Source organism: Falco biarmicus, chromosome 7 (assembly GCF_023638135.1).
Source record: "Falco biarmicus isolate bFalBia1 chromosome 7, bFalBia1.pri, whole genome shotgun sequence".
In the NCBI taxonomy this organism is placed as follows: domain Eukaryota; kingdom Metazoa; phylum Chordata; class Aves; order Falconiformes; family Falconidae; genus Falco; species Falco biarmicus.
In genome coordinates, this window is record NC_079294.1 from 39,709,250 (window position 1) to 39,780,236 (window position 70,987).

At 45.1% G+C, this 70,987-nt stretch overlaps 1 protein-coding gene across 3 annotated transcripts; it reads left to right on the top strand.

Annotated features, from left to right (window-relative positions):
• The first annotated feature begins 1,871 nt into the window (after window positions 1–1,871).
• On the top strand, window positions 1,872–36,822 carry TMEM260 (transmembrane protein 260). Of its 3 annotated transcripts, none has more exons than XM_056346643.1 (16): window positions 1,872–2,024; window positions 7,381–7,412; window positions 8,171–8,322; window positions 21,642–21,819; window positions 24,146–24,259; window positions 26,621–26,800; window positions 29,225–29,265; window positions 29,632–29,715; window positions 30,089–30,206; window positions 30,382–30,554; window positions 31,660–31,831; window positions 32,798–32,946; window positions 33,825–34,001; window positions 34,567–34,620; window positions 35,048–35,138; window positions 36,236–36,822. In XM_056346643.1, exons 1-16 carry the CDS (start codon window positions 1,907–1,909, stop codon window positions 36,506–36,508), a joined length of 2,106 nt encoding a protein of 701 aa, XP_056202618.1. In that variant the 5' UTR covers window positions 1,872–1,906; the 3' UTR covers window positions 36,509–36,822. The 3 variants fall into 3 exon arrangements, with proteins under 3 accessions (XP_056202618.1, XP_056202620.1, XP_056202619.1); XM_056346644.1 differs by lacking the exon at window positions 1,872–2,024 and adding an exon at window positions 3,286–4,801; XM_056346645.1 differs by lacking the exon at window positions 8,171–8,322 and having other exon boundaries at window positions 1,873–2,024.
• Window positions 36,823–70,987: the final 34,165 nt, after the last annotated feature.

A 70,987-nucleotide genomic window follows, 5' to 3' on the forward strand; every position in this document is an offset into this window, starting at 1 on the left:
TAAAGAACAGTTTGTCCTTACCATATTATTACCAGCCATTCTTCCACATTTCGATATTTGCTTTTAAATTGCTACCTCCCCCATCAATATAATTGTAATCAGTCACAGTTAACATTTGTCTTTGGATGCCTTTTCCAAGTTAAATACAAAGAAAGAAAAATACCACGAAGAAAAAAGCCGCGCTTGGGATAAAAAGCCTCGCCACCAGCCTGCTTTCACACATTGACTGCACACTTCGCTGTTAAAATTACATTTTAGCAGCCCCAACGGGTGCGGGAACAATGACCCCTCTCATTACCATAGTGACAATGGCTGGCGGAGGATTGCAACATATCTTTTTCTTCTCCCTGATGAACCTCAGCCAATAACGGCAGAAACCTGCCAACAAGTTGAGTATATTGAAACTCACTTGGTCACCACAGAGCCAAGCGGTTGCCTTCTGGATGGAAGGCAGCCACGTTGCCCCAGCTGTTATTCAGCTGCTGTTTATACCCTCAAATACCAGTTTCTTAAAGCAACCCAATTAACTTCTGAGTGAGTTGCAACATCAGCTTCTTTTGCTGTACCTACTGGCTGGAGCGGGTACAAAGACCTTCCCTGAATTCCTTAATACCTTTCTTGGTTTCAGCTTGTGCCCTTTTGGGGGTTTTGTGCCAGCTGTTTCAAAAAGGCCCTTCGGCACCAGCTTCTCCAGTCCCCAGAACACAATGTGCAGTTTTTCAGTCGTGTCAACCCTTAATCCTGTTCTTTTTTTTAATAAATGCAAACCTAATTTTCCAACGTCTCCACTTAGATCTAATCCATAAGGCTGTTTATTATCCTCGTTACCCTCTTCTATACCTTTTTCATTTGTATTCAAAAGCCTCTCTTTAATCTGTCTCAATTCTCCAGGTATGGCCTCACTGCTCTTTTGTACAATCCCATAATGATTTCCATGGATGTGTTTTAGTCTTCTATCGATAGGTCTCAGGATGCTATTTGCCTTCCTTAACCACTCCCGCAGCAGGAATCACTGCTTTTAATATTCTTTACGCTGACACCTTCAATCCTTTTCCTCACCAGCATCTCGTGCCACCCCGTTCTGGGTGTAAGTCTTCATTATCTGCGCGGTGCCACAGGGCTCCGTGAGGCTATGAGGCAGTCGGAGCGCGGCGCCGCAGCCCACGGCCTGGGGCCTTGCACCCCAGCCAGCCACCGCCCCCCGGGCCCCCGCTGCAGCAGCCGCTGGTCTGGCCCCGCGGGGCCGAGAGCGGCGGGCAGGAGGCGCCGAGCTGGGCTGGGCGCGGGACAGGGAAAATACATTATAAAGTTGGTGGGTCAGAAGGCCTCGGGCCCAGCCCAGGCCCCGGCCCCGGCCCAGGCCCGGCCTGTGGCCCACGGGCACCACGGCACCGTCCCCTCCCTGCGCGGCCAGCACCACCGTGTCCCCTCTTCAGCGCGCCCGGCCCGGGACAGGGCGGGGGTCCTGCTCGGCCACCAACACCGCCGGGGACCGGGTGGCCGTGGCGACAGGTCCCGCTGAGGCGACGCCCCCGAGCGCTCCCCCCACGCCGCGCCGGCTCCGCGGTGATTTCGCCCCGCCCCGCCCCGCGCGGTGGTCCCGCCCGGCCGCCCTCACCCCGGGCCACGCTCCTCCGCCCCGCCCTCTCCGGCTACACCAACTCCTCTCGGCCGGGAGGGGCGAGGAAGAGCAAGAGGGCGGGAGACCGCGCTGACTCGCCCCACGGGGCCTCAGCCCTGCCTATTCCCTATCGGAGCGCAGCTGATGACGGGAGGGCCCGGGAGGCGGCCCCGAGGGGAGCGGGGAGGCGGGCGGGGCGGGGCTGCTCCCCCCGCGAGGCGGTGGAGTGGCACAGCCCGGCCGCCCCTCGGTGTTGAACCCGGAAGCGCGGGCGCGGCGGCGCACATGGGAGCGGGGGCCGGGATCGGGGCCGGGGCGGGCGGAGTTGCCGGGGCGCTGGGTGCTGCCGTGGCGGCTCTCTACACGGTCACGCTGCCGCCCGCCCTGCCTGGCGGGGATGCGGGTAATGTACCCAGCGCCGCCAGCCCGCCCGCGAGCGGGGGAGGGGCGGCGGGGCGCCCAGTGGGGCCGGGGTTTGGAGTCACCCCACCGGGGAGGCGGCACCGTAGGGACCCTGGGCCCGTGGGGGCTGGTGCATCGCGGTCACCCTTCGGGGGCGGGGGGTTGTGCCCTTACAGGCTCATTGCAGTTCCCTATATAAGGATGCTCATCCCATGGGGGCTGGTGCGTCGCTGTCACCCCGTAGAGGCTGCTGTCACCCCATAGCGTTGCTCACCCCAGAGGGCCTGGTGCATTGCTGTCACCCCAGAGGGCCTGGTGCATTGCTGTCACCTCAGAAGGGCTGGTGCATTGCTGTCACCCTGTATGGTTGCAGTCACCCCTTATGGTTGCTCACCTCATAGGGGCTGGTGCATTGCTGTCACCCCAGAGGGCTGCTCACCCCGCAGGGTTGAAGCCCCCCATAGGCGCTGGTGCCTTGCAGTCACTGGTGGGTGCTCACCCCTTTGGGGCTGGTGCGTTTGATCCTCCATGGGGGCACTTGCCCCACAGACTGGTGCATTGTGGACACCCTGTATTGGGGTGCACACCCTCGGGGCTGGGGCGTTGTCATTCCCCTCGTTGGGTGCTCACCCCACTGAGCCTGCTGCATCGCAGTCACACCTTGCAGCTTGTCCCCTTGGGGTCCATGTGGCTGGTTCCCCCTTGGGGCTGGTCACCCCATGTTGGCCTGATCCTCTCCCCAGCCTGTTTGCTTTGCAGTAAATAGTTTGCCTGTGTTTGAGCCTTTCGGCGAAGGGTTTAGTTGGGGGCCCTGGGAGATGGCTGGTGGTGTCAGAAGGCAGATGTGCTGTCCAGCCAGATGTGGTATTGCTGCTCAGACCATTGCACTCTCTGGCCTGTGCAGCCACACAGCCAGTGCAGCAGTAAAATCTCTGGATCAGCCTGTCTGGAAGGGCAGCTCAGCAGTGTCAAACTATCCAATGTTTTGTGTTTCACACTGCCAATCCCAGCAGGCAAGACAAAATTCTCCTCTTGGGTCCTTCTGTGGTTTTCCTGGTTTTATCTGGTCTTTAAAAATGTCTTGCTTTTGCAGCATGTGTACAGCTGTGATTTGCAGATAGGAGGGCTTGGATTTTCTCGGGGTATGTTTTTTTGGTTTTTTTTTTTTGTTTGTTTGTTTGTTTTTTTTTGTGGAGTAGGTACCCAGCGTACTTTCCTTCCTTTGTATCTCAGAAGGGCGTTGAGTGGGCCTGTTTAACAGTGCCTCTTGGCCATCGCTGGCTTTGGATCTAATTCCTTATAGATAAATGTGCTTTTAATGTATGCAGGTATTTTACAGCTTCAGTATGTGTGGAGAGAGAAATATCTATTTTGACTACATCTCCTTAAAGTTTGCTCTTAGTTTTTGTTTAGAGTTACACGGAATACGGTGCTACTTGGTAAAAGCAGGATGATTTTGTCTAGCTAGGTGTAAGGCAGCATGTACGTACTCAGTGTGGCTCTTTGCACACAAATGTAAAGTTGGGCAGTGATCCGAGTGAGGGTTATTTGATTTGAAGATAACAGGAGGGAGCTGTATTTGCATTATACCAAGCTCATCCTGGTTAGCTGGCTCCCAGAGGTGCAACCTTGTGTTGTCCGTTTTCCCTGTTCCCGTGTTTGGATCAGAGGGACCCTGTTGTCAGAGCTGTATTAAAAGGATTTCTTTTTAAACACCACCTCCATAGAGCTTGCACCCCATGCTGCAGATGAGGGGTGCAAGCGTGCCCTGGCTAGGCTGGCCAGTGTGCGCCCTGACAGCTTGTGCATCTGCTCCCCAGTCTGTGAAAGGGCTGGCTTTGCTTCTTCTGGTTCTATCAGTTAATACATGATCGATATATTTACAATTACTACCATTTTGTCTTTTAAAGTACTCCCTGATGGGAAACACGTGCCTATGACTGTGCAGGGTGCCTGTGCTCCAAGCTGTTCATACTTCACGAAGCTTCAGAAACCTGGTTTTTAATTGTACTTGAGCTTGGGTTTTGCCTCCGGGATGTAAATAACCATTAGCACCCTTTACGGAGTGGGATGCAGGCTCTCCTGATGAGGTGATGAATCAATGTTGGGATTCGTACCTTGCTTGATGTGAATTATCCTGGTAGATGCAGCGAATGGCCCAGCAGCACAAGCATGGGTTCACCTCACTGTGCTGGGTTATTGTGGTTATTTTATCCCATTTTGGAGGCAGGAGGGGGATTGTTCTTTCCCTAATTTCCAAAGGCACCCTGGTTCTTCCTAACACAGCAGCTGTGTGTATAGAAATGCACATACACAAGTGCAGTGTGCATTGCTCCTCTGCTAATAACTATTGTCAGAGGTATCAGGACACTGAGTGGCTGTGAGCTGCAAACGGGGCAGCAGAGAGGTGCCCCAGGAAAGGCCGGACAGGGAGACTGGGTACTTTATTGTATTGGAGGAAATCTGTCAGGACAGTGTCCCCCAGCTAGCACTATGACCTTACTCTCTGCCTCTCCTATTTTTTAAATTTACTTTATTTTTGCATTTTCTTCTAAATCTGCTGCCAGAGTTGCGTGTGTTTACTGGAGCTGAACAGAGATGGGCTCATCCCTGCTGCCCTTTCGTGCCCATCCCAGTCAGCAGCCACCCCATCGTGCTGTGTTAAGACTTTTTGGGGTCATTCCCCTGGCTTCCCATGGCCCCAGCAGCCCATGGGATGCTTTAGCACTGCCGCCTGGCTGGAGTCCCCTGGAAGGTCTCTGCACGGCCCCGCTCAAGGTGATTAACTTGCCCGTGCCTGAGCACAGAGCTCAAACTTGTGCCATCAAAAGCACTGAAGCTACTTGTGTGAGTAAAGAGCTGCTTAAGGATTTGCTGTATCTGCTTTCAGGCAGGGAGCCTATTATTTTATTTATTCTTTTTTTAAAGCTATCTGTATATTTTTAATTGTTCCTGAAGTTTGCAGTAATCCGAAAATGTAAAAGGCAATAGGTATTTTCATTGGGAGCTTTCTTGTGTTACTTAGCGTTATAATAAAGAACGAGAGAATGAATTCTAATTCGGAAACCTCCACAGATGTTAAAACAGCTTAAAAAGGGATCAAATAAACTCAAGTTAAAAGAAAAACCCCAAACTTTCCCTCTGATGTTTCAGACATCAGCTCCCAACCTTGCTGGGGATAAATCGGTTTTCAGGCAGCGCTGGGCCCCTTGCCTGAACACCTTTACTGGAGAGTCAAGCCAGACAGCCAGAAACATATTTACGCCAAGATTATGCAGGAATAAACTCTTCAATTTCAGCTGGTGTCTGAAGATGCCGCAGGTCGTTTTCTCTCCTGAGAAATACTTTGAAAGCAAGTTTGTGTCTGCTGTAGTCTTCCTCTCTGTGTTTTGTCATTTAATAGTAGTACTCCATACTGACGTAGTCCATAGAGGCTGTAAGTGATGCTCAGGTATGTGGGTGGGAGGTGGAGAATTTACCCTACCTGAAGTGATTAAAGTTACGTGCTCCTTTTGGTTTTCCCAGTGGAGTTCAAAAGGCCTGCAGCCTGGGAGCTTATTTTGGCAGGTTTTCTTATTTTTTTTCCCTCCATTCTTACAAGGCAAAGTTGTGCTGCTGGCTTTCAAAGCTTGGCAGTGGTATCCACCAGGGATTTTTTTGTTGGGTCAGCGGTTTTGGGTTTGGTTTTTTTGAGCTTTGTGGTTGGTTTGTGTTTGTATTGCTCTGGGGTTATTCTTGCCCGTGGTATGAACCAATATCGTAGCAATGTGCATGAACTTAATCTTCAGTCGTTTGAAGTACACACATTGCTGTATCCCAGAAGGACTGGAGTGAAGGTGAAGCCATGCCTGGCTCGGGAGCAGCATCCCCGTGATGCAATGGGCATCCACCGTCAGCCGCTGCACAGAGTAGCACATGCTGGGGCGCTGGGGAACCCCAGCAATGCCGAATTTCGGGTTTCTTTATTAGCAGCATCTTTGGCTGCGTGCAGGGGGATCACTTGCTTCCCAGCCTCACTGTGCCCTGGAAACATTGGAGCTGCTGAACACTAAAAGGCTCAGTTTGGGATGGATGGTTTTCCTATTGCATCTGCTTTTTCAGGGCTGTCTTGCAATAGGATGAAATTTGCCTAAAAAAGAGTAGCGATAAAAATAGCTGGCATTTGTAAGTGCCGTAAAATCCACATCTGAGAGGCTTTTGTGCAGAAAGCCGCAGGGCTGTCCCCTGGGCATCGTGCAGGGCGATAGCTGTGATTTTACAGCAGAAGTGGGTTGACTTGCATCTTCCTTTTAAAATACATTGTTTACCATAATGTCAATATTTAAAGGTGCCATTTGTACAATCCTCCTCTTTTGCGTTGGATAGTAAGGTTGTAATAACGTGCAAAATTTGAAATATTGTTAATTCAGCATTTAAAGCCAACAGCGCCCTTCGTTTTACGTCTTTGCCTTCTAATGATAGGACAAAGCTACCATGACCTTGGCACTTGGCAAGGACCAGTAAGACCAGACTCTGCAAAACTGGATCAGAAAAGTTGAGGGAAAGAAGGAAAACCAGGCGTAACTTTTAATTTTGTTGCTCCTTGGTTCGTCCCTGAATGTGTTGTGCCTATTGAATATATTTAATAGACACCATTCAGGAGCGTTGCGAAATGCTTCAGTGTCAAGCGCTCTAACAGGGCGAAATATTATTAACTGTTACATTAACGTGGATCCTTTTGTGGCAGTGATTTGTCCTGGCGTAAAATACAAAGGAAATGCAAAACCTAAATGGTGTTTCAATGGGAGCGGCTGCTGGATGCAGCGTTCACTGACAGGTAAAAGAGTTACTTGTGAAGCAGATGCTGCAAGAATTGCTTTAACGTCAAGGGAGAGCAGCATTCCCAAATAGATGGATGCAGATTTGCACGACCGGTGGTTATATTTTCCCTTTAAAACTATAAAGCTGTGGTTGTTATTTTAATGAGAGGCAACCAGGTTGTTTAAGAGACAATGCAGCTTAAGCGTTGCAAACTGTAGGGCTTGAAAGTTATCCAATCGATTGGTTTTAAATTAAAAATGCACACGCACAGATGTCTGCATTTTTAATGTTTCTGTCCATTCTTTACTCGCGCCTACCTATACTTTCACTTATCTGTTCATAAAAGTCTCGCGAAAACATACAAAAGATATTTTGTGCAATGACATCAGAGGGAGAAAATATTCTTAGAAAATTTCATGCTGTTAAATCTCTACAGATTTACAGTTTTATCCAGTCAAATTAATGCAAAACCCCAATGCAAGCATTTGGATTTTGAAAACTTTGGAGGAGTGTCATTTCCTAATAGTAATTATTGGTTTTACATTATTTTTTCACAGGGGAGCTGATCACAGCCGCATATGAGCTTGGAGTAAGTATTAGTTTTATTGTTTAATCAATGCTCTCATTAACAGTTTTAGGAATTAAGGAAGTTTAATTAAGCATGGAGTAAAGTAGATTAATTTATTTTCAAACCACAGTTTTTACTAACTTATAAGTACAGCACGCGACAATTTACTTCAAGTTTTAAATCCAATTAAACTAAATTATAAAGCAAAGGCTTTACTGTATATACAGTAGCTGGCTTATTATCAACCCAAATTTTGTATAAGCTGGGGAGAATAAAATAAATCGGGTTAACAATTTTAATAAGTTTTATTATTTAATAAACTTTATTATGGTGCATGATCCCTTTAGGCAAGACCTTAGGACTGTCAGTGCGGTGGTAATCCGATAGCAGTGTGGTCTTTCAACTTGCTAACCAATAAAATAGTTGAGAAGCTGCTGTTTTTATCAAAAAAAAAAAAAGAAAAAAGAAAAAAAACACCACACAACAGCCTTTTGAATGACCCTAATATACTGTGAACCCAAACAAGGAGCCCTTTAAGGCACGCTAATGAAACGTGGCACCTCCTTTTCTCGCCGCCTCATTATCATGGGCGAGGCGTGGAGCCAAATCCACTAAGGAAAAAATATTTGCAGAGTTCCAGTCGGTAGGAAAGGATGAGTTGGGGAGCGGCGCCGCTGGGAGATCCCCCGGCTCCTGCCGCTGGACCCCGGCGTGCCTGCTCTCCTTTTGATTTCATAGAATTTCACCCCTTTTCAAGCCCCGTATCGATCTGTCCGTAGGTCGCCCACCCTCCTGGCTACCCCTTGTTCACGCTGCTGGCCAAAGTGGCGACGGGGCTGCTGCCCATCGGCTCCCCCGCCTACCGGGTCAATCTCCTCTGCGGCTTGTTGGGAGCAGCTGCCGCCTCTTTGCTTTTTTACACGGTTTTCAGGTAAAGTCCTTGGGGGTGTTTTTTCGTTGGCGTGATGCTGGCAGGGCGCATCCCTGTTGGCTCGGGACATTTCCAAAGGCTCCCTCTGTTCCCCTCTGGCCTTCGGGCTAGCGTTTCTCCCTTTCCAGCTGTAATTAGTTCCTCTGATTAACCTAACAGCGGTTTAATCTGAATTTGACCTTCTTTCCTGCACAAAAGGTTCCTCTTTTATTTTTTCTTTCTTTCTGTTAAATAATAATAATAGTAATAATAAAAAGTGCGCCCTTTCCCTTACACAGACGTGACAGGTTGTTCAGGCTCATTATCACAAATCACCGCTCGGTTTAACTAACCAGAACTAATGAAGTTTGTCGTTCTCGAAAGATGCAGATGGTCTGTTTAAATTAACAGGATGAGCTTCACCTATCGGGAAACCGTGAACTAGGTTTAATTGCAGCTCCCGGCGGAGGCGGATGGGCAGTTGCCTGCCGGTGGTACCCAAGGACCAGGGTGAGCATCGGTGCTGGCCGCCTTCCCCTGGCATAGGTGCTGCCGTCTGGGGGGGGGGGGACACCGGCTGGAGCCCATCCGTTTTCTCCAGACCTCTAACCTTGGGAGAAAAGAGAACAATTGGGATGCACACGTGGTCGGGGGTTTTGTTAACTCTGCTCGTCTTTGATGTGCAAGTTCTGGCTGCTCTTAACCTCAGCCTGACCCATATTTGAGAGGATTATCGCAACCCGTACAAACAATTTCTGATGTTCTTTTGCAGGGAAAATAGGGCACGTTTTGAGGCTGCAAACAGTGAAATCTGAAATGGTATCGGGGTGCTTTGGGATGAGATGGGGCACTTCCTTGCCGCGATTATTTTGACAAAAGCCCTTCTCTCCCACCCATTCCCAGAGCTGCATCGCCCCTTGGGGAAACCTTCCCAGAGCTGCATCGCCCCTTGGGGAAACCTTCCCAGAGAGTGAGAGCAACCTAGAAATAAAAGCAGGAATAAATAGGCGGGGGGGAGGGGGTCAGGTCCTGCACAGCCCGAGAGTCCTGAGCTCACTTAAACTTTGCTCTGTGGGGCCCGTCTGTCTGGGTGCATCTTCCTCTGCTGGAGAGGAGTTGCTTTTTGCACATCCCCTTTCACGTAGCAGTGCATCAGCTCCAAAGCAGACTTACTGGAATCACTTAAGTAATTCCTAAATATTTCTACAGGCATTTAAGGTGATGGCTTTTACTGTTAGGTAATACATGTAATTAAGTTGGCGCTATTTAATTGAATATCCTGTATTTTACAGCTTATTTGGGGGACTGGAAGCGGCGCTGCCCTCCCGTGCACAGTGCCACGCGCAGCGTCAGAGCACAACTTGCTTTGATTATATGAAAAACTCCTGCAAGGAGTTGCTACAGGTTTTGAATATTGAGTTCCAATTTTATTTTTTTTTAATTACAGTTATTGCTGTTATTACCATTACTGTGAAGATCTGCCCTGCTTTTTAGTTTTAACTGCAGTGTGGCAGTTCCTTCCGTGCCTGTTTTGCGCGTATGAAATCGTGGGAACGTCGCTTTAGAGAAATAAGAATACAGGAGAGAAATGACAGGCTAAATTTGGGAATTATTTTTACACTTCTAGAGGTTTAATTCTTTTTGTTGTTGTCTAATGGGATTTGCAAGAGGTTGCTTCTGTCAAATTTAAAACTTGCATGAAAGAACGGAAGACCTGGAACCGAGAGATGATAGAAACTATTAGGACTTACAGAAAATCATTTCATAGATGCTCGGCACTGACAGGATCAATTATTTAGCCTAGCAGCAATTGATTTTTATTTTTTTTTAAATTAATTGTAAGGTATTGTGGGTCAGTTTGATGTCCAAATTACTATGGTTTATTTTTCCTTATAAGCACCTTAAAATTTATTTATTTTTTTACGATGTTAATTTTTTTTAAAAAAAAAAATTCCTTCCTATTTCCATCTACTTCTGAAAAAAAAAACAAACTCCTTTTGGGAAGTGTTTGCTGGCACCTTCTGCGCAAAGGCTGTAACTATCTGAAGACGATGCGCTTTGGTTTTAACGGGGCTTGTCCGTACTCACAAAGGATCTAAACCGGTCTATCAAATCTTCCCGCATTTTTGTGTTTTAATTAAAATTGAGCTGATAGGGTGACCCCTGCGAGGTACCAGAGGAAAAATAAGCACCTGCTCCTCTTGCTGCACGAAATGTGGATGTTAATATGAAAATATGTAGATGTTAGGAATACAAATAATTGATGAAGTACACATCCTTCGGGAGCAACATGGTTCAAGTGGCAAATCTCTCTCCTCAAACAATAGCCACCCTTCAGCGGGGAGGAAGCCATCTCTATGGTAATGGGGCTGACGCTGCCCTATTGATCGAGTGGAAGAAGACATTATACAATGTCAGTTGGGTTGTTACAATTTCATTTGTTGTCTGACCTGAACTTAACCTCTAAAACCTTTCTTTTCTCCCCACCAGCCGGGCAGCGTTGCTGTTTACCCTTGCAGGGTTTTTTCTGTGCCTCCCAGCATCTCCGTACAGTAAATCTCTCCCTTATGTTTTTTTCCCCATTGACACTTTTTTTTGTTTAAGAGGCATTTCCTGAGTTTATTCTGTGGCAGGTCCAGATGATTTCCTTTACTGCTTAAGGAAAGAGTCGCGGTTCCCTCTGTGGGTGGGTGGTGTTTGGGATGTTACAGCGTGTGTGGGATTAGGATCAAATTTATTCCTTAAACAGATTTCTCCTCTGCCAGGTGATGGCTGGCGGGATGCTCCGTGCCGGCACCACTGGGGTCAATATGAAGCAACCCTGTTCGTTTATTCATTTTATTATATTGTATTATTCATTATTTTATTTTATTTTTTAAGCCTGGATTGTGCTTCTCAAAAGAAAGTTATGTCGAACCTCACTGATGCAAAAAGCCCTTTTGTCAGTAATCCAGACTATCGCCGAACGCGCGGTTTACTCCTTTGAATTAGTTTTCAAATTTGGTGGGGGTTTTTTCCCCCTCCACAGTCTTAATAAATTGCTTGTAATTATCGTAAAATGGCATTTACAAAGAGTTTTCTTGGACTGCTTATAACTGAGGCAAATAATTCATCTTTGCTTTGAAAGAGGGGGGAGCTGCTTTATGTTTTCAGGACGCAGCAAGTGCGGCTATAGGATTGTTGCTTTAAACAACTATTTATTTGTTTTACTGTGGGAGGCAAAGCATAGCACGTTCACAAAGTAAACCAATTATCTTCTTATAATGTGATTGCCAAAGTGTCATTTTCTCTGCACAGACGATGCATTCTTTGCATTCCCTGTTGTAAAGAGAAACGGGATGCTTTCCCCTGCTTTAAGTGCTTTTTTTTTTTTTTTTTTTTTTTCCAGCATATACCTTTTGTAGCTTGGCTGTTTTGCTGTACCTAAATATGCAAAACTAATTTAGTGCAGGGGCAGTAGCAGAGTAGAAGGAGTCATTGCCCAAGTACTCCTGGTAAGTTTTTTGCCGGCTTTATTCTGGCCAAGTTGCACATGGGGTTTTTGAAAATGGGGGAAATGTTGCACTGAATTAAGCAGTTCACACCTCTTTGGTTTGCTGTACTGGGTGTCATGTTAAGTTTTGAGTTAATACATGTATATTTATATATATATTTTATATTTTTTTTAATATATATATGTATCTCCTGCCCCCCAAACCTTCCAAGCAACACACTCTGGAAGTATATGAAAACTGGAGCCAACTCTTCTGTCACTGCCAACAAAAAGGAGCATTAGGCATGTCATGTAATGAAATCACCAAAATTATTTGATCATTTTGAAATCATCAAAATGTTTTGGAAATGGCACTTGACCATTCTGACGGCTCTGAGGTTTCTTGCTGCAGTGATGTGGGTCTTGCAGCTCTCATAGGAAGGTCCCTGGAAGGACCGGGAGCGTTGGAGCACCAGGAGGCTGGGTCACCTTCATGGCCATCTCCGGGGGCCCTCATGGCTGATGCTCCCTTAAAATTAATGGGTGCTGGGAAAAGTTGCCTGCTGCCTGCAACAGGTGGGGAAATACTCCGTGTCCCTGGGGTACTGGGTGTGCTGGAGCAGGAGTCGTCCCTGCTTTAACCCCTTTTTGGGGCAGATGGAGGGATGAGAGAGGAGCGCTCCTGCCCGGCATGCCAGTGCCCACACAGCCACTGCGGGAAATGAAAATGTTGGGCTTTGGGGAAGGAGGAATCTCCTTACAGGGCATTTGGATTTTTCCAGATTGCAGATTATTGTAGATTATAGCCGTTGTAGCACAGCTTGAAGATCTTGGCTGTTTCAAAAGCAGCTGTGCTTAGTAACACTTAGTTGGGAAGTTTTAGGGGGGGAGAGGAGGAAGGGTACTCAAGCATTCATTTGCTTGTAGAAGAGTATCTACCGTGGCTAATTGATCTTTAGATATATATATACATAGAGAGAGAGATGTAATTTTTTTTCCCCTGTGTCTCTGTAATAAACCAGCAGTGAGTTCAGTCTGTTTGACGACATTACCAAATCTGTTCATTTGCATTTTGCTCTAAAGTAGACACATTAGGCTGCAATAACTCTGCTCTGTTTTGAAGGCGGGGGGTGGAGGGGTGGGGGAAGAAGGGCAAAAAAACTCTTCTTTTTTTTCCTTTTTTTTTTTTTTTTTTTAAGACTGAAGAGTCTTTTTTGACAGCTAGTCAGAGTTAGAATTAGTTCAAGGAAATGTTAATAATGCACTGCCTGGCTTAATCCCTTTGATATCACCAGGTATCCTCCTGTTCATGGGTTAATTGCTTTAAAAGCGGAGGCAATATTCTGAGCGGTGGGCCGCTTCACCTTTTCACAGCTGTTACCATTGAGTGACAACTAAATCCCATGTGTAAGATGAGGAAGAGCTCAATCTCCAATTGGGAGAAAATTTATGTAAACCGCAATCCCTTCAGAATGTGCGGAAGTCACAGACTTTCTTGATTTACTCTGCTTTTCCCAGAAAGCTCCATTGTTCCCTTCCCTAAGTCCCATCAACCCTTTGTAGCAGAATATCACAGCGGCGGCAGATAGCTTGAAATATATAAATGCTATCATAGCTCTGATTAATAGCGGCGCTTATGAGTCAAGTCTGATAACGGAGCAGCTCTCCACTCAATTTCAGATACCGCTAATGGAATCTGTCTCCTGCAATTGTAATGTGAGAAGGGCTAATTTGCCATGGAGCTTGGAGCTGTCACCAGCCGGGGATTGGGGGGTCAGATGGGAGCTGCCAGGTTTTTGCCCTGCAGCTTGTATCTCTCGCTTTGAATAGCGCAGCCCCCTGCCTGCCAGGGAGCTGATAGGCCGCCGGGGGGTTTATGCCACTCCGTACAATAGCGAAGGGCTGCATGGGCTGACTTGGTAATTGTGAAGCCAGCTCATTTTTATTTTATTTCATATTTTATTCTATTTTTTTCTTTCTTTTTTTTTTTTTTTTTTCTGCAGCTGCATAATTTCTAATAAGGGGTTTTAACAAATGTCAGATTAGGAAAAGTTTCTGCAATTACAAAAAAAAAAAACTTATAAAACATTTAAATAGCTAAAGTCGGTTCCTACTGAGGGTTGGGGTTTTTTTTTTGGCTGGTGGAAATAGGCACCGGTTATTACAGGCGCCTGGGATAAAGGTGCATCTATTTTCTAAGGATTGCGACTCAAATAATGGGTCTAACTAAGGTACCCTTTCTGCTTGCAAAGACACCAGGAGAGAAATTCTCATTTTCAATGGCTGGAAGCTCAGTTTTTACAACTTGCTATTTAGAAAGTTGGGAGTACAAGGTGGTATTTATTAAAGCAGCGCAGCCACATATGCATTTAATCGATCTGTCATGAGTTGTTTCACTCGTTGAACTGCTGTGGAATAGCTTGGCATGGAGGCGTTGGATTTAATTGCCAAACTTTCTTGGGAAGGTGCTGCTGCAGGCAGGCTCTGCTCCAGCGTGGTGGTAGGCATCCAGAAGCGCATGAGGTTTGAGGTCGGGAAGTCCCATTCCTTGCTCCCCTGATGAGCCCTGTTGGGTCGCTCTTCCCACCAAGGTCCCTGCTCCCATCCCGGGGCATCTTGCCTCAGGGGCAACTTGATCCTCCCAGCAAGAGGAGCCAAGGTGGCATGGCCCCAGGACACAAGGGATGGCACGCAAGACGCCTTTTACACGTGGTGGTGACATTCACAGGCCCATATTTACCAAGGGGACAGGTAAAGAGTTAATATTACCCTAGAGAGGTGGTGTCCTTACTGGGCATGTCCAGTCCAGGAGAACATATGCAAGAGGGCACAAAGGCCAGCTCCCCTTAGCCAAAACCCTCACTGCTCCTTAACCAGACTGGACCATCCCCTCTTCAACTTGTGCTATTTTGATAAAATAATTAAAAGTGGGGTGAAAAGAGGTAAATAAATGGTAGCAGTCCCTAGCTGGGTGTGAGGGTGTATCGAGTAGAAGTGGTGGTCAGTGCATGTGTTGGGTGGTGAGGATGCTGCCTGCCTGCTCCTAGCCTGAGAAATCACAGCTCTCTGGGAACACTGAAGTTGCGTGATGCTGAAGTCCCATTTGATGCGAAGGGCAGCAGTTAGTTACAACCAAAGTGCCCATTTTGGGGTTTGGGGCATTTTTAATGGTGGTCCAGCCCAGTTGCTTGGTTTCTTTTCTCTCCTTGTGGCCATGAAGTCTCAACCGGGATAGGCGAGCCAAGCCGTGCTCTCCTACCTCCTCCTCCTCCCGCGCCAGGAGCGGAGGCTGCGGGCAGGGCTTAAGTGGCTATTCAGCTCCAGGTCCTTGAGGAAGAATAAAATCTGTTTTGCTATTCCCTGTGGTACCTGTGCGGGCTCTTCAGCGCTGAGAGCAAGAGAAACCGCCTTTTGTCCATCGAGTGTTTGTGACTAAGAGGCAGGCAAACCCAGAGGGATTGGGGTTTGGGGGGATAATTATTACTTGGGTCCTAAACTCATGTTTGGGGTTTTATTTGTGTTTTATTTTTAAATACTTTTATTTCATCCCCAGTGCACATGCACAATTAAAATTTATCTGTGGAAAGCTTGGTTGTTGAGTCTTCTAAGTCCCATTCTTTATAACGTACATCAAAATAAATTGGGGGGGACGACGATGATGTTTATAAATCAGACAAGTGAAACCTCTTATGTTAAATTCAAAATGCTAAATCTTTAATGCAGTAGTCTGTTATACCATGAAATAAAAATACATTGGAGGGATATACCTTTGCTACTGCGAAGCGATGTCCCAGCATTGCAGAGGCAGAAGTTGCTGGTGATGTACCTGGCGCCTGGGCAAGTGTACAGGGAAGTGCTGACGTCAAGGTCATCATCTGCAGGTGTAGGGAGAGTCTGAAATTTTAAAAAAATAATCTATTAAATAGTTTATTGACGGAGATTTTAAAAAGCAGGAGAGTCTTTTTCTTATTCCGCTGACTAAAAAAAAACAAACCTGGATATTAGGCTAAGATCTGCTACCTGCAAAGTTTTGGAGGGAACAGGAGGCAGAAATAATCAGCTTATTTCACTAGGTACAGATAGGTGTTTCCAGTGTTTGATACATGAGCTTCATATATAAAATGTTCCAATTATCTTACTTGTCTTCTTTATGAATCCAGTGCACTGAAGATTGCATTTAATGAAAACATTTTAATTAAATTCCAATTCCCATCCATATATAGCTTTATACCAGCTATATAATCAGGTTTTACAAATTATTAAATACCAAATGTCTGCTGCTATTTTCTAAAGAAAAAGTAAAAATGCCGATTGAGTTCTTTGTTAAATGCGTATCGATGTAACCCATGCTCTTGGCTTAGAAAGTTTTACCAAACTTAGAGGAGAAGCTAAATTTTAAGTCACAAATTGACATGTTTTAGTGACTGCCAACAAATGAGAAGCTAAAAAACTCTTAACTGCTGAAACAGATTAAAATACCTGATCTCAGTTTTCGGGGTTGTTCCTGCAAACTCTTAATAAAAACCTGCAGCTAAAATACTCCTGATCAAAGCAAGTTTCTACTGCTTGTGTCCTTGGAGCTGAGGCCTGGCTGCACATTCTTTCACTTGGGTGCCTGAAAAGGAAAAAAAAAATAATAATTTTATTATTTTTTAGTCTTTTTCCATTTTTGTTTAGAGGTGCCATGGGAAAATATTTCTCACAAAGGACTGTGTGACCTCTCCTTTGCTGTTTGTATCCCTTCTGAGTGTGTTTTCAGATGATGTTGATTTCTGCCCATGTTGAGAAGGTTATAGTTGGTTGACTGACAGGAAGGGACCTTCTTTCCACTTGCTTTGTCTTGATAAAGTGCTCCGTGTCTTGCCCCAAACTCCGTATTTTTCAAAATCAAAGTGCAAGCTGTTCCCTTGGCTTTTGCTCCACGTAAGATAAACAGGCCTGGAAGGCAGCTTTTATTCAAGCTCGGTGCTTCCATCCTTCTCGAAGTGGGCCTGGCAGTGGTAGCTGTAACGCCCCTGGGAGAAGTTAGGAAGACTTTCCCACTGTTGCATTGGCTGCAAATCTTTTCTTCTTTCATGAGTGTTTTCTGTGTGCTGAGGCTGTTCCAATGGCAGAGTATCACTCCTCTGAATGCTTTCTTCTAGGTGGCCAGTCTTTTCCAACAGATAGTCCCTAACTAGCCGGAGGCTAGGATCCACCCCCGCCACTGGACAGAGCCTTATAGCAGGGTTTTGCCCACGTTTTGCTCTTTGTAAAGCCTCTCTTCTTGAGGGTGTTGCTGCAAGGTAGCTTTATGCCTGCACTGTGTTGACCGATGAACACTGGATGGTTATTACCATTGCTGTGGCTTCGCTATCAGCAACCCCTTGATCGTCTTGTTCCAGTTGTCTCTTCTTTCTCATACCAGTTCCAAAGACTGGGGGAAACATGCTGGCTTTGGGGGAGCAGGAAGCTACCCTCCCTGCTCCCCAGAAGCAATGGGAAAAAGCCCTCCTAGATGTTGCTTTTGCATGAGACTGGTGGAGGATCCAGCTGTCATGGTGTTTTGCCTTGTTTTTGTAGCACCTCAACTGTATTTGAAAAATGTGTTCAAAGACAGAAGCATGAATAGAAGTCAAGTGAGGATAAATCTCTGCTGCTCTCTGCTCTGGAGCCCAGTTGTGCTGTCAAAAAGAGAGACAGTGTTAAACAACTAAAAAACTCAACTGACCACAGTTCACCTGCAAGACTCCAGCCAATGGATATGGAAGAGCGTGGGTCTCCAGGCTGGGTGGCAGAGACCGGAGGCTGTGTTCTTGCTTCTTGTCCAGCAAGGCTTCACTGCAGGAATTATTTGCAATGTCTGTGTCAGACCTGCTGTTTGATTTTGGTGAGGCATCTGTCTGCGTACCATGAGGAACCCCCTTCTCACCTTCCACACAACAGATGCCTTCCTGCCCTTGTTCCCTCTCTTGTTTTAACATTGGTAATTGGGTTGTTGAGTTTTTGCTGCAGTTATGGGAAGTCTCCTTTACCTCTTGTTTAACCTCCTTCCACAACATACTCCGCCTTAACCACAACAATGCTGTCTACGCTTGTAATTAAAGCAGCTGTTATCTTATGGTTTCCTAATGTCCTGCTTCCTTGTGCAAAATGTCACCAACAACATCTTCAGTTGTAGATTGCACTGTCCTCCTTTGCAGATCCTTTAATCCTGTTTCTTGGCTTCAAGCTTCTTGACGTCAGGTCCAGAGCTCTGCCCCATCCCTTTGTTCTGTAAATTCTTCCCATCTCTGTTTTACTCTCGTCTTTGTGTCTTTTCCATTCTTTCATCTTTTTCTGCCTTACCTGACTAAACAAAACCAATGTCTTTCCCACCTTGAAATTGTTTAGTCCAGAGTGTTGTAGGTGGCAGACCTGCGCTGTCCATGCCTGAGTTGCTTTGCCACCTCCTTGAACAGTGTGTGCCTTTGGGGCCATCTTGGTGCTAAAGCAAGAGAGATGCAGCACAGTGTCACTCCATGCTGGAGAAGTCCAAGAGGCTACCAAATGGCAGAGTGCAGTGGTGCATGGAGAACTTTGTGTCGATCAAAATGAGCTGTACAACCATGTTAGTCCAGCTGCAAGGCGGGATTGATTTAATTTGGCCTCAGCATCATGCTAACATAGCTGCAGGGGATTCATTTCTGCTTGTCCTGCTGGCGCTACTTTGCACCATGAACCATTGCTTTGGCTGGACCTGCTGGACATGGGTTTTTTTCTGCCAGGTGGTCTTCATCCTCATCTGGATATACTTGCTGGGATCGCTTCCTCTTCCAAGAGCCTTTCCTTCTGAATTGGCAGACTTGTAAATCCATCATTTCCATTGCTGGTAACAGGATCTGCAAAAAACTTTTGGTCTCCAACTTGCATTTCTCAAAGCTACTATCCTGATGTTCTTCGAGAATGCAACACATTTCCATTTGTTTTTTTAGCATCTAGTATACTTGTAGGAGCTTAGTGCTCCATGCAACACAACATGCCTTTGCAAAGTGAGCTTAGCAGCCTGGCTTTCCCACGAGTTTCGCAGGAAACTAAAGGCAACACCGGCTCTGTTGACAAACAGATCTGTGGAATGTGCTTAGTGCTGGATCCTGACCCTGCACTGCTCGGTGAGCAGAGGTGTCCTCTGTCCCACATAGCTGGGATAAGTCTTTAAGCTTTGGGTTGAGTAGCTTTTGCTTAAGCCTCATTTCATAAAACTTGAATTGCAGGTTTCAGACTTTTTATCAAGAGGACAGGATTTCTTTCATCTCATTTGAACTAATGATACGCTCAAGTCTTTTCTGGGAAAGACAAGGAGAATTGGTAAACGATGGGGACATTTGCCTAAAATGCTGCTTTTCATCCGAAGGTTTTTGGGCAGGTTGTTTTACCTTCTTTTACCTTATTTCCCCGCAAGAATTTCAAAGGGATTTATGAAGTTTTTTCTTTATAACTAAAGGTTTGTGCTGTTTAAAAGGTGTAGTCAAAACTTAGGGATGCTGTGTAGTGGGGTTTGTGCGTTGGGAGATCTCTAGTTTTTTAAATACACGTGGCCCTGCTGCCCTTTCCTGGTATCTGTAGGAGCAGAAACTGCTCCTGACTCAGTTCCTGCAAACTCCATTGCATCTTTCCTTTTTCTATTCGGGTGTCACATCTTTCTAGTAGCAGGGAGGAGGAGAGCACAAGTCGTGTGTGTCCCACCTCTCCCTTGGAGAAGATGGACTCAGGGCTGCTGGGCTGGCTTGGTTGCAGAACTGATGGAGCAGCATTCATGCCTGGGAATGCCTTCCTGTACGCAATTGTGTGATTTTGAAACGTTACGCTACAGCAGTAGGTGACAGGTCTTGCCTTGGAGAGTTTCATGCCAAAGACCCAGACCTGAGTTGAACTGCAGTGAAGTTTAAACATTGGAAGAGTCCGCCATGGTGGCATGTGTTAGTGAGCACAGCAGCAGGTACTGGTAGTTTGCCTGATATCCTACAGAAAAGGTTCCATGTCAGCTTTCTTCAAAAGCGTATCGGGTACTTTGCAGACACAGATTTGGTCTGAAACACTTCTACCTGCTGTCAATTAGGAATTTTCAGACTTTTTTTTTTTTTTTTCCTTCCATTCATTTTTCAAGACCCTTTCCTACAGTCTTGATGCTGAAGCTCTGTGTCACCCTGTGCTTGTCTCATTCTGTCCTCAGACACTTGACAGTTTAGTTCTTTTTCCCCAGAGTCACCTGAACTGCCATCTCTCCCTCCAGCTGCCTCCTGCAGCTCTCAAAGTGCTTTACAAAGGAGATAAAAATCATTAGTCCTATTTTGCAGATACCAGGGGCAACAGCAGCAAAGTAGCTTGTTCCAGACCACCCAGGATGTCCCATGTCGGTTGCAGGAGGAGGAATAGAGACCCAAGCCCTCATCCCAGTCTTCTCCTCCCCATGAACCCTGCTTCCTATTTTTAATGGATTAAAAATTCCTGTTCTGACTGCACAAGTCCTTCTTTGACATCTACAGAAATAGGTTGGCTGTACTGAGGTCATTTGGGGACGGTGGAAAGAAAGCATGACCAAGGAGAGGAGCCCTCATGAGGCAGTGCTGTGCCAGCAGCTCTCATCTCTGTTCATAGGGGCTGTAGGTTTTGTTTCCTTGCTTGCCATTTATCTCAGAGTTACGTGAGGAACCTGATCAGCAAGTCCTATGTGGATGTCCACTCCCTGATCCCTGATGGGCAGAACAAGCCACCTGTGGACTTTGGCTGTGCTGGAGGATATGGCCAGTATTTAGGAGCAAATTACATGTGTAGCTTGAAGAAGTTGGCTAGCTTGTAATTTTTGGTTTAAACCTGCTGGAAGTGTTAGGAGTGAATGGAAGTGTGCGTACCTGGGGTGGAGCAATTTGTGATAGCGCCTGGCTTAGTCTTACAGTGGGGTGGTGAATTTCTGGAGAGGGACTTTGACCATAGCTGCACCTATTTCTGTCTTTGGATAAGGCTTAATTGAACCGGTTGTGGTGCTCTACCCAGCATCTATTCAGGGTGACTTCCCGAAGGGAAGACCTTCCAAATTGGCAGAGCCAGAGCTGCCCTCAATGTGACTGGGTTGGAAGAGCCACTCCTGCAGAACAGGTGTAATAGGTTTCCTGGGCTAAATCCCACCTCGTGGGCTCCCTGCGCAGGCTGCAGCATCCAGCCAAATTGGGGCATGCGCGTGCCATAATCCCATCTGGGAGCCACAGAGGTGCCAGGCTTTTGGGCTTGCAGCCATCCCAACGATGGGTGCTTTACCCACTTCCTCTGCTCCCTCCCACTGCCCAAAGCTGACACCCATTCTCCCCACTCCTGACCCTGATGGGCACCTCTCCCTGCTGGGACCACAGGCCCTGCAATCCTCACCCACCCCCAAGCCACTAAGCACCCCCCCAGGAAAGCTCTGCTGATGCTGTCCATCCTGAATAGCTCTAATCCACTCTTTATTCAGCACCTTGATGAATCGAAGGCTGCACCCTTGCTAGCGTCTCCTCCAGCAGAGACTATCCCGTTAGAGGTGTGACTCTCTGGCTTGGTGTACCATGACCTGCTCAGCGGGATTTCTGAACCAAATTCAGGACTGGAAGTTTTCATGGCACTTGCGAGAAGCCGCCGACTGTTTGGTGTTGGGTGGCTTGCAAATAGACGGGCTGGCTAATGCCTGCTCTTCCTAATTGCAATTCTCTGTGAAGAAATTATTAGGAAGATATTAACCATATAATGTTTTGGCAGGGTGCTGGGTGGAAGTCATCATTTCTGCTGCTACAGTATGTTTAAAAAAAAATAAAAAAGAAGGACAATAAAGTAGGCTTTTTTGTTGGAAAAGAAGATTTCATGTTATCTGTGTTTGCAGGCTTTCTGGCTCGTACGCTGGAGGAATCCTTGCTGCGGGGGTGTTTTCATTTTCTCGTCTAACATGGCAGTGGTCCATCGCGGCGGAGGTTTTCAGCTTAAACAATCTGTTTGTGGGGCTGCTGATGGCTCTCACCGCCCATTTTGAGGAGGCATCCACTGCAAAAGAGAGATCAAAGGTAAAACATCTCAAGCAAAGTGAATAGTCCTTTAATTTTTTTTTCAATTAGTTGTCACGTTTGTTTAATTTCTTATTCGTCTAGTACTGATTTAGTTTTGTTTAAATAAGGCCAAATTTTTGGGACTTGATTTAGCACCTGTTCTGGGTGGTGTCCATCCTTGACCTACCTGGATGTTCAAAAGTGTCAAACATTGAAAAACCTGTCCACTTCGCTTTATGGTTGAGTTGGGACCTGTTGGATGGGTTTGGGGTTGGTTTGTCTAATACAGGGTGAAAACAGGAGAAGGAAAATAATTTGCATCTAATGTTTTAGCATAAAGTTTGGGTTTCTGCATCAAAGACTCAAGCTAGGCTGTGGGTGTTCAAGTTTTTCTTTTCAGAACTGATACTTTTCTTTGGGGTAAATAGATTTTACAGAAGACTTTGTCTAGTCAGAAACCCAGGTTTCTACTGAAAAAACGAAACAACCACATTTTCAGTCACTTCTTTGGAAATTAAATGTGCCCCTAAAATAATGGCATTCTTAATACGAGATTTTAAATTTCATGCTATATTCTCTACTTTATGAACAGACGAGGCAGCCAAATGATCTTTTTACTCAGCAGTCTTGTTCTTTCTACTTTTGTTTGCCTGAACAGCTGATCTCTTCTCCTCTGACAGACTTGCCTGCTGTGACTCGTGTAAATTGGGTGAATAAAAGGATTTTTATCAGTCTAGGCTAGAATTTCAGGAGTCCACAGTAGTAGTTTACTCAGCTTTGTGAGTTCTCAAATAACATGTTTTATCAGTGGTTATGGAGACTTTGTTACACGATTGGATTATTTTTTTTTTTTATGAGTACTCCCGCAAGATCTCTACAACCTGAACTAGATGGAGTTGGGCATTTTCCAACCTGCTCCCATGTTTCATGTGCCAGATTTCCAATGGGATTTTCAGAAGCAGTTAAGGAGCTTGTGTCAGTGTTTTTTGGGTGTCTAGCATCCCACACCTTGAAGAAGCCAGGCTGCGAACAGCAAGCTCACCATGTTTTTCATAAATCAGATGGTCATGCAAACATCTTCAGGGGTGTGCTTGGAGTTCATCATTATACTTCAAAAATTACTGAGGTTCTGAGTCCTGCAAGGCAGCTCTAAAGCCCACAAATGTTTTTCTGAGATTATGTCAGGTGTTCCCATGGCAAGGCAGCATTCAACACTGAATGCTGAGCAGTTCATTGAAAATGATGAGGTGATCCCATCACCATGCCAAGGCAAGTATTTGCATCTCACACGCCATCCTCAGTGGTGACTGAAATAAGCATGGGCAATGCTCTTATGATAGCTGGAAGTGCCATCCTCCTTGGGAATGGCTGGGGAGGTGAGGATGGGTTGTTGGCTCCTGTCCGGCAATGTCTGTGGGACTCTGGTGGCTTTTTGCCCACTGAGGAGCTGCCCTGGGGCATGGCTTCAGATTGTAACATGGACCAAGTGGCCAGTGATGGTGGAGGAGGAGGAGGAGGCAGATTCAGGGGAGGAGCGGTGGCCAGTGGTGTACGTGGCACTGACCCAGGGTTCCTATATGGAGTTGCTCTTGTAGCCTTGTCCTCCCCCACTGATTGAAGAGGACTCAGCGCTGGCCTGATGATGCTGGGACAGAGCAGAGCATATGGCAGCATGGGGCAGAGAGAGGCTTTCCTTAGCGTCAGCCAGGGATGGCCATGGTACCAGTAATGAACCTGTGAATAATCCTCAATGAGTACCAGAAATACCCTGTGCACTGTGCTGCATTGTCTGGATACATTACCCATTTTATCAGAAAACTCTTGAAGATGCTTGAAAATTAAGTTCTAGACTAATAAGGGATAGCACATTTAATTCCCTTTGCTCAGGAAGTTTGTGTAGCCCTGAAGAAGAGGAAGACGTCATTCCTGTTGTATGAAATGAGGTCTCTGTACATAATGGCATTATTGTAGGGTATGGTTTCTGCAAAATTTTCATCGTTTGGAGTTAACTGCTGGGCAGACTCTCCTGTGCAGCAGGGGTTTAAGAACTGGACCACGTCACATCATTAGGATGTGATGGTGCTACAAAGGATCTCTGTATACATGGAGACATAGCCTTTCAGCTGGATGCTTCTTAAAGAATGTTTTCTGTTAAACAAGTGAAATCTCCTGTAAATGATCAAAAGTAGCCGGTGTTGTGTGTGCTGCAACTGACCGGCACTCGCTGGTGTATTTGCCTTTCTCCAGTAAGGGTGCTGTGGGCTGCACTGAAGCTGTTTTGGTCTCTGGATGTTTTTGCAGCTGTAAAGAGTAATTGTGAATGTGGTTTTTTTTTCCCTTCCAGATCTCTAAATTTGGTGCCTTTTGCTGCGGGCTCAGTTTGTGCAATCAGCACACAATAGTGCTTTATGTTGCCTGTATTGTGCCTTGGGTTCTCTCCCGGCTTTTCAGAAGGACGGTACGTATTTTGCTGACCCATACCTCTATTTTTGTAAAGCGGTGAGTAATTCTTCTTTCCAAGTACTTGTGCCACTTCTATGTTGATGCACAAACAGGGACAGTCAGTGGTCTGTCTAAACTAGTCACCCATAACCCGCTGAAGTTACAGTCCGTCAGACTGACACCAGAACCACTGATCACAATTTAGGGGCTTTGCTCACACCAACAATCTGCAACCCACTTGTGTCTCACAGGAGCGCTTTGCCCCAGCTGCCTGTAAATACCCTGTGAGCAGCCACGAGACCAATGCTTACTTGGAGCTAAAAACTGCTCAGCGTGTAGGAAATAAGAGCACATTCAATGACGTACCAAACAGGAGAGCAGATAAACAGCTGTCGGTGAGAAGTCACAGGTGTGTGCAGTCGGTGTGCTGCTTCTCCTGCCTGATGGCACTGGCTTTCTCATGTCATCAGTTCATCTGGAGATGAGTTTCTGTGTGTTGGTTCCCTGGTGGTAACAAAAAATGCCGTGTCCACTCATTGCAGAGCATCTCGTGACTTCTGTTGGTAGTTGAAGGTGCAGCTAGAATAAGCAGCACGGCAGGAAGGGTGCAGAGGCTTATCTCTAGGGGGAAGTGCTCTTCAGCATCTCCTCGAGATGTGCCAGGCTTGGTGACCTCCAGCTCTGACGCAGCCAGGACTTGAGAATCCCAGAAGAGATCAACTCTCAGGTGAAGAGCACCTGGCTCATGCCAGCTGGAGAAGACCAAAGGAAGGCTGACCTTAAGCAAAACAGCAAGCCTCTGATCCAGTCAAATAGGTCCCTTTCATCTCCTACCAGAGATCCCATTCTCAAGTTGTTCCTCCTTTTACATCTCTTTATTAAATTTTCTTATTGAGTGAGAAGGTGAAAATACATTTTTACATGCCTGGCTTAGGAAGGTGATACACGTCCATCTGGAGGAGGCTCCCAGGTGATGTTCAGGGGCCCTGCAATGCTCTAGTCTTCTCTAGGTGGTCTTCTGTGAGTCAGTGCCTCAGGCTGGATGCAGTTGTGTTGTAGAAACACTACCTTGCCCTGAAAACGGCTGCACATCTCAATGACACAGGTGCTCTGATCACTTTGCAAGTGGCCCTGAGAAGCCCCCGCCTACTCCCTCCCTCTCTTTTGCCCCTGTGAAGGTGACAGCTGGACAGGTTTCTGCTGGGCTCGTCCTGCCTGTATTTTTCTACACTCGACCTGATAAATCAGGTGAGGTTCTGAGTAATGGCACAGGCTACAACTAAGCCTGGAGTGAAGCGTATGAGCTGCAGGAGGGAAGGTGCAACTCAGACAAGCTTGATCCCAAACGTGTTCAGCATCTCCAGCAAACCTCCTTCTGACTACGTGTTTCCTTTAACACAGTGAATGCTCACTTCTGCAATATATTTGTGTTCTTTAAAAAGAAGTTTGGCGTTTTTTCTTTAACGGGGAGGTCCAGAGAGACCTCTGCGATGTCCAGCAAGGACAATCCTGTGCCAGTATAATATTCCTGGGAAATGTTTTAGACAGCCCAGTAGTGCCTGTGGCAGAAAACCACCTAATAAGGATAATTGATGGAAAACAGTGCCTTTTTAAGTAAAAGAAGAGCCAGCTTCCTTCTGGAGGAACTCTGGCCATCACTGTTACCGAGCTACTGTTTCTGCTCTGTAGATCACTCTGAATGGTGCCTCTTCCCCATAACCCCAACTGCTTTGATTGACAGGGCAGTGGCTAACGATAAAGCAAGCGTGCAATATTCTAGGGTGGGATTTTCCAAAGCACTTAAAGGAGTTAGGCACAGAAGTCCCTTTGAAAGTCTTGTCTTCCTGCCCCTTAGGCAGTCTTGAAAATCCCACCCCAAAAGTTGGCCTATCCAATTTAGCCAGTGTAATCGTGATAAAGTAAATGGCAAAACTGACTCCTGATGATGGTGATGATCTGTGTAGTTGTACTAGAGCAGCGTTTTTTATTTTTTTTTTTTGCCAGATGGAATACCAGCCAACTCTTAATCGCTGCAAAGTGGGTTATCTCAGCCTTGCAGTGCTTCAGCCATCTATGCATGTCATGCCATGATTTAAATGTGAAAGATGCAATGAGTATGATACTCATGAGTCCTAGCTAATATTATTTGCTTCACTTAAATTTCACCCTGCCATGCAAAGGAGATCAGTTTGATGCAGTTTCCTAGTAATCCACAAAATCGTAAGGTTTAACATAGCATTTTGTAGGGACTTACTATAAATTGAGAGATCAGCTCTGTGTAAATATATTTGATGTTTTTTCTTTATCTGTTCTTGAAGTTCCAGCGTGATTAAACTAAAATAAACATTGTTATGCAATATGACATATTCTGGTGCAGGAATTGTCCCTAGGCCATTTGCTGAAGTTGGGTTTATGCTTCTTGGCTGGTTTGCTGCCTTATCTCTATCTGCCGGCTTCGTCCTACCTCAATCGAGCCCGTTGGACATGGGGAGACCAGACGACTTTTCAAGGATTTTTGACCCACTTTCTCAGGGAAGAATATGGGACATTCAATCTGGTAAATAAGGGTCATTTCCCAAATTACTTTCTTTTACCTTATGCAATAGCAGAACCTTTCTATTTGTGACAATGGCTTACAGGGGAAGAAACTGAAAATGTTTTTTTTTAAAAGAAAAACTTACTTCTGATTTTGACCTTCTGATCTGTCAGGTTTTCTGGGAATGGATCACGTGGCTGGGAAAACAAAGAAATAATTCTCTTTGCCTTTACAGGGTGAGATGTGTTATTTATTGGGAGCTGTACAGGTGTCTTGTATTTGTAAGAGCCCAAAGAACAAACTGTGCTAGAGGGAGATGGTGACATCAATTTTGTGTTTTTCTTGTTTTAAGACAAATAATTGTCTTATTTTTTTATCTTAAACTCAGCTATTTAGAGGTCTTCATTGCTATACCTTTAAAAAAGATTCCTCTTAACCTACTTCTTACTAATACTGAATTTAAATGAATGGTAGGTTTGAGGGGTCTCAGAAACTCTGATTTGTCTTATTGACCAGTCTGTGCTCTTGGCAAGGGAGGGAAGTAGTGCATGGTTGCTTGCAGAACATAGGGTTTGCATCTGCATCCTCCAGCCCTGACTTAGGTGTTTGGCTCTGGCCACTCAAGGAAAGCAAGTGCCCAGCACCCCTTCCGTCCTTCCTGCTGCAGAGATTTCAGTGCATAAGGCTGGAAAATTGCATCACTGGGGGGAAAAGGGAGAAAAAAATACGGTTTACATACTGCATCACTCCTTGGGGTCCTGAAGCCCCACGTCCTTAGAAATTAAGCCCCTGTATCCAGCCAACGTGACACGGTGTGCACTGTTGCTGTTCCATTGTAACCTTCACAGACAGCCGGGTGGCTGTGGGGTGCGAGGCAAAAGACTTGAAAATTCCTGCTGCTGCCACTTAATCTCTCCAAAACTCCTGCAGAAGTAAGATCCACCCTCTGAAGGACTTCTAAGATTTCCCCTGTTGTCCTATTCCCAGCCATCTCCTGAGAATGAGACTATTGGGCAGAGTAATACCAAGGCATGCAAATCCCTTAACTCCTCCATCAAATGTGATGAATTCAAGTTGATGTTCAGGAGGCTTAGGGATGGACTGCATGTCATCCTACACCACAAATCACATTTACAATGAACTTGTCTGAAGCAGGAGCAATAAATGCAGCAAAATCCAAGCGTTTGGTCCCGACTCTAGCTGGGCTAATGCCAGAGCCCTGCCTGGATGGACAGACAGCCCTTGTGTCCCATGGCTCCATTTTAAGGGCAGGCAGGATCAAAAAAAACCCAAAAAAACACTCAGGAGAGGGTTCCACCTATAAGCCAAGGATCAGAAATGTCATCTCCTATGAGGGATGTGTCTGGGGCCAGAAGCCATCAGCTGTCACCAAGGTGGGACTTTGCAAGAAACAGAGAGGTGGCAGTGGTACTTCAGGAGCTGTGGGCTGGCTTTCCATCGTCTAACACTTTTATTTTTCAATTAAATCTTGAGTGCAGTCAACTATTCCATTTTTACTGAGATTAAATATTCCTTCCACACCTCCTGGGTCTGTCTACCTTATCTTTTATCTGGTGGCCACCGGTTTTCCAACAAGCACTTGTGTTCCTCGCCTCCACCGAGCATGTCTTCTTCCCCAGACTTGTGCTATGGATTGCAAGTCTCTGCAATAAAAAAATTCATATATTATATAAATATCATACAGCTCTACCTCCATCAGGGCAGAAGGGACAGTGTTGGGTCTGGTAAGCAAGCAGAAACTGAGGCCCATGTGCTTGTCTCAGGCTGTGGGGAGATGTCCCAGAAAATAATTGCACCATGCAGATATAGGACAAGAGGAACTGGCCTCAAGTTGTGCCAGGGGAGGTTTATATTGGATATTAGGGAAAATTTCTTCACTGAAAGGGCTGTCAGACACTGGAACAGGATGTCTGGGGAAGTGGTTGAGGCACTGTCCCTGGAGGTATTTGAAAGTTGTGTAGGTGTGGTCCTTAGCGACATGATTTATTGGTGGGCTTGGCAGTGCTGGGTTAACGGTTGGACTTGATAATTTTAAAGGTCTTTTCCAACATCAGCAATTCTATGACTCTATGATATAGCAGAGATCATAGCTAAACCATATGATGTGCTCAAGTCACAGGGTAATGGATTGGCAGCACCCTGAATAAATGCTTATCCAGGTGGTAAACCTGCACAGTGGAATAATGTAAAATAAGAACATGGGAGAAAATCTTGCAATGAAGGTTTGAGTAGAGTTTGCTGGGTTTTTATTGTTTAAGCAATTCCTGCTCTCTGTGACTACCCTTGGGGTACCACCTGAAGGGGTTTGAGGAGCCCAGTGTGCTCAGTGCTCTGCAAACAGAAAACAAAAAGACTCTTCCTTGCCCCAGTGATATGGCAATCAGCATGTGAGTTTCTCATGGCTTTTCTTTCTTTTTAATCCAGGCCAAGTCTGAGACAGGATCCAGTATGAGAGAGATGCTGTTGTGAGTAAAATCTTGACCATGCCTTCTAGTGGAGAGAAACCTGTTGCTGCTGCTGTCATTTTGGCCAAAGTGACCCCTGTCCTGCCTTTCCTTGGCTTGGTCCGGGGCTGGAGCCGTGTCTGGTGCAGGGACAGCATGCATGTCTGTCTGTCTTTCCCTTTGAAGTAAAAATGCTGGATCCTCCTCCCCAGTGATTTTTCATTCAAAAACCTGACATGTAAACTGAGCTTGTACCCATTTCTTGTAGACTTAATTGCAGCAGAATGGGAATGTTACGTTGTGCTTATTCCCTGCTTCTCTTGACACTTTAATTGAGTGCAAGGGACGATTTGGGGGTGATGCATCCATGCACTAATTTCTCTGCAGTTTTCAGCTGGCGCAGATGAAGTCAGAGCTCTCCCTTCCCGTCCTCATCCTGGCACTCGTGGCCTGTGTGAGCGCAGCACTGCTGTAAGTTGGAGGAGAATATTTGCTCCGACATGCACTTTCTTACTGGCTGCACAGACAGCTTTCTTTGCCTTCTGCTTGTGGGTGAAAAATTGCAGCAATTGGCTGTGGTCATCTATCAATTAAGAGCAGAATATCCCTGTTCCTGGTAACCCTGTGGCTTTGTAGATGGCAAGCTTAAAAATCTTGAAATCCTGATAGTTTTGTGCTTTGAAAACAGAAGTTTCATAAATTGCAAAGGTAAAGAAAGGCTCATCAGCTCTTTCTATTAAATGCATTTAGGTATGCAGAGAGAGAATGTGTTTCAAGCACATAGAACTTTTGCCTCCTTTTTCATCATGCCAGTAGAGTGCTACATCTTTCTTTTTTTTTATAGGCCAAAGATGCAAAAATCATCCGTGACCTGGCTCTTTGGTGGAATGTTCTGTCTTTATTCCCTCTTCTTTGCTTGGAGAGCAAATTTGGATATTACAAAACCTCTCTTTCTGGGCGTGGTAAGTTGCACTCCAAAACTTGCTCTAGCATGTTAATTTTTGGAAAAAGCCTTAAAACCACCTATTCAGGAGCAGGTGGTTGTCTTGAAGCTGCACAAGGTGCAAAAATAGAGCTACTTATTCTGCCTTATGGCTAGGGAAACAGAAATAGGGTCTCTGGGATTTTGTTTCCTAGGTGGAGCGGTTCTGGCTGCAGAGCAGTGCCGTGGTGGCTGTGCTGGCAGGGCTGGGGCTGGCCACACTCACCTCGGTTGGAAGTGCCATGCTGGAGGGCAGCCGGGTGCTGCCGTGGCTGGAGTGGTCTTCTGCTCTCGCTCTTGTTGTTTCTCAAGTTTGGGCAAATTACAGGTAACAAATCCCCTGGGCATGTGTCTTGGTGCAGCCTCATGGGGCTACAGGGTGCTGTGTGGTTGGGGTGCTGCTGTAAAGCCCCCACCCCTGCTCATGGGATTTCTGTCCTTGGCTTGAAGTGGGAAAGACACTTTTCACATCCCACCTAAGCTTGCATGGTCACAGACTGCAGGACTCCCTTGTTTGATCTCCCTCAAAATCACCAAGCACCAGCTCCAGGCCATGAATGGGGGTGTCATATAGATTGAAAGAAGAAAACTCTGTAGATACGTAAACTTCTAATGAAAGAAACTCATAAATCTGTGCTTTATTTCCTAAGGAGGTTTGCAGAATTCATTTGACCTGAACAGTCACCTTTTCCTTCCCTTGCTTTGCTTCAGGTTTCCTTGTGCTCTGCGGTTTTTATTTTGTTTCCTTTTTGAAGAGTTAGATCTGTAGTGTAGGGCCTCCTTATCCCTTAACCACACTTGCACTGGCTTGGGTGGGAATCAGTGTAGTAGTAGGGATGCTCACACAGAGGTTGACCAACAAAGCATAGACTTCGTCCTAAGGAATCCTTCCTTTGCACACATCTTTTCCCAAACGCTGGTCCATAGGTGAGCCAAGCATAGCTCATGTCCTGAGCCATGTCATGGAGCGTCTTCTTCTTGAGTCCATACCTGCAGTGTGTGCACACTAAATCTACTTCTGCCTGATGCTACAAAAACTTGCCTTTTTAATGTTTAATTAGAACATTAAAAGGGTGGGCAGGATTTCAAATACTTTGCAGAACCATCGTTGTTCCAGCACCAACTAGTAAGTCTTTAGGTTTAGCCCAAGAAAAAAATCGGTGTTAAGGTGAAGGCATGCCATGAGTGTGTATTTTGTGTATTTTGGCAAAACTGTAGTGGCTTGTCTCTGGTGCTGCTTTCTGGGAGAATGTAGTCTAAATGCTTTATTTCTGTCTCTCAGTTTCTCGGCAAATGGAGACGTTGCTTTTCAGCAAGATCTGACCAGGGTAGACTTCCCCTGTGGATGTCTATTGCATAAAATTATTCTGAAGATGTGCAAAGCCATGCAAATACCTGTTTTTAAGATACTGGGTTTTATGTGTTCTCTTAAGCGCTTGTGATCAAAGCAACAACTATGTTGTTGATAAGTTTGCAAGGAATCTGCTGTCCTCTATGCCGATGGGTGCAGTCATCTTGCTAAGGGGAGACTTACCCGGGAATGGTCTTCGTTACGTCCATTATTGCGAAGGGATGAGGCCAGATGTCACCTTAGTGGACCAGGAGGTAAGATCAGAAAGTAATATTAAAAGAGTCGAATTGTAGATTTAAAAATTAGGAGGCAAAAGTTCAGTTGTTCCTTTCTGTCCTCGAGGAGGTCTCTGTTCAAATAAAACTCATGATGCAGAAATAAATAAAACTGATTTTTTTAAAGGGTTGTGGGTAGCTCTTGGATGGAGTGTAGTGTGCAAGTCCCATTCAAGCCCAAAAAGCCAGCGAGAGGCAATAGTGGGTAGTGGAAGGGGAAGCCCGAATCCTTCATCACGACAGATATCCAGATGTGGCACAGGGGTGATGTTTGCTTTGCTGAAGAAGCTTTTTCCCAGCTGTTTCCTGCAGTTTCCCTGAAATGCAGATGCTGGGGCAGCAGAAGGCTTCTGGGAGCAGCCTGTAGGGCAGCAGGTCAGCACCCATGAGCGATGCGGCTTTGGGGTTTCTCCCATTTCTTACATGCTGAGGCTCATTCCCTTCATCCGCTCTGTTATCTTGGTCCTCCAAAGGTGGTTTTGCAGACTTCTGCCTCTATTTTTTACATTAAAAAGAAGGTGCCCTGTGTCCCTGGGTGGTGTTCACAGTCTTTCCTTTTTTCCTGAGAAATGGGAGAAGAAATTCCCTCTTACAGAACAAGACATCTACATTTCCACTGTCACATCAGTCCTTGCACTTGGCTTTGCAAACAGGAGTTTGTGACTTGTTGAGAAACCCCAAACCCAGTGCCTCATATTTAACCAGACCAAAGCCCTGTTGTGTCTCTTACCAGCCGTAACTATTTTGTGTTTTCTTAAGTTTTGCCCGCTCATGCTGAGGACCATGTGCCTCTGATCAGAAACCACTGGTGGACCTGATCTGAAACGGGAGGTGACTTTACTGAGCAAGTAATGTCATTACTCCTGCAGAAACCATTTCTTCTGGGTGTAAAATGGACAAAACCTTTGTTTCTTGTTTTAATTGTGATAATATTTTTGGTGATAGATGATGACTTATGAATGGTATTTACCCAAGCTGGCAAAACATTTACCTGGCGTTTATTTTCCTGGGAACCGGTGGAATCCTGTGGAAGGAGTATTACCTGATGGGACACTTGCTTTTAATCTCCATCGTTTCCTCAAAGTAAATAAACAGTAAGCATTTCTTTCATATGTAACAGATTTCCTAAAATCTTCAACCTTTTTTTTATTGAAATTGTTAATGGAACAGCTTGGAATTGCATCCAGAAGACCAATTTTCTCCACTGACTTCCTCCCCAGTGGCAAGATTATTTTTGCAATTAAAGCAAATATCTATGCAGAAGTAACTCCATCCGGATATAATGTTGCTTGTTTTTTTGAGGTTGGTTTGGGTTTTGGGAAGGAAAAATAAGAAGGTGATCAGCAGACAGCATTTACCAAATATTTTTGTTATTGTTGGTACAATTCATCACAAAAAAAAGAGCATTCCTGCGTACTCAAAATGACGATGGTTGGAGAGCGAATTGCTACTGCTTCTCCTTCATGAACATTGTGGCCAACTGATTAGCATAGAATGAATGTATTCCAGGAATAATCATCATATAAAAATAGCTTAGTAAGAGTGGAGAAAGGATTAGATACTCACATGAATAAGAATAGCATCTGCATTTAGACTAGCCAGGGTGAGCCTTGAGAGTGTGGGTAGGCAGAAGAGCATTTTGACGTGCCGTTGGGAAGAAATGGGCTGCTTCTACGGCTTCTGGCATGTTTGGACATCCAGCATAGGGCAGAGGATGTGTCTCCTGTGCTGGCTGCACAAGGTGTGCAATGCCAGATGGGGTATTTGCTTGCAGCAGGAGAGCTGTTTTGCAGACTGACCCAGACTTTCTGATGTGAAATGGTCTAGATGGGTGTCTGTGCCGCAGAAAATGTTGTGCCACTTAAGACCTGTCTGCTGCACTGGTGTGGTGTGTGTGGGTTGCTCAAACACGCAGGGTGGCCCACGGTCTCTGGGATGGCTTCATGATTGCTCTCTCTGGGTTTTTTGGCAGCAAGGAGGTGTTTGTCTGCATAGGTCTTCATGAAGGTGACTCAACCTGGAGAAGGAGCTATTCGCTTTGGCCCTGGGGTACCTGTGAAAAATTAGTTCCTTCTGATGTTGTGTTTGACCCAGGAGAGTGGATTCATCTTACAAGAAATCTCTACAACTGGACTGAAGACTATGGCAGGTACGAGGCAGAAGCGACTCTGCTCCTTCTTGCTTATGATTCTTCTGCCAGCAGCATAACTGCATCCATTGCAGTGTTAGAGAAATTAAACATGAGCTGTAATCATCATGTTTTGTGTTCTAGAACATACAATAAATCCGCATGTGGTACTTTTATTAGTGTTAAAAATAGAGAGGACATTTCTAGTCAAGTATCAGGTCCAATTCCAATCTTAAAACTTGATCAGGAGCCCAAAAAATATTGAGGACTTGGGACATCCAAAGCTTTAAATGTTGTAGAACTGAACTGTGACGGATGGTAAAAAGCATTGCTCATTTTGAGGACAGCTAGGATGCTGTGAAACACCTGATATGCCAGAGGCTCCTTCTATGAAGAAAGAGGAATAAAGTTTTATGAATAACTGAGGATCAGCTGAATTCCCTGCTGTCAGAGCCATAGGCTTCATGACAGGTTTTCTTCTGCTTGGGAGGGCTGTAGCTGCCTGATTTAGATGATTTGATTGTGTGGTGGGTGAAAAACAGTGATGTGGATCTGACAGCTGAATTTTATTCTCATTCCCATTTAGTTTCAAGCCCTCTTCCTGGGAAGCTGTTGCCAATGAAGAGATGTGGCAAGCCAGGTAATTCTCGTTTGCTCCCTTCCAACAGCTGATGGGCAATGCCAGCTCACTGGCATGGAAATACACACCAAAGCAGGCAGCTTGATGGTGCATGGCCTTATTGGAGATCTCAGTGTGCCAGGCTTCAGAAGGAAAAGGTTGGTAGGGTGAAGTGAAGCATGCATGGACTCCAGCAAGAGGTCACTTCAGGAAAGTTGTCATTTTGTTCACCACAAAGTTACCCTCCAATTATCTCAAATGAGTAGAGTGTAGTTGGGACATAGGGTGAGAAAATACATCATGGGGAGAAATTGTTATCACTGACTACTTAAATGGAGATGCTGGGGTACTGTCCCATACGTGGACATGTTGATGATATATATAAACATGTGATGTGAGTTGGTTATGTTAAGCAATTACTATATGGAAGTTTTTCTTGTTTTCCTAGGATGAAAACAGCTTTCTTTATATTTGACCTTGCAGAAACTGCCAGTGTGACTGCAGAAATGAAATCACAACTTTACACATTTGCATACACTGTAAGTCATATGTTTTGGTTATGCATGCTGCCTGCAGGATCCCTGCAGGCTCGGTCCTTTTTTTTTTTTTTTTCTTTTAGTTTCTGGACTCCATAGAAATACAGTGTTTCCATATAGGTCCTGTAATCTGCATTCTCCTTTGTTCATCCAAACTGGGAGCATAGCAGATTCAAAGAGATTTGTGCAGGGATTTTATCCATTCCTACTTGCCCCCTTGGTCACGAAAGATGCCAAAAGCTAACCAGTCGACACCCTGCTTTTGCTGTAATTATGTTGTCTGTGCTGGGCTCCAAACCCATGCCAAGAGATTGCTTGTCCTGAAGTCCCCTCTATGCACTTGTCCCCTCTGTCATTACACAGTCGTGCATCTGAGCCAGCAAGTGTAAAATCCGACAGTCTTCTCACTGCGAATTAATTCTGCTGCATTTCACACCAAAGAATAACACCCATAAGCTGGTGTAGGTATCTCTGGAAATACTGGACTGCCCAAGATGCCAAGAGATGCACAAATCAGTCAGTGTGTGTCAGCAGAGAGGAGGAGTGTTTCATACTCCAGCAAAGGGTCACCAAATAGTTTCCTTTCAGCTCTTGCCTGTTTTGCTGTGATGTTTGCTGTTCTGCAAAGTACTCGGGCACGTGCCTGCTGTTAAGCTTATGAATATTCCCACTCAAGTCAACAGACTGTTTAAGTCCTGTGGAAGATGTCCTGCTCTCCTGAAATACTGAGTAAGTCTTTTCCAGGCACAGCAGTTAAAACTCTCCTTTATGCCCCAGCCTGGTGTGACACCTCTCTTGGGGAAGTGCGTAATGTGCGGTGGGGTTATCATGATCATCTGTAACGCTTCTAAACGAACAGCTTCTGTAGGAAGGGAGATGTTTCAGCCCCCCTTGGATTTCTGATTCATGCTGTTGCATATCACATGGTAAACACAGAGTGAGTTACAGAAACGCTCCAACTCTGGACTTGGACTTCTAAGTAGCATCTGTTCCTTTACGGGCAGTTTTGAAGCACTGTTAAGAGCTGTTAGTCCTGTTCATTCAATTAATTTGTGTTGTGTCGTCATCCCCCCCCCCCCTTTTTTTTGTCCCTTTAACAGTCATACAAAGAAATTGTCAACTCTCATCCAAATCACCCAGTGAACTGGCACAAAAACTATGCCATTGCCTGTGAGAGGATGTTGCGTCTCCATCGGGTGGATGTGGATCCTGAAACGTTGCTCTCTGAAACTGTGAAACATTTCCTCCTCTACACTGAGAAAGCAGAAGACGATCCCCAGCGGCAGGATATTCTGCAGGCTGTAAAACACCTGAAGAAAGAGTTGCAGGGGCTGAGGAAAATGAAAGAAGATCTGAGGCAGGGAGCTGGGTAGCACCCAGTCCTCCACCCGCCTGCCAAAGTGCTGAAATTAAGTCAGGACTTAAAATCTGAGCTAGTTCTTGACAACATTGAGAATGGTTTTAAAAGGTGACAGAAATGGCAGAGAGAGGAAGTTGAGTGTTATTGCCTCCGCAGGAATGTACTGTTGTTTAGTCTTTGATTGCTGTTGCCAAAAACTGTTTGCATTGTTTTGAGGGTTGGTTGTTTTTGTGGGTTTTTTTTTCTGGGGGGAAGCTCATCACTACATAAAATTCTGGGTTTCAAAAAGGAGAATTTCTTTTAAAATAAACCAGTGAATCTGTTGTATGTGAAGGTCATTTAATTAATTTTATGAATGCAGCATCCTTTATAGATGCAAAAATTGTATCTCACCTTTAAATGTTTCTTCTGTTACTGAGACAAGGTTTTCTACAGCCATTTTCCTTTAGCTGTGCTGGGTCTAGCTAGGTTCTTATGGACACAGGGCAGCATGGTGAGGTAGGTTTCTATCAGGACAAGCATGTGGGATGGTGCCCTTCTTGGGAGCCTGATCATTTGCTGTGTTGGATGTGCTCTATCCCCTGGCTGTGCCTGCGCCTGTGCCCATGCCCAGGGGTGCTGCAGACGTGATGTCCTCCTGGCATGGGGTGGTGGGTAGGGACCAACCCAGCTCTTTCTGCCTTCTGTGCTTTGCAGGGATGGTTATTTCCCTTATACTGGGTTTTTTTTTTATGTTGGGATAGTCTTGCTCTAGTTTTCCAACAGCGAGCAAGCAACTTGTGTATTTTCCCTTGCAGGGCACTGTGACTGTAGGCAGCTCCACCTGGGGCAGAGGGACCATGGTGCTGAGACCCTGCACAGGGATGTGAGAGCAGCTCCCCTGGGACACTGCTGTGGCATCTGTGCTGTGGCCTTTTCCTGTACATAACGCTCGTCTGCTCTGCCATGTCCTCGCAGGTACTGGGGACGCCAGAACTGCAGTTTTAGTGATGTCAGGGGCTTTAACCAAAAGAATGGAGTGTGACTCCGTCCTGCTTTTCAGTCTACCCCAAAAGCCAAGCAACTTGGTTAACAAGAGGTCAGCTACTTGCTTGAAAAAAAGAGAAAAAAAGGCATGTTTTTCAAAATGTTGTCAATTAACATGTACTTTAAATGCTTTAAAATGGACCCAAAACTTGGTATTGCTGTTGGAAAGTTACTATTAGTCTAAATTTTCATACTTTGTTGTGTGGTTCTGCGAGATCTTAGCCCAGTGTTTTATAGGAGACAAATGTCTGCCAGGCCAGGATTTCATCTGGCCTAGTAAAACTTTCAGAGAAGAAAGAAGTGCTTCTGTAAAGATCATGTTGCCAAGTGGCACCTTGGCACCTCTGAAAGCTTCCTAGAGGCTTGGTGGAGCAGATCAAGATGTGTGCAGGAGCAAGGGATGTTGCTTTGTTGGTCTGTAGTTTGAAGGTGCATGTAGGTATAGATTTAGGCTCGTGTTGGTACTAATCCTAACAGATCCTTTTAAAAGTAGACTACTTTTGTTCTTTCCGACTGCTGCTTTTCCCAGATCGACTTTCATTGAATGCTGCCTGCATAAATACCAAGCTGCTGTCTAGGAATCTCTAACTCTGGTTGCAAAATAACATCCTTTATTTCTCTCCTTCTCATTCTGATTTATGTTCATAGTATGATTTCCATAGCAATTCTCCCGGTTACTTCTATAAATGATTCCTGTACAAACAGCAGATGACAAATGAGCAATAAAAGGAAAGACAACTACAGCTTCTGGCTTGCAAGCCACAAAGCAGAGGGGAAAGAAGGAAGAGGAGCAGTTCAGGGATGTCATTTTAACTCTTTGTGTTGTAATTGACTACATTTCAGGTCGACCGTGCCTCACTTAAATCTCTTCCTTTTTCTCAGTCCCCACAGAAGTGTTTGTACAGAGCGGGGGAATATCATACATTCCTCCATGCAGCTTTCTCAGGGCTGGCTTTCTTCTCCCTCTCAAAATCAGTCCTTCAGCCTAGCAGAAAAGCATTAGGAATCCAATTTTTGAATGCTTTTGTTACCTGCATTATTGAAAATCCATTCAAGCAAATATACTGAGCTGAGGGTTTTCTTTATCTTGATTAGATGCCCCTCCTTAGCTGCATAGTCTTGAAATAATTGGAAGCTTTTGTGGATTCCACTATCTACTCAGGAGAAAAGAGGGGCTGGACAAAGGTATCCCAGGCTGCAGCCCACATCGAGTAACTTATCGTCATGTGTTGTAATAAGCAGCGATGCAAACTACAAGAAGAACTTTCCCACTGGCAAAAGCCTTCCCAGGTGTGAACAGCAATGGAAATGTGATGCTTTTTTAGGGAGCAAAGCAGAACTGGTTGCAACCATGGCATTCACATGTGCCGTGTCCGTATGAATTTTGTGCACGTGTGATACAGGTGTCCATGCTGGCTGTTCAGCTCAAAGATATCCCTGATGACTGATCATGAAGGGGGAAATATTTGACAGTGATGGAAGTTACAAAATTCCTCCCCCCAAATCTGTTCAAATGAGATTTGCTGGTGCTTGTAGATGAAGCAGTTGCATGGATGTTTCTGAACCTGTTCGCTAAAAGGCGGTGCTGAGGGATGCTGGCAGAAGTTTAATTTTTATCAGCTCCGCTCCTCTTAGGTGGCACCCTTAAGTTTATCAAACAAGCAAAGCTGATTTGCTCTTCGTTAGTCTCAGTTGCATGAATTGGTTGCCAAGTAAACAGGATTTTGCATTTTCCTAATTACTTTCATATTTGTGTTTTACCTCTATTTGTTCTCTTGCAAAACTGGTCCTAATAATTAGTCAGGCTCCTGCTGCCCAGACTTAAAAAAAAAAAAAAAATAAAGGGGGGTAGGAAAAAAAAGACTTCTGAGGGTTTTTTCTCCCTTATAAATTCATTTTTGTTACAAGCATCTTTTATACATATTACTAAAGGGAGTGCACTAAGAAATGCAAATAATAGTTCTTTATTTTATTATGACAGTTAATTAATAGCAACCTGTTTTAATGAATAAAGTCACTCAGAGTCCTTCAGCACTTCCTAAGTAGAGGCCAGAATCTGTAGGGATTCTTTTTTCCCCCCCATTGTATAGCTCCAAGACTCCGCGCACTATATAGGGCCTGTATAGAAATGCTCGCTAATGAAGAGGGAGGGCGAGGAACTTGTCTGCATTCAAAGATCACTGGTGAGTCATTCAGCGAGAAAAGGCCCCTTGCTAGGAATAGTCACAGTTCCGCGGCATTGTGCTAGCAAAAGGGTTTGATCAAAGGTCTCCTGCCGAGCTTGCATGGTTTCCTTTCATACGACGACCATAATTAAAACCACTAATTCTCTTTTAAAATGCTGCAGGATGCCATGTAGGCATCTGTCTGGAGTGTCCTTTGTGCTGTCGGGAGCTGTTAAGGACCAGTGCCGAGGGCTTTTCAGCGACATGCCAGTCAGGAAGGTGATTCGACATAAGGGTGCCTCTGAAGGCTTGACAGGGCCTTGACTACACAATTCCAGCTGAATTTGCCCCTTGTCAGCTGCCAGTAAATAAATCTCAAAGAAGGGAGGGGGGGAAAGCTGAAGTTTCATTACCTGATCCCTGGGGCTTTGTTGGTTTTGGCATCGCCCAGGGGGAAGCCCTCGCCCCTCGGGGCCGGGGAGCTGGAGATGGCCATTGGAGACCCCGGCGCCCGGGCCGTTTGAAGACCGTCAATACTTGTAACAGTTCAGCTGTTAGGAAGACAAATAAATGGAAGAGCCCATTAATCCCCTTTGGGTACTCAGTGCCTTTTGCCCTTTTATCGCAGCCTTATTAGGTTCCTACTCATCTTGAACCAGGAGGGATGAATTGAAGTTGTTGAGCGCTAATTGGCAAAGACTTTTCATCGCAGGCCAAGAACTTTCACTGACTTGAAAGTAACTTTACCACGGGGAGGATCAGCAAATTTTTGCCTCACCATTAAAACAAAACTCAAAAGTCCCATTGGGATTCAGTGCGGTGTTTAAAAAAAATTAGAGAAAAAAAGAGGCAACTGCTAAATTGTTGGGCTTGTTCTTCATGATGATGTTGGCAACTTATATTTGCTCTTAAAAAAAGAGTCACGGAGCCAGGTGCAGCACACGGTGATCTATCCTGAAATGCAGTTGAAATCCATGTGTCTTACATGTGTACATGTGTGTTACTGAAACCTGCTCGTGGTCCAGGCTTCCCAAAAGCAGCCTGGGAGATGATCTGTAAGGCAGCACCATCGTTCTTGAGAGTTTGCAGCCACTCAAGGGTCAAGCTGAGCAGCGCTGAGATTTCCGCATGCCTGGGGACAGTTCTGGCTGCCCTCGAGTCATCCCTGGGTTTGGTGATGGGACCTATAGATGAGAGGTATTTCAGCATGGGGGCACTTGGATGTTCTCATGTGAATTGTTTTTTAATGTTGATATTGTTAAGTGCTGCATTAATTTGATCATACTTACTACCCTCTCTCCACATGTCCCCCACTGCATGTTTTAAATAAAGAATAAACAGGTAGCGAAAGCATCTTATACATCATCAGTGACAATGTCATGGGCCACAGTCTGGAAGGAAGACACTGAGCTGGGGATTTTGGAGCACAAAATCCTTTTGATGTGTTCCCCACCCTCCTCATCTGGGGGACTCGTGAAACAAGGTGCTTACATTAAGGATGGCATCTCCACTGGGATGCCAGTGTGTGTACCCTGGTGAAGCCCACGCATGCTGGAGCCCTCACAATCTTTCCAGGGACTTCCAGGACTGGGAGCTTGGCATGGTACTATGTGAGCAAACAGGCGGCTAAAGCTCCTGCACTGCTTGTGGTAGGGAATGAAGACATCGTTGTCAGTACCCTCCAAAAGGCTGTTTGGTTTGGATCTGTCCGACGAAGCCGGAGTGACTGCTTGCAGCATTGCCCTTGCCAGATGGCTGCAAGGTGGTGCTCAGCTCCATGGCCACACTGGACCATGCCACGAGGATGGAGGGTGCTGGTGGCTCTGTGTCCTCCACGTGTTGTCCCTTCTATGGGAGCATTTGAGTGCTCTTGGGTATTTTAGAGTTCTATTGTATTGCTGCTGCTAGTCAGATACAACAGCAGCTTGCTGAACTTTGGGGGAAAAGCGCGTAAGAGGAGTATGGTTTTGGATGGTTTTGAGGGCCTTTTTTGTCATGTCCTTCGATTTGGCAGTAAAGCCACTTAAAAAAATGGCATCTGAAGAACTCTGCTGCTCATAAAGCCTCCCCAGGGAGGATCTGCTGCCTGTTTCAGGCCAGAAGAAGGACTTGCATGCTCAAATTGTTGCCATTTTTTTCCCCTAAAATTTATTTTTTCTCCCTTGTTGCCTCTTGACACTCCTGTTATATTCAAACTTGACATTTCAATAAAGGCTCTTTCAAAACAGAGTGAAAACAAGGAATGAGTATAAATTGGAATAACTTTATTCAGATGAGTGGAGCTGAGGGAATTTGTGCCAATGGAGGGCTGGTTGGAGATGGTGCGCTGTGATTGACAGCCTCCATCCACCCAGCGATCCTTCACAGCCTGCTTCTAACAAACCTGAGATTTTGTCTTTTGTTGGGTTGAACAAACCCAACACAAACATGCTGGTTATCAGTGAATTTCATCAGTAAATCCTTGTTGGTCAAACTACAGCAAAAATGGGTTTTGCTGCTGAATGGGGAAGAGACACAGTGGCCTCAAGGAAGATGAAAGTCAGCCTGGATATTTGGTGTCCACAAGTGTTGTCAGTGCTGGTTAAAAAATGAGGGGTGTAAGGTACTTCTCTCCAGAAGTCCTCTGTAAGTGATTATTTCCTGCCAACATCTGGGAAAGAAAAAGTTAGAATTTGCTACTCGATTGCGAACTGTGGTTTGGCATTGAGAAAACTAATTTTTTTTAAAAAATCCACAATCATAATTTTCATCTTTGAACTTCATTGAACTAATTCTACTAGACCATGCCAGTTTTGCATGTTTAGTTTTACTAGAAGATAAAAGTGAACGATGAATAATTCTGACTAGATATGAAAGAGGATTTTTCTCTCTTGGGGGGGCCCTGGAGGGAGGCTGGAGCCTCCTTTGCCGTGGTGTATCACACTGCCCCGAAGAGCTAAGGTGTTTTTTGCACAACTTAAGCTGATATTTGGTCTATACACCCTGCTCATCCATCGCATCAACTCTCTGCCAAACCTACTAAGCCCTTTTTTCCATCACATAAGAATTAAAGAGTTGGTGATGTGATGTGAGGAGGATGCATCTTCTTCACTTGCTGTTTTAGTTAGGAATGAATGCGGAACTGTCACCTTCAAATAAACTTAATTGCAGAAAACATGAGATATGTGGTCAATATGGGCCAGGTGTTTTGTCCTCTATTTCTGAAGACAGTATCTTTATCGAGGTCCCCAGCACACGGGTGACCTCGAATATCATTGAAAATATTGAGATTTATTGTATTTTTAAATTCAGTGACATCATTTATAACATTTTTAATTCTTCTTGTTGTCCCTGGTGTTAAAAGCGACTAGTTTTAAGAAACCCCGGGGACCCCTAAATACCCTTTTTTTTCTCCCAACTGGGATCTAGCTTTTTACCATTTCCTTAATGTTTGCAGCTAGAAATACAGCTTAAGTGGCATTATGCTAAGTAATTATTCTTACAGGATGTGAAATGAAACAAATTTTGCACAGCATGAAATTATTCCTGCCATGTATGGTGTTCGGTGGCAGATTTTTTCATTTGGACCGTAAACAAGGCTCAGTGGCAACGAAACAACACGGAGTGGAGGAGGGGGGAGCGAGGAGGAAAACACTACCAAAGGTAAGTCCTTGTAGCAAAAATATTTTTGGCTGGATCAAATATTAAACCTGCTACTACAAATTTCACGCTTTGCATTCCTAAAGCAGATGCCAAGTGATGATGCCAAAAATTAATTGGAAATAATATTGCTTGCCTTGTGTGCTCTATCCAGCAGAGGGCACAACGGATAAATGATGTGTGCGTTGCCCAATTCGTCGCCGCTGATAAGGCTGTTTGTAATTATTTCTATAAAAATATGTAGCAACATGCTTGTGTGCTTATTTACATTTGGGGATGTGGTCTGGAATGGAGGGTTTAGATTTATAACTATTCCTCCCTCCCCACCGTCAATACATAGGAGACTTTCATGTTTTGCCCGCTTTATGTTTTGTTGAATTGCTGGGTTTGCTCGTTGAAGTACGGTGAACTGGTTCAGTGTTTGGATGATAACTTGAATTAAAAATTCAAACCTTGGCTGCTGATAGGGAAGTGATACATCTTGTAGTATTGTGTTTTTCCAGCAGTATTTTTACATGGGTTTCTGTGAGTAAATATAAATGTCATTACAGAGGAGGGGGACGGGGGGAGGTTCAAGATAATTATAAGTAGAGGAATATTGTCCCTTTTATTCATGGAAGAATGCAAGTTGCTTGTTTGTATATAACGAAACAGTAATATGGAAGAGAAATTTTCCCATTAGTTTCACATACTATAGCATAAAGAATCTATGATTGCATTAGGCAGGAGATAGACGGGGAAAAGATGTAAGAAAAGTCTAAAGCAACACATTTAAAAAAAAATCTGCCATTATTTGCATTCAATGATTTATGCAATCAACAAAACAGACTAGGACATTGGGACACAGCATTGCTTTCAGTAGCGCAAAATGGATAGATATGCTTCTTAAGTGCAGTCCTTTGTATTCAGCAAACACATCAACCAGGAACAAGCATAACCCTTAAATCATCTGTCTGATTAGGGAAGAATTTTTTTCATAAGTGATACAGATCAGGAAAAAATGCTAACATGTGCTTCCCACCCAAATCCTGTTCAGAAAGCCCAATACTTCAAATTATTCCCACTCTTTCAAGCCCCCTTTGCACAAGTACAGATAAAGTGGGCAGGAAGGGAAGGAGACAGAAATGTATGCTAGAACAAATGCAACAGTGCAGTCTTTCTCAAATGACTGAAAAATATATTTCACGCTGCTTCCTTCCAGTTTCACAATATATAAATAGATGCTGCCTTGGAACAAGTCAACGTTTGATGCAAACAACCTCAGAGCTCAATCTGTGCAAGAAAAAAAAAAGAAGTCTGTTTTCATGTTCTAGTCTCTGCCTATCTTGTTTCAGGGTTATTGTTTAAATCAACACTTTCCAACTGTGTAGATTTTAGCTGGAGGTTTTTTTGCTTGCTTGTTTGTTTTGGAGAGGAGGGGGTTGTAATTTCCCAATGTATGGGAGATAAATGAGATGTTTAAAGCGCCTCAGTGGAGTGGCATAAAAGCTGGGAAATCAGAGAGATTGTAAATCTATGTTTGTTTTAGAAATAAAATAAAATAAATCAAGCAAGAGCAGGTTAGAGCTGCTAATACTGAGCTGATTAAGAGCAGCAGTTACATAAAAAGCAGCTAGAGTCCATATTGTAAGTAAGTATTACTGCAACCATGAGAAATGCAGCTCCAAAGCTTTTAAGGGCTGGTGTGGCGCTTTTCTTTTTTTTTTTTTTTATTATTATTATTTTGTGAATTAAGTGCTGATGAAAGGTATGGGATTGACAGCGTTGCCAACTCAGTGCTGCTGTTTAATCACAAAACCTATGGTAGTACCTACAAGACCTGCAGAAGCAAGTTGTCCCAGGCCTCTGCTGACTGTTTTTAGGGACACAGATCACTGAGTCCCCCAGTCCAGGCTGGTAGGGTCTGAGGTCTACTTGTAGATCTCTGTAAGGAGAAAGCAGCCAAGAACTCTTGCAATCCCAAGCCATTGTGCAATCATTGTTGGGTTGGCAAGGTTGTTCTTCAGACCCTAAATGCCTTGCACACCTTCTACCAAACTTGAGGCTGGTGAGAAGTGGAAAACCTCTAATGAGGCAGGAAAGCAATGGTGCTGCTATTCTGTTGTGGTCAACCCCAGACCCCCAGAAATGGAGATGCAGGGTCCAAGGAGGAGAGAAGGCTGCTCTTGGTCTTCCCTTCGGTGGAGTTTCATCCAGTATGTTGGAAATTTGCAACAGTGCCTTCCCTGTAAGCCCACTGGCAGGTGGTTGCTTTTCCCCATAGAGAGAGTAAAAGCTGTGGAGGTTGACTGAACCCATTACAAGGAAGTTTTTTGTCCACTTGGTAGGAAGAGGCTGTTTGCCCTCCACGGGCTCATGCAACCGGGGCCCTTGCTCTGGCAAAGCACTCCCATTGGCCTGTCCACATCCTTCATCCAAGACCTTCCCTCCGCAGCTCTCCCTCCAGCACCACCCAAGGTGAATGTCCTGGTGCCTGGGGCTGACCATCTCCCTCCGAGGTATCTGGGTCAGGGTGGTGGTAGTGGCTATTTTACCACTTACATGGCAATGGCAAGGAGGAATTCCCGCTGGGAATTCTGGAAATTATTGGATTTGGAGGGCAGTCAGTTTAGATTAGACTAGGTTATTTTTTCTGTTGTTGAAGTATTTCCTTGTGATGCCAGCAGCAAAATGGTTTGCCTCCTTTGGAGGATTATTTGAGCCTTTTAGTTTCACAGCCATCTTCCTTAGAGGTCCATTTTTAAATGGAAATGACTGTGTTCAAAATGAGAAGTCATGCTTTTGGTTTAAAAAACCTCACCCCTGAATTTTCAGACCTAAATTCTGAAAATATAATATCATAATAATTAGATGTTTGCTTGTGCATTTTTTTGTGCATCTCTAATGCATTTCTTGTGGTTGAAATGTCTTGAAATCATCCTGAATATAGCAATGGGTCTGATGTCTCAGGACTGTTTTTGATTTAGCTAGTGGCTGTTCAAAATGTCTTATGTACCTTTACCTACCACTGCAAATAAGATTTGAGATCCTTGTGGGAGACGGTAGATATGTTTCCCAGTCCTTTAATACTAGAGCAGAGAAATACAAAAATGTAGGAAGAATAAAAATCAGTTTAGTCCTCTCCAGGGTCACAAGCATCATGCTGCAAGATGGTGGAGAGGATGAGGATTTGGTAACATGACTTGTCTCTGAGCTGTTATTGCTGGTCCACACTCCCCCAAACTGCCTTGCTGCTCCTGTCTGCTGGGAATCCCTCCATGTCACTGCTCTCCCCCTCCTGCCCTGACCTTGGTTTCCTTCCATGGTTTCCAGTCATGTCCAGCTTGGGTTGGAAGGTGACTCTGGAAGGTCAGCACATCCCTGCAATAGTAACTTCACATCTCTGCCGTTTTTCCTTGAATTTCCTACAGTTGCCCCTGTTTCCTCAGCTTTACTGATGTCTCATGGAAAATGAGATCTATCCTGACCGGCCTCCTGACTGGGTCTCCAGGGTGGGAGCATCACGGCATGAAGGCACCTCTCCAAATCCCCCCTCACAGGTTGCCCTTTGCAGCTCAGCCTTTTCTTCCCAGCAGCCCAGGGAAACCTCTCCTGGAAGAGGACCCGGCTGCATCCCAGCCAGCACAGCTCCGGGTGATTTATCCCATCCCAAGGCAGCGATCCCAGGGAGACTGGGAGGATCGTGTGGTCAGGGGTCCTCTTCTCTTGGTCAGCGCTGGAGGGAGCCCAGGTTGCCAGCTCAGGCGCGGGCATCTGCAGTGTAGGAAATCCCACACAAGGTGGCAAACCCTTCTGCAGCTGCAATTTGCATTTTCTGACCACAAGCAAATAATACTGTTTAGCTCTCTTGGCATACGAGGTTACGAAAAAAGCAGGCCTTATACAGATGTGTATAAGCTAAATGTTGAAGTATGACTGAAACAACATTTGAATTCTAAAACCTGCTGGTATATTCCACTCAATACAAACATGCAACATCAATTGGCAGCTGCCTAGGAGAAAAGATATGAATAGAGACAGCAGGAATAAGTTGCAATGGACCAATTGAGCTGGTTTTAACAGGCAAAAATAAGCAAAATTGCTTCTTCTTTTGGCCTTATTCTCACTGCTCTGTGCTGTGGCAAAGTCTTGTACTAACTTTGCATGGGCCTAGCTGCTACACAAGGCAAAAAAAGAAGCTTCCTCTCTGTTATTTTGTTTCAATGGGACCAAGAAACCACCTTCTGTGCAAGATAGTGCCCACGAGTAGAAGAAAAAGGAGGGTACCTGCCCTGAACACTGCAACAAGCAGCTGGAGCAGAGACGTGGGAGGGAGTGATGCACAGAGCCTCCAGGGAGGGAAAGTCTTAGCTAATGCGTAAGAAAAGCAAGTGATCTGCAGTCAGTGATGAGGCAAAGGCAATTTTTGTGAGTCCCTCCTGTCCTACACGACTGCCTCCCAGTCCCTCTGAGGAAGGCTTGGTGGGCTGAGAGCTGCCCAGGGTTATGGTGAAGGTGTGCACTGAGCAGGCAGCCTCACAACCCAGCTCAGAATACCTGGGAGAAGAGAGTGACATGTCCTGGTGGCTAATAAGGACAAACTCAGGAGTGGGTGCATAAATGCTCCCCTGGTCTCCTCTGGAGCTCAGGTTTCACTAGGTGACAGGAAACATTTTCCAAAATCACAAGTTGCTTTCCATTGAGGCACGTTGCCGTAGCAGTAGCCTGACGGAAATTCATCAGCTAGCCCTGCAAAGAGATGTTCAAGGGTGCAGGGGTGGAGCAGAGCTTTGTGCTTGCGAGTGATACCTGTGCAGCGGGTGTCACCCAGGTGTGACAAAAGGTGTGCAAGGATAAGCCACACCAAGAGCCTTGCTGGGAGGTCTGGCGTTGCCTTCGTGCAGGTGGGCATCCTTGCCCACGCCTTTCTGGCACAGCAGCCCATACAGCATGCTCCCGCAGCTGGGCTCACGCTGCAGGCAGTGCTCATGGTGAGCGTCTCCCTGGCCTCTTTGGTGTTTGTACATCTCTAAGCTGAGATCCCCACAGATGTCGGAAATTATATGGAGCCAAAACATAGAGGGGATGGTCTTAAATGCAAAAGCCCAGCTCAAGGCATCTTTAAAGCACTAACTGCTGGAAGCTGAGGGACATGGCTGAGGAAGATTCCTCTGTGCTTCTTCCCTCACCTAATTTCTGAAGTGTGTCTGGTGTGGGAGGTGGGACAACACACGGGCTGGACACAAGACCTGACCCAGTACAGACCTGACCCTGTTCTTATAGCTGGTGTTAGCTTTTTTTGGTCTAGTCTTCAGGGTCAGAAATTCACTGAGGGTCTGCCTGTCCCTTGTTGTTTGACCTGTGGCAGGGGAGAAATCCCCACCTTTCCTCCCAGCAGAGGAGGGGACAGTGAGGTTGTGTCTCCCTCAAGGGCCAACCATCACATCCCTTTTCCCTTCGATTTCAAACGAGACTGGGCCAGATTGAAAGAACTGTAAGCACATCCTTGTCTCTCAAACCTTTTTGGCCAAGTCTGAGCCAACTTGGCCACACGCACGGGAAACCCGTAAGTGAGGGGATACCCCGTATTCTCACTTTGACATGACCAGTGCTCTGCGGGGGGAGAGGAAGGGCTGGGAATGGGCAGGAAGCATGCACCAGCACTGCACGCTGTTCTTCTGCTCCTGCCTTTAAGTCCCTGATATATAATCTTGGTCCTGATTTGGTCTCTACCTCATCTGGCTTGTGTAAGCTGCTTCCCGTGACCTTTCTTCGGCAAAGGGAAGAAGGGGGAGGGATGGGGGGCATGTTAATAGAGCCAGACCCTCCTGCCAGCGGGCAGAGGGTGCTCTTGCCTAGCATATCCCGCTCCCTCCGGATAGCCAAGGCTGTTCCCCTATAAACCAGCCCTTCCCACACGCTCGGGCCCAGGGATGCCCGAGCATCCCCGCTGGCCCAGCGCGCCAGCGACGGATGTGCTTCATTAATATTCCTGCTCTGGTGGGTGGGTGGAGGGAGCGCCGCGTCTAACCTACTTTATTCAAATAGAAAATGTGTGTGGTGGAGTGAGAGGGAGATACAGGCTCCGCCATAATTCCAGATTTAATTGGAAATTTAGTAAATCTGCTAAAATATTTAGTGGTTTCAATTTTTTCCCCTCTTCTGTAAGAAACAAAGGATCCTGGTTTATCATGTGTCTTTCAACAACTTTAATTTCATTTGTAGATTAAGGATGGAAGTAGCATTTCCACTCGATTGCATACTGGGCATTAAGAAGACAAAAACGTTCATTGTTTGCCCGAAGTCAGAGGGGTTTTTGCAGACATTAAGCTGTAGGTGGCATTCTTTATACCTGACATCAGGATGCTTTTGTCAGACGTTCAGTTGACAGGATTTTCTGCTGACCCTTTGGAGGTGTGTGAAGCGGTGAAAACAACCAAACTGTTTCTGCCAGGTGATGGGGACCCAGGGAGAAGTGGGAGAGTCTCATCCCAACCCACCAGGCAGTGGCTGCTCACAAAATCGGTAATTCACAGGTTGTTTTGAGAGAGCATCTGAGGGAATTAAACAGCAAAGATTTGGTGGCCTTTCCCATAACACAGTCAAAAGCAACCCTTGCCCAAGAAGTGGTCAATGGGACAATTTTTTTCCCAAACCCATGAATATCTCCTGAGGTTTTGGATGCCAAAGGGTTCCATGCTTACTTCTGCAAACCACTTTGTTGGTGGTGTTGGGGCCAGAGGTGAGGTTGGAGGATGGGATTCCAGGCTCAGACCCTGGCTGGGGCAGACCTAGGGAGTCACTGGGTTGTGGTTAAAACCAGAATCAGGCCCATGTCGGTGTAATGTTTTGTACCCATATGGGACAGGGAGTGACTATGCAGATAACAGAAGTTGCACTTCCGTGTATGTTTATAGAAATAAGCTCCTGTTTTGGCCTTAAATGTCCACCATGCACGGAAGTAGTCTCCCACCCAACAGCCCAGAGAAGTTTGTTGGCTCTCTTGCAAGTTTTACATGTTTTTTTTCCCCTGCTGGGAAAGATTTGTTCCAATGCTGGCCAAATTGTTCCCATGAAAGTTAGTGGGTGTTTGGCCCTTGGCTGAGATTGGAGCAGGGCTGAACAGGGTGTCTGTGTGGATCCCATCTCCTCGGTTTTGTTATTATTATTAAAAATAATCCTTTGTTTATATTTCTCTCTAAAACTCAGCCCAGCCTCTTCTGAAGCTATCTTTCTGTAATTCTCTTAACTACTGTAATGCAAACTCACCACAAAAGCTCCTCGAGAAATCAAGGCTTTTGTGAACACCAGGCGAAAGGAAGAAAATTGTCGCCTAACCTTTCAGCCATCCTCATTTTCAGGGGAGCAAAGGACAATCTCTGGAGACACAGGGTTTTTTATCTGTGGCAGTTAAATCAGATTTATTAACATGCCACATTATGAAGGTGGGAAGTAACATTTGTTTTCCTGGGTCTTTAGGGAATTTATCCTGCCATCATTAAACTGGATTTTAAAACACCATTTAATGTTTTGTTATTTTTCCAGGGTGTTTTTTTAGCATCCAGTGTTAATCCTGCAATTGGAAACCACAGTGGATAGAAGTACTGTGTAACTTGCTTCCAGAACAAATAAGGTACAGCAGCTAATTTTAGTTTTAGGTTTCAAGGAGGGGGAGAGGAAGGGGGTAAGGCAGCACCTTCCCTTTATACTGCGAGACAGCCTTCAAGTGCGAAAGCAAAAATTCCCAAGCTGAGATCTAGTGAATGTAGAAAAGGTTCATTTTCAAAATTGCAACAGCCTGTACTTAGGTGATATTAGAAGACACCATGACAGTAAAGTAGTTTTATGCATAGCGGCTTAGCTAACATTTTGAGAACTAGTTTAGTGAAGCTATCAGGTTTAAAAATACCAAGCCACAAAGTTTTAATGAAACTATGCTTGGATCAAAGTACCATAAAGAGCATCCAAGAACTGCTTAAAAGATCCTTGAGTGGAAATTAGAATGGATCTTCAGGATTTATTCTGTAAAGCCTGTCTATTTTGACCTTTTTTCAGTCTCATATTAAGGCTGCTGAAAGTGTGTTTTGTTTGGCTAATGCTTGGGACTTGCTGTAGCTATTAGGTCTGTTAAACTGAGGCTGCCACTAAAGTTTTAGTATGCATTAATTGACTGATAAGGACTTGGGAATCAAATGGCTGAAGGAAAGGGCTATCACACATTTTTTTTCCTTTGCTTTATTTCTCTTTGCACTTCATTTACATCCTGAGCCCTATTGGTGATCCAGATTTGAATAAAGCCACAGCTTAAGCAGCGATTAGATCTCAATAGCTTGGATTTTCAATGAAATTGTGGCATCATTTTTTACCATACGTACTTAGTAAGAGGTGTGAAAATTGACACCTGGTGCAACTTTATCTTTTAAAACACTGTTTCATTTTATGCATATATGTACACACGTGCACAAAACATTTGCAGATGCGCATCGATATATGTATATATAAAATCCTCCTGAAATTAGGGTATTAGTTGATAGGCCTTTGACTCTGTCAATGTCAGGGGTTAGTGGGAAACAAAGACGAAGCTAAAGCAAAGCTTTGCAAGAATGGAAAGAGATAAGGAGACCTCCCCCTTCTTCAGGTTAATTTTTTAAGCATGTCATCCAAATGTTCAAAGCAATGATCCTGTAAATGCTATTAGAAGAAGAAAGCCATCAAGAATATATAATGCAGTAAGGAGTTTTTTTCATCTGATGTTATTATCATTACTGTTATTATTATTATTTGGAAGCAATATGTTTAAAGTTCACCTGCTAATCCTTAAGCTGTTGATATGACAATGTCAAAAATGATGGGATTTGGTGATTCTCATTATTGTTATGTATTGTTCTTCACTAGCGTTCCATATTAATATTTATAAATGCCAGGAAAAGTAGTCTTTTTATAGACATGAGAGCTCCTAAACTCCATTTTTATTTTCTTTTTAACAAATAAACATCATATCCAATATAGATGATTACATTTTGTAACTAAAATTATTTCCCAAGCAATCCTTCTTGATGCTGATTGTTATTTTGTTAAACTTATCTTTCTGTGAGCAAGATGATAACTGTACATGTGATCTTTCCTTACCACCATTCACAACAATCCTTGTCCAAATTCAAATAAATACTGATTGCAAAGAGTGTGATCAAACTGACATGAATACTGAAATGGATTTGAAAATCCATCAAAAGGTACTTCAAGCACCATTAAAATAAAGCCAATGGCTGGGAAAGAATTTGGTGATTCTTGGTCACCTTCTTAATTTGACACCCAGCATTTCTAGGGGTCTTGTTTTTTCTCCTGTGTGAATTGTCCCAAGCATGAAGCCCTGAGGACCAGCTCCCTCCTGCTGGGTAGTTTGGCTACTTAACCATTGGCACATCTGTCACAGAGGAGAGAGGTGCCTAGGGTACCCTTCTAGGTCTCGGAAAGCCCATCCTGATGTCTATATTCTATGCCAAATTCCTCTCCAACCTTGGGAACTCATTTAGGGGAGGCAGGGTGTTCACTGGGGTTAGCATCTATCTAAGGAGACTAATTATCCTCTGACTGCTGTTAGCCAAAGAACAGTGAGGAATGGGATTGTTGGGTGGGAGAGACATAGGTCCTGATGGCAGGTTCCCACCTCAAGTTCCCTAGTTCCAGGGGTGCCTCACTCCTAAGCCACCGAGGGGTGCACAGCACTGCTCTGCCTGCCTCTGTGCTGCCCTAGCTACACCCAGCGCTGAATGGTGCTGCAGGGTGGCCCAGGCCATCAGGCTGATCCCAAAGAGCATGCAGACTTGGTGAATGCTTTTTGATAGACCATGCTAGAAGCTTGCCTGGAAGTGCTGAGTGAGGGATGTTCACCTCCCGCAGCGGGTTTACATAGTTATTTTTAACCAGTGCTTCCAATACTACAACAAAAGAGGAGGAAGGGGCGGGGCGGGGGGGGGGAGCGGTGGGGAGAAGAAACATTAATTCCTGCTGACCTGCACAGCTAGCTTATTTGGGGCTTTGTATCAGCAGGGGAAAAAAATGTGTGCCCCAATTACCAGGCAAGCAACCCAGATCGAGACTGCTTGTAAAACTCCTTTCCAAAACATTTGTAATGAGAGCAACAGTCACCTGGCCCAGCTTAAGAGAGTTTCCCAAAATTACCAGCACTGTGTGAAGCAGAAAAATTCTGCAAAGGATGAACATCTGCAAGGTTGCATTCAGCTGGTATAACCATCCCAACGTCCAAAGGCTTTGAGGACATTCTTCCACCCCAGCTTCATCTCTGCAGAGAAAGACATAATCTCCTTTTTGCAGTGTTCTCTGCTTTTTGAGATAGATCTCTGCATGGGCTCCTTTGGTGCACTGTCTGGGTTTGAGACTGGGGACATCAGATGGGAACAGAAAGAGGGGACTGTTTGGAATTTAGGGCAGGAATGAAGAGAGAAGATGGGCACAGCCAGGATGATTTATCCTGGCTTGATGCGTGCTGAAGGCTGCTGGTTGTGCGTAGCCTGATTGTGAGAGGGGTGAGGCTGCCTGGCTTTAATGGACCGTGCTGCTGCAAATACAGAGAGACTTGAAATGATGAAGAATATATTCAAGCTGGATATCAGAAGAGAGTTTGAGACTCTCAGACAACAGAGATTTGGGAATGGCCTTGGGGCAAATGCTCCAGCTCATTTAAAGCTGATGCTTGTTCAGCCTGTGAAATGGGATTGTATGACTTGGTTGCCAGGGAATGTGACGGGAAGGACTTGGTGATTAAAGGGGGGCCTTCTTGTCCTCAGATGGGTTTTAGGGTGTTTTAGTTTCCTGTTTGGTGCTGGAGGTGCTTCCCAGAAAGTCCTGGAGCTGCTGTCATGTTTTGATGACCATGGCAATTTACACCGCATTTCAGGCTTTTGGCATATTCTGGCAGACACGGATGAAGTGTGCCTTGGTTGAAATGTGTGCCTTGGAAATGTTGTCGGACTCTGCTTGCTGTTGATGTTGGGCTTGCTGATGATGAAGGGCTGTTGTTTTGGTATAATCAAATGCTCTGCCTTGACCTCTTGGTGGTCTGCACTGCTTTCCTATCCTCAATATATACGAAACTGGCAACCATTCATTTGAGCCCCTTCCCTGAACTGTGATCTCTAATGTAACATCACATACATTGCAAAAGGCCATTTTTAGCACTTCCAGAATTTCAAATTTGTGTTTGAAGTAGCCAATCCAATGGCTGCCTATTCCACTTTCTGTAATACAGACTGGCATCTTGGCACTTGGTTTGAGTACGGGAGTGTATGACATCATTTAAAGCAGGAGTTTGGATCTGATAACTGAAAAGATCCCCCCCTACCTTATGCTTGTTTTCTGCTGCAGGTTTGTATGGAGATACTTGTTCCTTTTTGTATGCCTGTCAGCTTCCCAGCCCCTCCTAAGCCAGTCACTTGTGGGATCTTGCAGACTTTTTGCTTCCTAAAGACTCCGGGTTTTCCCAGAGTCTTATATCATACAGTGTACTATACACATATATACCCTGACCTTGAAAGATTTCTTTCCAGACTGATTTCCCTGTTCTTTGGGTATCTGCAAAATCAGTGTGTTGCACATACAGCCATCAGTAGAAGAAATAATGCATCAGTCAATGCTGGGCAGTTAAATCATGCATTATACTACTACTGCCTGAGCAGACCTTCTGGACCAGTGAGCACTCTGTAAGCATTTGGTTTCCAGGTGCTGCTTGGTTGTTGATAGGTTTGCCGAAGAAGAGAACTCAGAACTCCTCTGTGCCCATGGGTCTGGTTTGAGCAGTCCTCAGCATACCTGTAAAACCTGCAGATGCTCAAGTAGATGCAGTTGCTGCACACTGAAGACCTGAACAAAATGGAACTGACCTTTGAAAAGGTGCTGCTATCTGCGTGCAGTGAAAACTCAGGGATGAACGCTCCTTTCAAAGGTATTTTTCCACTGCATGTTAACAAAGTAGTACGCTTTTGGGAACAAAAAAGAATGCTCCACACCCCAAGCACACAGCTCAGCCAAGGGACGTATTGTTGGAAGCCACTGTAGGATCAGACAGCCTCTGCCCTGCTTTGCACCTAGCATCAGCCCTGCTCTGTGTCAGGGACTCCTTTGCACCCCAGTGCTTTGAGTGTCCTTAGGGCTGATCTTCCATGTGCCAACTATGGCAAATGCAGCCAACCATCACTGCAAACCAGCAGCAGCACCAGGTGATTTGCTTCCCTAAGGGAGGGCAGCAAAGGCATTTCATCGCAGGGGATCCATCCTGCCACCTCATTTCCAGCAAAGGAAGTCTTTTAGTCCCTCCAGCCTGCAACTGGAACTTGTTCTCCAGCACAGCCAGCAGCTCTGTGGCAGACGCTGCTCTCCTTTTCTTCCCTGCTCTGCTGTTTTGAAAGGGTGGTTTGTAGTGCAGAAAAGACATCACAACCACAGACATTTCTCAGAAGAGTCTATGGATCTCCTGCCAGTGCTTTTCTTCCCAGGGACACATCTGCCAATGCTCTGCTAACAGAGGGGTTTAGGAAGCCAGCTCAACCATCTTGCCATTGCTCACGGTCTGACACAGCCGGCACGTGTTGCAAGGCTGCAAGGGAGGACATGCATGTAATGGAAGGGGGAAAGAAAGTTAACACGAGTGGAGAGATGGGGGGAGCTGCTGTCCAGGTTGCTCAGCAGAAGGCTCGCTCCCATCCAAGCAGGGCAGCCGCGAAGGGGAGGGTTTGGAAAGCCTTTCTCATGAGGGAAACTGATGCGCCCTTTGGACAACTTTTCTTCTTGCTTTCTGTGCTTACCATTTGTTCCGCCTATTCACAGGAGAGACTCAAGCAAAACAGAGACCTTTGTGTTCCTACCAGCCAGCCTTAACGAGGGGGGAGTTTCAGACTGGCAGTGGGGAGTGTGTGCTCACACACCATGGAGAGGAGACATGCACCACCAGGCTGCAGCAACACGGCCCAGCTACCCACCCGGGTGGGGAGAGCTGGGAAACTGAGGGCAAAAACTAAAAGGGGATTTGGTGCCAATCCACATCCTCTAAAGTGGGAGTTTCTTAAAGGTGATATTGGGAAATACTTTCTGCTTGTGAAGGTGCTGAAACCCTGAGCCAGCCCCAAAGGCTTATGGATTCCCCTTTTGTCAGAGGTTCTGCGCAGCACCTCCCAGGGGTGCTCTAGACACATTTGTGCCTCACAGCAGGTCAGTGACCTTCAGTCCTACCTGTCTGTGGCCAGGATGCCCATAAGCCCTGAAGGCACAGATTGCCAGAAGCTGGAAGCTTATTCTCAGGAAGCACAATTGCATATTGATTCTCTTCTTGTTCTAAATACTGGCCAAAGTTTTTGATCTGACCGTCAGTTGCCTGACCCAGAATGGTTGCTATGAAATGCAAAAATGGTTGATGGTTAAGGCCATCAGTTCTAGCAAATAAAAATGTGTTTGAAATCAGAATCACTCTGGGTGTAGATAGACCTGACAGTTCAGTCTATAGCAGGGCACCTTTAATGTGTCCTACTAGAAGACCGATGGGTTTTTTCTGCCAGTGGTTCAAATTTTGTGGGTTGGATGGTTGCCTCACACTCATTTTTCTCCTGCTGCTGACAGTGGACATTTCAAAGAAAACAATGATGATTTCTTGGAATAAAATTTGCTTGTAAAAAGAAAAAAATCTCAGAGCCATTTGCTGAGCTTTTATCATCACACTTGGGAGTAGAAAGGAAATTGGCTGTATGCTGCCTGTGAACAAAGTGCTTTTCACGCCTTTCTTGAAATCCACCCATGTTTGGCCAAGTTATCAGTAGTGTACATGTTCTTCAGAGGTTTGTTGAAATTTGGCTGCTTCATTTCTCTGAAGGCATGGTTTGCATAGTGCTTGCTCTGGCCCAAGACTGTTGAATGGGAGAGGGACTTTTTTTCCCCCCGGAACATGCCTGACTTAACACCCTCACATTGATTGAGCACATTAAGGTTAACCAGTGAATGAGCCACCGAAGGGACCAACCAATTTGTTCCATGTGAACAAACTGCTCTTCAGTTTTCTCTCCCAAGTTTCTTTTTTTTTGTAATATAAAGAAGAGTATCTTGGATAAAATCTGGCTGATTACAAACCTAGGCTACGAGCAAACTTAAAAGGAGTGTTAAAGTTGCAATATTGAGTAATCATTAGCTGAGGAGCTCTCAGAACTCATGCTGCCTTTGCAGGCTTAATTTGCCTTCCTACTGCCTATGGCTTATGATAATTGTAATTACCCAATCACACGATATCTTTTCCCACAGGATCCTTGCTCCTTTGCCACACAGGATGGACAAAGATCTCTTAACAGGCACCCAGTTAGTTTTTCTTTTCCTGCTTATCCATCACATTATCCAAAGCCAGAAGTAAATATGGATCCACTAATTAAAAGATATTTTAAACAGCAAAAGAATTTTACTTCTGATTTACATTGTATTTTAAGTAGGGCCCACCATGGGAGCAGGGAAGAGAGAAGGCAGCTGTAAAATCTGACTTTGACCAGAGTCTTAGCAACCATTTGTGCTGTAGATGGCCTCAACACTGTTTGCCTTTAATCATTTAACTTTTTATAGAACTGGAATGACAATATAGCACTATCTGTCTGGAAAAAGTCAACCCCTTTATTGCTTGAGAAGTGTTGCAATACAACGGTGATGGGGTCCTGTATAAACCAAGATAGGCAGCAAAAGTCTGTATTTAATACATGCCCAGCACACAAATAAAATGTGAAAAATGTTTCATTTTGGTCTTTAAGTAACAGAGAGTCGAGGAGGAGGTAGCAGGAGGCTTAGAATTGGAAAGTGATAGCTTTAGTAATGCAGTGCAATGATTGAAAATGACATCTTCCATACACCCAATTAAAATTCATACCTTTTAACCTTCGCAGCCATCTGAGATCTGTATCATTAAGACTGATTCAACAAGATGCCTTGATATTCTAAATTATTTGTATGCCTGGTATTCCAAATAAACATTTGTGAAATTCATTTCAAAAGATGTTAACACTCGTGAAACCCATGTGCCCCAGAGGGATTATATAAATTTCCATGTCAAATATTTGAAGCAAAGCACTTGTACAGAAACAGTGTTTTTTGTGTTTTGATGCCTTTCATTTCCATAAACTAGATTACTTTCTGAAATTACTTTCACACAGAGAACAGTTTCTATTGAATTCCAGTCAGTGAGCTCCTTGGAGTGTGATGTGAATAAAATATTACTGGGTTATGTAGCTTCCAGGATGCATATGCATCTGTGCTGTATAAGCAGGGCAAACCAAGTTTGGATTTTATCTTGAAGTGGGTTCACACACAGAGATTTACTGTCTTAAAGTAACTGCTAAACAACTATTTCATTTATAGCCTAACAAGGAAGCTCTCTAGATTTCTGTCTCTAGCCCCTCTACCTGGCTGACAATGACATGATCTCCCTTGGTAAGTAGAGATTTGCTGGCAGGCAGCAATTCCTGGCTGTCAGTGGTTCTTGAACAGAAAAGTTTTATCTGCTTCTTGCAAACACTGATTCTGCCAAAAATTCACACGCACACATACACACAAAAATAGATCTGAGCAAACATTGCCTCCATTGTGCTTGTTTTGCCAACCCTGTGAAATGATCAAATACCAGGTATTTAAATGGGAAATGGAAGCAAAATTTTGCCAAGGGTGTAGGGGAGGGAAGCAGCTGTGAGATTAAGTGTTTTTACATAAACTATACACACAATCTCCATTGTTATATAATACCCCCATGCGGGTGTCTTAGGTCAGCTTCTGGACTTGCTTCTAGAAAAGAGGGTGAAATGATAACTTTGGTGAAAAATTTGGGGTTCAGCCCTGGATCCTGTAGCAAGCCCTCTGAGTACTCCTTGGTGTACTTCATAGATGAAGCTGGGTGGGCTCTCTGAGCACCCAGGAGTAACACCTTACTGCTTCGATATGTACTGTGTTTTGCAGTTGTTCAGTATATGAAGCTCCCTCATTTACATCAGTAGAAAATTCACATGTGGAAATTCAGGAGCCAGGTCATTGCAGCCAAGACTGAATGCTGGGTCTGAGCTGTTCTCTCCTGCTGTGGCAGCTGTCCCTCTGTCCAAAAAGCAGATGCACGCCCTGGTTTGGGGTATGTAAAGATTCATTTGCAGGCCAGATAGCATTTGGTTTGCTGGCCTCACAGTAATCCTGGGGTCATATCCTCTAACCAGCAGCAAGCAACAGATTCCCTCACTTTAGCCTGGAAGTGCAGAATTGTTGTGGGTGGCTATTATGGGTGCAGAAGAAGAGTTAGCTTGTGCACGCAAGGCTGGGTTTTGCAAATGCCATGGCTGAAATAAGCGCTCAGATGGATGTGTGCTCGTGAGAAAGGAAATTTGCTTTCAGCTGGTGAGAGAGGCGTGAGGTTTTTCATGTTTTTCTGTGGAGCTCAAACCAGTAAAATCCAGAGTGATGAGTGCAGTGAGTTACAGGACAGGCAGAGATGTGATGATGTTAGCCACTGGTTGAACCCACCACAGCTCTGATGGAAGCTGTGGTTCTCTTGTATGAAAAGACTGAGTACTGGGATTTTTTCCCCCCTTTTCAGTCTATAACAAAACAGAAACCTCCTGGTGTCCTTGACAAAGTCAAAACTAGGGGGAGAAGGTCTTTTTCTGTCCTTTAATGACTTATCCTCCTTTCTATTGCCTCACTGTTCAGGGACAAGGACTCCAGACCAGCACTGGCTCAGGACAGCAGCATCTTATTTCCCCATTTGTCACCTACTATGTGACAAAACTTTTGTTTCCCTGTTGGCTGTGTTCAATCAGATCCTCAACAAGGGGAACAGTGGTGAGTGAATGCTGGTACATGTCACAGCTGAGGTCAGCAGAATACAGCATTCCTGGTTTTAGGATGTTTTACATATTTTATTAAATATGGCTTCTGTGTAGGAAAAAAAAAACAACCAAACCCAACCAGTAAATGTGGAGGGGAAAGGAAAGAAAAAGGGAAAAGCTGAAGCCAATGACATCAAAAAGCAGAGCCTCATAGAAATGTCCCTGAAAAAATGCAGGATTCGTTCCTCTCTGAAGAGGCTGTATATAGGTACAAAGCAGTGCTGAGAATGCCCAAGGCCTGCCCCAGGCACAAGCCAAGTGGGTGGTTGCACCCACAGAGGGGAACAAGATGTCCATGGCTCTGCTGTCTGTTTGGCTTGGGCAAGGGCTGCAGAGGGAGGGTGAGAACAGAGAACAGGGGCAGGAAATCCAGCTCTCAGGTGTCTCCTGGCTCTACTCCTCCTCCTGCTCCTCCCCGTGGCTGCAGTCCTTTGGCTCTGGTAGCAAAACCTGTTTTGCCTGAGTGGCAGTGAAGCCCATATTGCAGAGAAGAAACATCTGCCAGAATGTCACTGCCGGCTCCAATGCGCATAACTTGGTGAGAGCAGGTGGAGGGATGCACCACTGCACACATTTCCCTTGAGAAGGCCAGGAGAAAGACCCCCGTTTCACATGTAGCCCCCAGGCAGGCACCCCAGTTCTGCAGGCACCTGGGTTCTATCCTTTTCAGACTGCAAGACTTTCTCACTTGCTCATCCTTTTGCAGCAAGGACATCTGACTTGATCAGGACAGCATGCAGCTCTTCTCTGGCTCAGACATCAGTGCACACACTCCCCATAACGCAAGGACCAGAGTGTAGGAATAAGGGGAACAGAATTTTGATGTAGGAACACATTAAATACATCCTCCCTACCCTTTCAGAGATCCACCAGTTCCCACTGAAACAGCTCACCTGAAGGAGCTGCAGAGAGAGAATTCTTTTCACTGGTTAGTGAAAGATAAAAAGCTGATTCCTGGCAATTGCCAAAGAACATCAAGCTAAGAACTAAACAGGGTAAAAAGAAATGGGCTGCAATATATGCTTACTCTTCGGTGCATTTCTTTAATGCCAGTCTTTAGGGGCAGACTTTGCAAAAATCCCCAATTATTTTAGCTGGTTAATCTGGTCCAAAGTAGGCTGTTGGCCAGCCTATATGCTCTGCGTATGATCTGGCTTAGCTAATCTGATAAATTCCAGTTTATTCTCTGGGTAGGTCCTGCAAATCCAGGACTATTTTAATTAGAGAAGCTGGGCAGCGACAGTTTATTGGGCAGTGGAGGTAAATTTGCAAGTCCTTGGGTCAGTGCTCACCAGAGATGCAGGTCATTTGGGTTAACGAGTTGCCACTGCCCTAAATGATGGCTTTTCCTTCATCTCACTGCTGTTAGGCTGCTTTTAGCCTGTTTTTACAGATGAACAGACCTGAGAATATTACTGACTTCGGTCCTGGTCTGTGGTTCTAGCACAAAGCACTTTTTGCTTGGTCCTTTCTATTTTCCAGCCTTGGTTATGCTGGCTGCACCCCTTTGAACCTAAATACAAAATGAGCATTGATTTCTAAGAGAGAGGATCTGGATCTCTAGTTTTCCTCATGTTATTTCTTTTGCAGTGGAGCCTGCTGAGATAAAGCTTCCAGCCTGTAGGTACTGTATCCTCCTTGCAGATGAGAGCTTGGGCTGTGAAGCTCTGTGGTCAGGGAGACAGGGCAGACAGAGGAAACCTATGGGCCATGGTTGCTTGAGGAGAAAGGTGGCTGCAGAGCCACCGAGTGCCTGGCCCAAAGCAGTAGAGCTGGGATGCTCTGCCTTCAGCCACCCCCTCTTCCTCATCACAGAGCAGGCAGCTTCTGTTGTACACAATAAGTTTCAATTTTATTGGCAAGGGCCAACCATATGCAATAAGACCTCTTCAACCCCATTTGTCTTTCTATCTGATGAACTTCTCATTATTAAAACTGAGGATGAGGTGTGCAGAACTCACCAATTTCCAATGCAGATCATTTGTCAGAAAGCAAAAGCTTCTGTTCTTTTTCTTCAGAAGGATAAGTAAAATGTGCCTATATTGGGACAAGAGACCATAAATAAAGCTGAAATAATGGGAGATCACTCAAAAATTCTCCACGCTTTGGAAATATTTCCACTCACATTTGTAACGCTGAAGAAAGTAGAGTTTTATGTAAGAAACAGGCTGCAGAATAAGGACATCCACGTCCTGGTCCTATCCCTGCCCTAAACTTCCTGCAAAAAAACCTGTTCCTGGCTGGTCTCTGTTTACTCTCCTGTGAAATGAAATTCCTTGTCCACCTTTCCAGCAGAGCCACTTGTGAAAGGTTTTGATCTGTGTGTGCAAGGTGCTGCTGCAGATGTTAAAGAGCAGGCAGGGAAATTCTGGAACAGGCTTCCCAAAGAAAGTGAACCAAAATGCAGCCCAGAGCTCTGGGAGCTGTGGTTCCCTGGGTACAGAGATAATGTCCTTGTGTGAAGGATGGGGGCAGAGGATCTTAGGTCCCTTGCCACACTCGAGGTGAGAGCACAGAGCCAGGGCTGCTCCTCAACACATGTCTCAAACTGCATTTTAAGGATAGTCAAGAGGGAGCCTGGCTGGGGGTTGTGTTTCTCTTCTGACTTTGTCCCAGTGCTGGGGCATTTTGCTGATGTGGCGGAGGACGCTAACACCTTGATGGGCCCCATCTGTTCCAGTGAGGAGAGTACAGCTGAATGCTTCAAGGGTGCCCGAGTGCAGCTTGGGAACGCTCCTTGCTTTATCCATGGTGAAGCAGTTGGCATCAGCCTAGCTCCCTGGCACTCAGAGGGGGGAAATCCTGAGGTAAATTCGAGTAGACGTGATGTTAGAAAAGAACTAACCGTTAGGGCAAGTCAGGGTCGCCAGGTCTCCCAGCAGGGACAGGTGCCTGCCACTCTGTGCTTGGCTGTCAGCCAAGGACTTAGCAGTGGGACTCATGCCAGTCACGCATGAAGAGCAGACACAAGACTGGATCCGCTGCGACTCCGCTCCACCGGAGACAATAAGTAGTTTCCTTTGCTCTCCCTCCCACTCTGATGCATGCGTGTTTGTGTGCAAACGTGGGGCGGCCGGTGCCCAGGTTGCTATGTGGCATCTCCAGGGTGAGCAATGTTGGCGCTGAGGATGCTGGAAGATGCTGTGAAGTCGGTGGTGACCCTTCGCAATGCTGCTGCAGCCTGGAGAATATTCTCCATGTCCCCGTCTGGTGAAGGGGGTGGGGGCAGCAGGAGGAGAGTGAAAACTGGCCTCCAAAGTCAGAACTGATTTCTGGGCTGCGTGCAGCTATCTGCATGTACAAACCAGTATTTGCATATGCAAGTATCCAGCTGTGCATTCAGTCACTTGCTATGCTGAAGCAAAGGCAGGCATGTGCATGTTAAATGGATCCTGCTCAGAGCTTGCTCGCTGAAATCATGGTTGCTGCTTCTACCTAACTCTGAGTCCAATCATCATGGGAAGTATCTGAAGAATCTAGCTGGCACATCATATAGTAACTAGAAGCATTTTCTCTATCCCTGTATTTTTGAGGCTGTTTGTTTTCTGTCCCCAGATCTTCAGAATGTACTTTTTGGTACATTATTTTTAGTAGAAAACACAGCATATTTTTTTGCCATATAACACAGAGCATCTCTGTGAGCTTTCTGAAAGTTGTGCCCTATGTATTTCAGAATGGTACAGGTGAAAAAAAGGCGAGTCTGTTTAAGTCATAAAAAAAAATAATTTTGTTTTCAATTGAGACCTCCTCTTTTCCCCCTTCTCTGCCTTCCCTTCTCTCATCTGCTAAATGAGATGTTTCCACAGTTTCATTCAACGCAGGATGGCAGTGGTAGAGCTTGGCAGCTATGGGAGCAAATGACTTACAACCAAAGGACAGCTTGAAAGGCAAACATGCGATTCACTGAATGTCTGGCAAGCCAGAGTCTGTCAGTGGCCTTTTCCAACTTGCAGCTAAGGAGTGTTGGACAGTCCCTTAAATAAAATGCATTTTGCTTCAGCGAAGCAGCTGACCGTGCTGACTTCTGTCATCTCTTACATCTTCTCCTATTTTCTTTTGCGTTTTCCATGAGTGTTGTTCTGCTGAGCCCAGTTCTGAGGGGAAGCGTAGCAATACAGCTGCTGTGCATTTCTTTGTTGTTTCCTTTCCTGCTTTGGCACCTGTAGCCACTGTAACTAAGCACTTTACAGTAATCTTAAAAGCCTTCCAAAAATACTGTGACTCATTAAAACTGACTCAATAATAAAATCGATGGCAGCTTTCTATCCCTTCTGGAAAACTCATCTGCCCTGCAGTTCTAGACAAAAATAAACTAGATATTTTTTAGGGGTTTTGTTTTTGGTTTTTTCCCTCAAAGCTTGGCTGATGAAACAAATAAAGTCTCATGTGATGTCAGGACCCCCAGACTTTGAATTTTTAGGTGTTATCCCTGTGCACACATATACTGTTTCTGTGCTGCTGCTCTATTGTCAGTCTTAAATCCAAGACTGTGGAGTTTGAGAAAAGCACTGAGCCATTGTTGTAGGAAATATTTAATAAAAAGGAGTGATAGGGAACAGCTTTGTCACAGCAGCATTTACGAGACAAAGAGCTGCAGTCTCTGCAGGTGGAATGTGCACAACCACGTGTGTCTTCCATAAGCGTGCTTGCTCCAGGCAAAGACATATGCCTGGAAAGCATCAGGACAACCGGATGGTGCCTTTAGCTGTACTTCTACTCCACCCTATGACCTATGGGGTGAACATAAGCCAGTTGCTAGTAATATGTCTACACAGCATGGTGAGGAAGAGGAATGAGAGTAACCACTATATTGTGACCTATGCACGCTTCTTGCCCGTGTTGCCAAGCAGTCAGTGAGGCACAAAGCATCTGTAGTGTGCTAAGAAAGAGCTGGTCTTATGCTGTCTGCTGATGGACTTAGACATGGCAAGCTTAGCTCTGCTGGGGCCCAGCTGGTCTGCCCACACAGATGCGTAGGGTGGAGGTGCTGTGCTTTCCATCTGCAAGAAGGGGTGAGCATGGCCTGGATCTGCCTCCAAGCAGAAAAAGTAGCTCCCACTTCTGCTTACCTGGTAGCATGGCCACAACTCAGATCTGCACACCTGTGCGCATCAGCAAAACAGGATCATACTGCTGACCTCCTTAGCAAAGATCTTTGAGATCAACAGAGAAAATGTTCTGTCTAAGAGCTGGAGATTATCTGGTTTAGAGTGTCTCTTTCTGCAGTCCAGAGGGGATGGAGTTATTTTAAATCTTTTTTTGTGCAAAGAAGAAACCAGAAGATTATTTTCTTTCTTCAATGTCCTAAAACTCCTCAGGGCTGCTTATCTCCAATTGTGCTTGTCAAATACGCCCTTCTGCTATGCACTCTTCAGGGGAATGCATTTAAGAGCTTAGAAGATCCAGCCAGGAGAGGGGACTGGTGCCCATATGACTCATGTGACAAATGCACACACAGTGAAACAATACCTGCAATGGTGGGCTGAGAAAGACCCATACTACTCATAAAACCAAGGAATAAGGGTCAAAGGCTTTTAGGAAGCTATTTAGTCAATCTCCCAGTCCCAGTAACCAACAAAACTGAAATCAGGCCTACTATCTATTTCACTAACCTGTTCTTAAAAATCACCACTTTAAAAGAAGCTGTACCACCACCAGCCTAGTTTATTGCTTCACAAGTCTCACTCTGCAGAGATTTTTCCTACTGTCCAATTCATATTTTCCTTTGCATCTTAATCCTGTTGCTTCTTGTCCTATCCACCTTGGAAATGCACAGCAGACTGGTCCGTTCTACAAACTGCATAAAAATGCCTTACACGGGGCTGAGGTAACATCAGTCACAGACCTGAATTCCAAAAGGTTTGTAAATTATCACTTTAATACTGACACATTTTCCAGGGGCAGGGGCGTAGGTTGGGGGGTGGGGTGGGGTGGGAGCTCAATTCCTCCTCTGTAAATTTTTATCAGCTATTAAATTTGGGCTTTAACTTCCTACCCACCTACCAGATTACTAGCTGATTTGATGTGTCAGCTGGCAGGCAGGTGTAAGTCCCCTGTCCTTGACTTCAGTACAGCTGACCCTGACAAAGTGGTGGCTGAGACTTCTGGAGCTGCAAAATCCTGAAAAGTTGAGCAGGGAGTAATGCCTTGATCCAACAGTAAACTCAGGTGCTGCAGCTGCCAATGGTTTCTGTTACTGCTGCAGGCTGTGAGCAATTAGAAAACGCCTACCATCAAAATGAGCATTTTTAGTAGTAAACTTTGTGACATGAACACAAATGTGGAAATCACAAGACCTAATTACATCTAATTGCCAATCCATGCAAAACACTCCAGTGAACTGGCACTCTGCAAAGGGAGGAGACAAGCAGCATTGTTTTAAAACACAAATTTACCAAACATATAATTAGCTAAATACCCACACACTCTTCTAGCCACTTGTTCTATTCTGAATCAGAGCTCCTCTGAGTGCCGAATGTGGGGAAGACATCCTCAAAGAGCAACTGCTTCTTTGTTAAAAGGGTTTTGAAGGACCATGTTAGCAGGTAAAGATCAAATCTAAATATACTTCGTGATTTCCTCAAAGGCCGCCTTGAGTCACTGGCTTCTTGCCGGCATTTCCAGGCTTCATCAATGTGTTGTTGTTAGCAAGAAAGCTCAGCAGGAGCCGTCCTGGCAATTTTCAGGGAGCAGGTTGTTTCCAAGCAATGGAGCATCTCCTTCCTGTTGGTAGAGCATTCAGGGACATGTGAGCACGTTATTTACTTTGACTCTCCACATACTTTACAAGCATTTACAACGTTTGTTGTTTCAAATGCTGTTCGCTCAAAGTGGAATTTACCTGCATAATGCTGACCCTGCTTCCTTGTGAGCTGGTCTTAAATCCCATGTGCAGAAGGGTTTGTTCCCACAGATTGCTCTGACCATGGGACAGCCAGTGCATGGCCCAGCAACATCAGTGTTAAGGGGTGACTGGCTAACCCAACTGGTCATATATGGGGTGAAAGCACTAGAAACCAGCCCCACATACCTGCAAATGCTGTCATCCCCCCCAGCAGCCTCCAGGCAGCTCAAACAAACTTGTTTTAGCCTCCTCTTACTTGCAATCCCCTTTCTCAGCTGAAATATCTGGCCCAAAAGATTAAACCAGCCTTTTTCCCAACAAGATCATAGGCAGGCCAGGATAGTGCAAGGATTCTGATTTCCTTTAAGGAAACAGCTGGGTAGAGCCGTTCCTCTGAAACATTTGCCCCCTATGGCCTGCGCTTCTCCAGAACCGCTCCATGCTGGGCTGGAAACTGACATGTAATGTCCCTGCAACATATGTGCTAATCTAAATGTTAGAATAATATATTAGCATTATAACAATGTAGGCGATTATATTATAGTATATAATATATAATATTACTAAGTAATAACACTTCTGCCCTCCAAGTGGTGGCCGCTCAGGGCCTGCCCCGACCGCAAGCCAAGCCGCAGCAGTGAGGAGCACACACAAAATGGCTGCCACCACACCCTGGCTCGAGGGGAGGCCTCACCACAGCTGCATTGCGGAGGACTGGCCGCTGGCTGGGGCCTTTCCTCACCACGGACAGACCCTGCCGTGCAAAGCCATGCAGACCCTGGGGCAGACAGAGAGGTGAGGGCTGGGCTGTGTCTGGGAGGATGGACTGCAATGGCGGGGGCTTGTATCCCCCACCCACGTGGCCCTATCTCTAATGTCCTCCATGGCAAAAAAAAGCTGCAGTGCCTCTGTTTCCCCATGTGTGAAGGAAAAGATGTTATTATTTGCCACATATTTGGAGGTTTACTGGTGATAAACATAGCCCAAAAAGTCCACAGTGACCAGCGTATGGGTTGTCTCCCCATATCTCTTCATCTTCATGTCCCTCTCTTTTCTACTCTGTTCAGCCACAGCAAACCTGTGGTGACAGTCCCCAGATGAGCTATTGCCAAGTGCGGGTGAGAGGACTGAAACTGGGACTGAATGCCCTTTTCTCTTTTTTTAAAATCTTGGCAGCCCCCTTCTCTGAATGGCAGTTACATCTGGCTGGTTTTGCTCATTTTCAGTTTAATGTAAATACCAGCCCTGGAAGTCATCTGGGAAGCTTGCATATGCTAATAATTTGTAGCTGAATTATTTTTTTTTTTTACATTAAACAATAATATTGGTATTTTCAAACTTTGAATGCCAAACACTGAAATTGAATTAAGTATTGTTTAAAATAACAATAATATAAATTTGTTTTAAATGAATTTAGTGTCATTTCATTGTTTGAAATGTAATGTGGGAAAATATTACTGCTAGGGCAAGAGTAAATATCTAAGTCTGTTAATTTTATTGAAGTAGTGGATAGATCCACATGAACTATTTCTCTGTGTGTTTGGTTAATATTTTATTGAAAATTGGTGTTAGCTCTAACTAATGAAAATCCAAACTCACTTCACATATGAAGGTGTAAATGCATCCAACAACTTAATAACCCATTAACTTCAATGGAAATTTTAATGCTAAAATAAAATTTTTAAAAGGTGTTTCTAAGAGATGTATACAAAATGGAAATCAGCTAATACTGTCAGCCCTTATTCTGAATTAACAGGGAAGGATAAGGAGGATGGGCAGCTGAGATCCTTCATTGTCCAGCAGCTGCCAGCACCAGTTGCTTAAAAGGACAGTGCAAGAAAACCCTGAGTATAATGATATGAAAGTGTACTTCTGAAATGTAATGCTTGTCATGTATCAACATTGGAGCATTTTGCAAAGGGCAGTGCAGTTAGCTCCATTTTGCAGGTGGTGAAACTGAAGCACAGAGTAGGGGTGTTATTTGCCTGGCCTCACCCTGTCAATGGCCAGTGGTAGAGCCAGGAACAAATCCCTGTCTCTTGACAGCTAATCCAGTGCCTAAGCCAAGATGGTCTCCTGCTTCAGGAAAATGCTTCCTTTGTAGGTACCACTTGAGCACATGTTGAAGTCAAGAGGACTTAAACGTCTGCTCGAAGTTAAGCCTATGCTTAAGTACTTTCCAAACAGAGGGTAAACTTAAACCCATGTTAAAGCGCTTTCCTGAATCCGAGCAAAATCTGTCCAAAGCGCTTGATTCTTCTAACTGCCATAATTAATGGTGTGGAGAAGTTGAATTCTGGAGATTTCTATCTTTCTGTCTCTTGCTTTGTTGTTATTTCCCCAGGTTTTTCAGAAAGAAGAGAAGGTAAGGAGGCTGTTTTAATTTTTTAGCAGTCCTCCTAATTCTAGCTCAGCATGTCCTTCTTATCTTGATGAAATTTCCGTGTTTATTATTACTGTTTTATTGTGGATCCTGCTACACTTGAGATTTGCATGCTTCTACGTAATTATCAAATCTCAAATCTGTGTAACATAAATAAATGTGTTTATTAGGAGAGGACCAAACAGCCTTAACAACACAGTGCAAAATCACAGGAAGCCTAAAACAGTATCATGTTGGGTTTGTTGACTTTAGCAAAAACACGTCCTCGCTGCTGTGTGGCTGTGTATTTCTGAAGTTATGAAATTGCAGTCATGGCAGATCAGAGCACGTATCTTGTTTGACAGAAGTGAGGGTGAATATCAAAGTGGTATTCTTCCTTCCAGCAAATTAAAACTGCAGGGTTTATGCAGTGCTCCACTCAAGAATCCCATCAGAAGGCAACTTATTTCTGTGTAACACCGATAACAGTTCAGTCGTGCCAGTGCAGACTTGAAGAGACATGTGTAGCCTCAATCATACAGGCAGACAATTTGATCTATGGAATGATCATGGTGCAGAAGAGTTGTTACGTGTTAACCCGGGTTCAAAATCTCAACTGGTGCTTGGGGTGTTGTCTATGCTCCAACCAGGGACTATAAAAAGCAGCAGGCTGTATATCACGGGCCAGAGAGACAAAGCTTCACGCGTTCCCTGTTACTGCAAAGCTGCCTAGAGCTGGGAAGGCAGCTTGCATGTATAACCATTCAGGATTCATCTTGCCGTTAACTGAGCAGCTAGTTAACAAACATAGATGCTATTAATGGTTTCATCCCTCCTGTAAGAAAGGCAAAGAGAGAGTCCCCAAACTGTACATTTTCATGGCCAGCAGTAACTCATGCTGGTGTCTAAAGAAGGTGAAATTAGTATGGCAGGACAACTCAAGGGTTTGGACATGTAAAATGATGGGACTTCTTTGAAAGGAAGTGTAGAAGTTACCCGGAATTTGCATTGTTCACCAGTGAGAAAACGTGTCAGGAGGGGATTTAGACCTAAGCAGGTAAATAATAGCTTTGAAAAGGGTATATGGAGTGAAATGGAATGTGCTAGCAATGAAAGAAGGGATAGGTCAGGTAAAGAAGCCATGTCTTGAAGTTTAGGAGATGATGGTCTGATGTTAGGGTATGAAACTGAGAGGATCTTGTACAGTAAGGAAAAGAAATAGTAAAAGGATCACTTGCCATATAAATAGAAAGAATGAATGGGTCTGCCATGCAATAAGCATGGGTTAGGGATTAGTATATGTCATCCAGATGTAGAAGGGACACTACCTTGGCTTTCCCTAGGAATGAAGATGGCTAATGGGAATGAGTGAATAGAACTGGAGAGGGTCGTGTGCAATATGTAGAACTCCAAGTGTTTTGCGTGTTCCGGTCCATAAGGATCAGATCAGCCCCAGGAGAGAGAAGGAACTGACACATGAAATCACCATCCCTATAGCAAAGATTCTCAATAAACTATTCAAAGCCCAAGTACTCTGCCCTGAGCATTTGACTGGAAAGTAGCAAACATGGTA

Excerpts from the sequence above, each read along its gene's own strand:
- TMEM260 (XM_056346643.1), top strand. The coding sequence starts at position 1,907 with ATGGGAGCGGGGGCCGGGATCGGGGCCGGGGCGGGCGGAGTTGCCGGG. Across the intron at positions 7,413-8,170 it reads CAGCCGCATATGAGCTTGGA|GTCGCCCACCCTCCTGGCTA; the intron begins GTAAGTATTAGT and ends ATCTGTCCGTAG. Across the intron at positions 32,947-33,824 it reads TTCCTCAAAGTAAATAAACA|CAAGGAGGTGTTTGTCTGCA; the intron begins GTAAGCATTTCT and ends GTTTTTTGGCAG.